Source organism: Vanacampus margaritifer, chromosome 16, assembly GCF_051991255.1.
Source record: "Vanacampus margaritifer isolate UIUO_Vmar chromosome 16, RoL_Vmar_1.0, whole genome shotgun sequence".
In the NCBI taxonomy this organism is placed as follows: domain Eukaryota; kingdom Metazoa; phylum Chordata; class Actinopteri; order Syngnathiformes; family Syngnathidae; genus Vanacampus; species Vanacampus margaritifer.
The window spans coordinates 11,753,404-11,825,492 of record NC_135447.1 but is presented as its reverse complement, the minus strand read 5'-3'; the positions used below and the strand labels follow the sequence as shown (position 1 = coordinate 11,825,492).

Sequence of the window (72,089 nt, the reverse complement as noted above, 5' to 3'; positions counted from 1 at the left end):
ATTGTACACTTAGAACAGATATAAAATGTTTGATTAATCTTGAGTTAACTAGTGAAGTCATGTGATTAATTACAATTTAAAAAATTAATTGCCTGATGCCCCTAATAAAAGAAAGAAAAGGAAAGATTATTAAAAATTAGGGGCGTCAGACCATTAATTTTTTTTTATTGTAATTAATCGCATGACTTCAATAGTTAACCCACAATTAATCACACATTTTATATCCATTCCAAATGTACAATAAAAAAATTCTAGGTTGTCACACAACTAAAGAAATAGTTCAAATGAATTTTTGACGTCTATAGCCGTCAATGGCAGTGAATGAGTTAAAAGCAAAATAACAGACTTTTCAACCAATTTAAAAAAATAAGCCCCCCAACCCAGAAAACTTTCCATTTTTATCCTTTCCGGGGCCCCCGGGGTGTAGGATGAAAGTTTCCCGGCATGTCTTTAGCGCACATATATACTTGTAATTAGCCGCCATGCCTTTGGCGTTAACACTTGCATTTGACATCTGACCCCTGAAAGTGCGGCCATCAAGTTGATGTGAACTATGAAGTGTTGCGACATGAAGAAAGGCACGCCGCGGCCTTTGAAGCGCAATCCTCGCTTCCCCTCGGAGGTTCCCTGCGTGAAATGGGATCAGCTTCAGAAGTTCCTCATTTATTCAAGCCAACACACACACACACACACACGCGCACACACACAAACACACAAACAAGGTCGAGGCCCATCAGGGGTGAGTTATCACGCCTCGTGTGTGTGTGTGTGTGTGTGCGTGTGTGCGTGTGTGTGTGTGTGTGTGTGTGTGTGTGTGTGTGTGTGTGTGTGTGTGTGAAAGTGTGTGTTCAGTGATTTGTAAAGTGAGGCGCGTGGCTGACGTTTGTTGTGCTGATACCTACAAATCATCTCTGTGATGTAAACTGAACTTGAATTGGCGACACCACCTCATTATGTCACTTAATGAGACCTCTTGTGCACACGCAATTAGCACATGTGGAGAGCTGGGAGTTGTTACCATTTATCAAAAATACATCACGACGCAAAATAAAACTTCAGAACAGTTGATGATGAGGTCTTTTGTTTGACCTTTGGTTCATTTGTTTGGATTTTTTTGGTTCTATTTGAGTATTTGGTTGTGACGTGAGTGTTATGTGTTGTACGCTAGACATGTATTTAAAACGAGTGTCAGCTAGCTTAATGCTAACACAGAATGGTGAATGCCATAGATGAGGCTAACGAATAGAAGTAAGAGAAAAATATGACAACAAAGTGTACTTACGGAGGTACATGTGATTTCTTGTATTTGTCATTATTTGGTGTCGTGTGTAAAAAACGGAATGAATCCATTTTGGAAGGAGGCTATGAAAACTAAATGTGGGAAAAATGAATACTGAGCATTCTAACTTCAAATTTCCTGCAATGAAACATTCTGAATTTAGAAGTGAAGGAAGCGCACACGACACATTTGGTCATCTTAGCTTGAAAGTGCTTTTAACAGGAAGAGCAATTGATTTAGAAACGTTTCCTGATGGTGTGTGCCTGCTTTCGTCTCATCTTTCTCCAGCAACAAGCACAAAAGACAATACGTGACATGATGATTTTGGCGAATTTGCAAACGCCCACCCAGACACACACAACCCAAGCATTCTTCCCGATTGACAGCAACATGGCATGACGTGTGGATTTTATTGTTGCTGTGTAACTGTAAAAAAACAAACATACAAAAAAATCCCCCTTGATAATGCAGGATCGTATTTCAGAGCAATAAAGCATCGTTGATGTCAGATACTGTTCCGGAAAATCATCATTAAATCATTCACTGCCGTTGACGGTTATAAACGTAAAAAATTCATTTGCACTATTTCTATTAGTTTAACATTTTTTCCACTTTTGTTAACAAGAGTATGAAAACCTATATATTTTTTTGTACATTTAGAACAGATATGACATTTGTGATCAATCGCGAGTTAACTAGTGAATTCATGCGATTAATTACAATAAAAAACTTTAATCGCCTGACGCTCTGAATTTTTAATAATATTTTCTTTCTTTAAAAAAAAAAATTCATTCACTGCCGTTGGCGACTATAAACGTAAAAAATTCATTTTAACTTTTTCTATTAATTTAACATTTTTTTCCACTTTTGTTTACAATAGTATGAAAACCTAGAGTTTTTTTATTGTACATTTAGAACAGATATAAAATGTATGATTAATCGTGAGTTAACTAGTGAAGTCATGCGATTAATTACAATTTTTAAAAAAAAATTATCGCCTCTTGCCCCTAATTTTTAATAATCTTTTTTTAAATGAATTTATGGCAGTGAATGGGTTAATATTTCTTTTATGATGCCGTATTTTTTGTTCTTCCAACTCATTGCCATTGACAAGTAAGTACACTTGTCAGTTCTGGGGGGGGTTCCAACGGGAATGTGCAGGTAAGATGCTGCTCCAGTGTAAATCTCCAACTTGAAAACCATTTTACTGATGCACAATTGATGTCCCATTTCACATACGAGATGAGCTAAAAGGCTGCCGTTTTTCTACTGTTGATTATAAAAGAACAGAAAAGGCAATTTAGTCAATTTTGTGTTTTCACACTTTTGCTAGCAGTTCTCAGAATTAAATTTCACGGTACAATCGAACTGACACATAAAGCATGGGAGATTTAATCCAACATTTTATTTTTAAGCACCAAAATGTTCAACCAAACCATCACATTTTAGATACCAAAGTCTGTTAGCTTAATATGCTACCTTGCTAACGTTTAAAGCGAAACGCCAACCTCGGTATAGCGGAGGGGTTTAGTTTCCATGCCCCTATGAAGGACGCCGATGACGCGTCCATGACATCATTGCCTCCCAACGGACTCTTTAGAAAACTGAAGTCAAGTTAGCATGAAAGCGACACAAAAGGCCGGTTAGCATTGTGCGTGCTCAAAGGCCTTGTAATGATACGCTTTTGAGTCATCTTGGACAGATGTCAGGCAGCAGAAATCATAAACAACAAACACCACAAAAAATTGCTTCACAAAGAGGAGAACAAGGAACAAAATAAACTCTTATTCCAAGGCACCATTTGTAGCACTTTTGGAGGCCACTGTGCAAGAATCCTCAAGTGACGTAAAAAAAAAAGCAAAAATGAAACAAACTGCTATCGTGTCAATGTCTGAATCCATTTGTTTTAGTTATTTCTCATCGTTGACACGGCAGCGGCGGGAGTTGGTCAGTGTCACTCTTGTGCAGAAATAAGACAATTGATGTCGTTGGGCTTGTCCGTCAGAGCTTGTTAAAGCGAGCACGGACGAGTCGGGAAAGAGCTGAAGGCCAGAGGAACTTCCCCTTCCAATTAAGCAGCATTAGCCCTGACCTTGTTTGAAGGCGAACGTGTCACCGGAGCGTCTGCAGGAGGTGGAGAGGCCGCCTTTCGTTTCCATTGCTGACTACTGATCACAAAGCTACAAACAGCTCAAAATAAATAAATTAAAATTAAAATGATCCGATTAAAAAAAAAAATATATTTTCATAGTAGGATTTGTTCTACTTGCATGACAGGAATGTTAAACGGTTCCTTAAACTGTTGCACGTCCAGTTTCAAAGCTTTTATGATGGTGACAATTTGAAACTGAAAAATACAAAATACAATGACTTCAAAAGGAAGAAGGTTTTGAAATTAAAAGTCAGAGTGGATTGCGTCACATTTTGAGTTTCATTGTAAAATATTTGCACGGCACAAATGATGCGTTTTTCTTGTTAGTCATAACTAGCAGATTAAAAAAAAAAAAAAAAAAGCTGCTCAATGTATGACTTCCTGGGGGTTGATCTAAAATTAGACTAAGTTGTGAGTAATTGGTCGGTCGGTAAATTCCAACCCTCAAGCAAGTGCCAGTTATTATTTATTGCAATGTAGTATTTCAGGTACCTTCAAACTGTGAGATGAGCTGGCAGGACGGTACGTATTTAAAAAAAAAAAAAAAAAAAAAACATAGCCGAGAGGTAGCAAATACTGGAAGCTCTTCTCAAACACTATTTAATTATGCGTCATTTAGAGTAATTAGACCTCAAGTGCTTCTCCTGCGCCTTTGTATGAATAACCAATTCAACGTGTGTTGAGTCGCTTTTAACTGGGATGTCATCCCGAGTCAACACAATCTTCGTTTTTTTAAGGCTTTCCTTTCCTCTCCAAGGAATCCAAACATCTCAACGTAACGTCGGTCTTATGCACAATAGAAACAAAAATTCTTGACATGAAAATATTCTTATGCGGTTCCCCTCCCACATACTTTAAACACAAACACATTTTCAAAAGCATTTGACCAAAGCGAGAAACTTTTACGGTTTTCATAATATACTGCCTCCTGGTGGCCAAGTTGTTTCACATCATGACTAGGGTGTAAAATCCCAACCATAAAAACGCAGTGAGAGTTTAATGTTGTCTTTTTGTTTTGTTTTGTGGGTGCCAGGCACAGGTCAGCGTGTTCCTGAAGCCTTAAATCACTTGAGTGGCGTAATTAGCACTCTCTGGTACATCTCGAATGCCCAGGGGGCTCCACAGAGGCGCCGCTTGTTGCGAAACAATTCCCTCAGAGGGAGGCAGTTGGTGAGAGGAAGCGGAGGGGGAGGGGGGGCTTTCGGTTGTGCGAGCGGTTGGGCCGCCCCGTGGCAATTTGGAGGTTAATCTTCCATGCTGACAAAGCAATACTGCTGAATGAGCCAGCGGAAAAGAGACCAGTGGGGAGGGACGCTCCACGCAACCCTCAATTGTTGTTGTTGTTTTCCAGACTAAACATCAATCGCAGGGCAAAAATCTAAATCTCATTTGAAGAAAAAAACAACAACAACCTCATAATATTACAAATAAGTTGATCACGGTACCACATAGCTTAGCCTTTCAAAGCTAACACTAAATAGTATGTTTTTTAAGGTTACTACTCTTTAAGCCATGGACTGAAGACAAATAAGTGTCAAAACACGTGTAGACAGACAAACTCACAGTATATTCGTATATTCTTTATCCTCAGCATGGAATGACTAATTTTAGTGCCACACTGACAAGCTGAGAGAGGAGTTGAAACATCTCAATGGACAGACTATTTGTCTTTTACTGCCCCCCGGTGGACAAGGCCGGCACACCAGAAACTCCTTCAACTACGAGTTTATTTTTGTTTGTGATGTTCTCATCATATATCTGCAACTCCATTGCAGCATAACACTTTTTATTGCAACAACGCAAGTTTGTTCTTCTACAACAGCTGACAACAAGCAAATTAATTCATCAATTGATCATAATGTGTGAGTGGCCTCCAGTCGGCATGAAGAGTGCAAGCGGCAATTATGTTCCCCGACTGATAAAGAGCAACAGATAAGCGGCGCTCTTTTTACCAGACAGTAAGGACGTTTTAATGAACTCCTGTGATTTACGAGCCGCAGGTCAGAAAGATAATTGATGTGAGGATCATGAACAGAACACGAATATGCCTGATGAAAAATACCGTGACGACAAGTCACGTACACTTCACAGACGTTTTTTAAGATGCGTTTGTGCAAAACGTGACTAAAAGTGTGAGGCAAAGTCTGCCGTGACAAGTTTTGCTCTGGCGGGCCAATCGGCGGACGGAAAATGCCGACATCACAGACAAGCACCCAGGAGGATGAATTTGAAATCTGTTTGGTTAAAGAAATAGCAACATTGATAATGTAGTCGCCAGCATTAGTGATTGTGAAGGCGCTGGGCAGATTAGAGTGACCTAATGAAGAAGAAATCTGATTGGACAATTTTGGGGGCGGGGGAAGAAATCCTACTTTATGGCAGGCAAACAAATAACAAAGAGCTGAGAGAAATGGCGTTCTCCAGGGATATGTACTAAGTCAACCAACTTTTTGGTTTGTAAAATACTCAGCAGTAATAAAAAAATGTAATAATGGGGTTATTTAACAATACCGGGCTTCCTCAGTTAACGGTCCCGAGATGCGACAATTTTACGTTATGAACGGCGTACAGTGAAAACATCAGGCACTACAAGACGACACACTCAGTTACCCTTGTACTTTCTAATAATCATTTGTTTTATATTTATGGCTCAGAAGTGTTTTTCAAACAAATATTTACTGTAATGATGACTACAATCCCATTTGATGAGACAAATGCAAAACATCGCATGTCAAAGTTGCACTTCCCATCGGAAATGTGTCGTCTTCCCCTCGTGGCTTCTTTCAAGCGGTTTGGCGACGTCAAGCAGAAGATTCCAAACGGACTTGCGTCCATCCGTCTTACGCGGCACCAAAGATGCCACCCATGCAAACAAATGATTGACAGCGTTGTTTTGCAATTGTTTTGCAACTACAAACACAGCCACTCACTAATTAGCCCTCAATTTGAAGAGGAGACCACCCGGAAAAGCTTGAATATTTACGGTAGTGTTGTGACAGTGGCAAATTGAAATTAAATGTGAGCTGGCTTATTTTTTAGGAGGGTTTCAGTTTTCTGGCAAGCATCGATGCCCGAGGCTTACTGGCACGATTTTTGTCCTTTTCTTTTTGTCCTCTACGTTTTTCAGGTATATTTTTTCCCCTCAACTTTATGTTTGTAATATTTTGACTCACATAGACATCTAATTGAGACCCCCCTCCCACACCCAACACCCTCCAAGTAGTGACATCCAATTTCTTTCATTTTTTTCCTTGCCACCTTACAAATTTGTTTTATCTATATCTATCATGTTAATATATTATCCTTGTAAAATTGTGACTTTTTCCCACCTAATTCAAACTTTTTATTCTTTTGGTGAATTTGTGCCAGTTTTTCAAAATAACATTTTTTTTCTTTCTCTGTCATCACTGCGCTTTGACTTTAATCTTGTAAGCTAGTTTTTTTCTAACATTATTACAACTTTGCACTCCGATCTGCCAAGGTATGCTAATATTAGAGCTACTTACTAATTAATTAGCTCATCATTCTAAGAGGGGACTTCCCTAACAGTTGCAATAGTTACTGTAGCAAATATTCATACCCATCTATTGTTAGGAGGGCTTCCGTTTCCCAGCACACACATTCTTTATCTTCCTTCCTCTTTTGAGTCATTTATTTTGTAATATAACAACTTTATTATCGAACCATCATTGCTTTGTTTTTGGACAATTATATCCGATTTATTTTGTAGCCAATTTCTTCTTGCTAACATTGCAATGTGACATTTTTTTCACAATAAGATTTTATTTTCGTAAAACATTTTTTACACATTATTCTCTTCATTCTTAATGTTTTCCCTCCTATTTTATTACAAACTTATCACTTTGTTCTCATAAAATGACAATTTTATTTCCAAAATGACATTGGATATTCTTTCAAGAATTACTTTTTCCCAAAACAATGAGACTATCCTGTTTCTAATTTTGTTACAACTACAAGCGCATTCTTCCATCATAGCCACGAGCTAATTAGCCCTCGATCACAAGAGGGGACTGCCCTAAAAGCTTACATTTTTACGGTAATGTTTGTGTGTGTGGGAATTTTTTTCATGTTTTTATTGTGCATTGTTGATCCAGTTATTTTTAGGAGGGGTTGTGTTTTCCCGGCACGCATCAATGCCCGAGGCTTGTTCACATGAAACTCAGACACAAGCGTATTCTTCTTTTGTCTTGTGTCATTGTTGTTTTTTTATATATACTTTTCATCGAAGGTTAGATCCATTTTATTATCAGGACTTTTTGCTCAACAAATTGTGACTCATCACAACTATATTTGATTTCTTTAGGAAATAAAAGTTTTCGGGTAATCGCTCCTTGATTTCTGCATGCTCCATATTTGTATTTGTGTTTGTCTAAATGGTGGCCATGTCGATGTTTTCATGTTGAAACATGATCACAATTATTTGGAGGAGGGTTTTTTGGTTTTCCAGCATGCATCAGTGGCCCAAAATTCAGGCACGGGCGCATTCCTCTCTGCATTTTGCTGCCGTCCTCCACTTTTTCATGGTACGTAGCGATTTGACAGGGCTCCCTGTCGCTTGTGGAGGTAATTACCTGTCGACATGGCGCACAACAAAGCAATCAGGGAGGGACTCCGTCTAGACTTGGCGTCTCGCTCCTGCTTTTCTGCATCCCCGCGTTTTATTGTCTGACCTGTTGTTTGACCTGACAAAGAGTCACTTGAAAGGCAACAGATGACACCAATTGTCCCCCAGCTCATGAATTGATCCCATTGTCGCCCGTTTGACCTTTTTAGACATCCTTCAGAAAAAAATACTGGGGAGGAAATAATAAAGCACAAATACTTTGTTAGCATACTTGAGTAGATTTTTCAAGTATCAAGATATTAACTTTTCTGGTGATTTTGTACTTTTACTATGTTTGAACACAGATTTGCTGCTTGACTGAAGTGAAAAATACAAAATGAGAACGCTCACAAGGATCTGCTGTTGGCCACAACTCACACTCTGACGCTCACATGCAGACTATACTGATGGCACACCTACAACACTACATTCGACTTATAGTTAATTTAAGTTGTTCACATGACAAAAACAAATTTACTTCTAATGTGAATTGAGTGACACACACCCAAAACGACGTCACGTGGCACAATGTCTACGGAAACATGTTGCATGCAGCGTGTCGGCGCTCATCTGATCTCAAATCGACAGACAAGCAAGACGAGAACAGGTCATTGTCGCGCGGGACTAACAAACGAACCGTCTGCGTGGCTGAACTACAACTCTCACCACAAAAGTCAACTTTATGCCTTTCAAGCGGGATCGCATTCAAGTCAACAAAACAACATTTGACGACAAACAAGCCAAGAGACAGCTAGTCTGACCGTCTGTAATGGCTCCGCTTTGAAGTGACGGAGATAGTGCTTGTAATCATCTTAATTGATTGTAACAAGGCACCGGAGAGGCGAGGAGGGCCGGGGAGCGCCGCCGGGTCCTTTTTAGGGAAGCGCTGGTGCTTGAGCAGGCCAGTAATTCAACTTCATGCCAACCATTACGGCAAAGACAAACAACGTCAGCGGTGTTTGAGGCCAGCCGCCAGATGGCACAAACGCGGCCACCGGGGAAGTAAACAGCCTTTAAGTGCTCCTCAAACAGAATTTTGTTTATGTGCAATTTCAATGAATTCAACCCCAAGCGCAGCTCACGCACTCCTGGATAAAGAAGTTGTTCAGTATGCGCTGCTTATCTCAATGTAAGAACAAACACGACATAACTGACATCGTATTAGCTTCGCTATCAATTGAACTGTGACCTTTTCACCCTTTCTTTTCATCTGCACTTCATCAACTTCCCGTCTGCAATTACACTCATCCACAAACATTACAAGCCAATAAATACAGGGACTCAATTTCACCATCTGGCACATCATTTGTCCAACAAACAGAATTGCAATCTTCAAAGTTGCAAAAGGAAAGAAAATAAAAATAAAAAAGTATAGGAGGGAGATTTTTCAGACACATTGCAATTATGATGAGAATTTACTGTCACTACAAAGAATTACCCATTAAAAAATAAATAAATTAACGTCTTGCTCATATGCATTTTTTTTTATAATGGGATTTTTTTTTTTAAACAAAAAGGGACATTTTTTGTCTCTTTTAAATGACATTTTTGTGAGTTTTCCCACATTTTCTCCCAAAAGCAACTATAAATCTCACTTTTTAACGTTTGTGAGGAGTGAGCAAGGGTCAGTCAGTAATCTCAGACGATGCAATAAACACTTCAAGTTATTCAAATGAAATTCCAGGTCATTAGAAGCTGTATCCAATATGCTAGTATCCATAATTTGCTACCTAATATATTTAGATTTTGCACAATTCAAATTTATTCTCCTCAAAATCCTTAAATTCACATGAATTCCAATATGCTCACATGGAAAGTTTGTAAAATTCTCTCCATTTGCAGCGCGACTGGTGTACCCCCAAGGATCAGCACCACGCCCACTTGTTTTCAGACTTTACATCCTAAGAGAGTCATGGGTCAGTTATCAATTGCCAATTATTAAACGCTGCCAGCTATTTTATTGATCATCAAGCAGGCGCACCGCTTTCCTCGAGTACATGCCAATGACACGCTGTAGTACGTTTGCGTCCTGGGGAGAACGCATACTTGCAATTTGGGTCTCCAATTGAAAAATGTTTGTGACAATCTTCTTTAATTAGATTCAATGAATAATAGTTCCAATAATTATCTTTCTGCCCGAATCGGCGTTAATTGAATGAAATTGTTTCTTGGCTCCAGATGCAAAGTAGCAAACTTGCTTCCTAGTTCATTAGCCTTGAAGAGTAAAACTCAATTTGCCACTGGAAGGAATGTGTGAAGGAAGCTTTTGTTGTGGTTCACACACCGGCCGGCTAAACAAGATTTGTTTCAAAACAGAGAAGTCAAACACACACATTAATTTACTGCTCAAGTCCATAAAGACGTCAAGGTAAACATTGTAAACGCATATGAAGAGTTGTTTAGCATTTTGCCACTCAAATAGCATTGCAGCATTTTGACCAAGCTCTTACAGTGACAACGTTTTGCAAAACAAACAAACGATTTGTAAAATGAAACTCGTGTTTGTACAACGCCAGGTTGCTAAGCCGTCAGCAATATTTATGAGGACTATTAAGCTTCTCTCGCCCTCTTCCTGCACGGAGGTGATGCAAATAAATTCAAGCGGCATCTCAGTAATTGCCAAACGGCCAATCAGTGTGTTACCAGGCCGCTGTTGTTGCACTTCAAAGTGTCCAAGCAAAAAGTGTGTGACCTCGGGAGAGGAACGGGTCACCGCAAAAGGACCCTAGCGGCCCCTTTTACCCAGTGAGGTCACAACAAAGATCACCGGGATTGCGCCACAGCTCGCTTTCTAACCTGTGACCTGCGTCTTTCCCGCAATAAAGCCGGCCAGAAGCTTGAATCATGTCACGGCTTTAATGTGCCCGTGTGAACCTTTATGCAGTGCGTCTTTCCGTAATGGAAAGACAACTTTAATGAGGAAAACACAACATATGCGGATAAGTCAGACACCCTGAATGTCATTATTTGACTTTTTACTCTTAACCACACTCGCTGTTTCACATCTTGGCTTTAAAGGCATATTTCTAAACCAATCACCCATCGAGAGGGAGCGACCTTAAAGATAGTGTGGTCAGACCTACATCTTATTTGTGAAAAGTTAAAGGTGAAAGGTTCCGCCTGACTTGAGATGGACTGACGCTCAAAAAATGGGTACTGAGAACCGCCTGCCCGTCATAATCGTCAGTCCGTCATGGTTATTTGAACTGCGCTTCCATCGTCGCTAAATTCAAGTTTGTCACCGTTCTTTTCGGCTTCTGTCACTGCTTTTTTAGAACCGGCTAAACCAGTCGTCGTTATATCAGCCAAGCTTCCCTCATTGCTGATTCTTCTTCTTTGATGATACAAACTTTTACTACAATGAATCGGTCTTGTCTTTATTGGAGTTGTAACCTATCGCAGAGGAAAAATATAATGTTGACCAAAGGCTACTCTTGATTATAAGACTTTACTATTGCAAATGTGGAAATTTGACTTTTAAAGGGTTGCACACCAGTGTTTAGGCCTGCCCACCCATTAAGTTTGAAACGAAACATCTTAGCGTTTTCCTCCAGGAGAACATGGTCATGAGTACTCAGGTTTGAATTCCTCCATGGGGTATTTTGAAAAAAAAACAACAGCAACATGTCACACATTAAGACAGCGGGTTTTTTGAAAAAAAAAAAAAAAAAAAAAAGACAGCGGGTTTTTTAATTGTGGGGGGGAAGCAAACTATGTCTCGCAAGAAAATCAGTCCCATTTTCTGTAAGTAGCTCTCATTTGTTATATTGTGGTCGCCTTGAAGAATGACATTTTTTCTCTCCCTTCTTATTGTATTTGTAATGGGCTGTCATCCGAACGATGCGGGAAATGAAGTATTAATAGGCAGAAAAGCGGTGTATTTTTCCCTTCATCAGTGGCTGGAAACCTTCCCAGTATTCCTCTTCACATCATCACATGCGATCACATGTGATGTGACACACACGCGCACGCACACACACATACCAAAACAATTAAAGCCTTCATAATGACTCAGTGTGATTTTCACTGTGATCTTGTCATAAATCTTACCTGTCAGGATTTATGAATACTATGTTGTGTCAAATGCAAAAGGCATACTTGTGTCAAAAAACGAAAAAAAGAGTTTGATATTTAAACCATTCGACAGATTCGGACATAAAAGCTTACTGTGATGCTCTCAATCCGATTGTTGTTTAGCTGGGAGGAGGTGTTGCGCCGGATCCTAAATCCAGTTTAACCTGGCTACAATAAAAAAAAAAAAAAAAATAATTCTTACGGCTTTGTTCTTCTAAATGACTTCTAAATTATTTGTGTGACTTCTGCATTCATTCTTAAAAGTTCATCTCGTAAAATGCAAACAACTTTCTCGACTTGTAAATCACAACTTTATGCATGTCTAGTTTATCATAAGATTAAAAGTGCATTCTCAGAAATTTCAGTTTTTCGACTTGAGCCTCACAAGTCCCAATACTTGCAATCAAAAAGGTGCTCTGTCCTGAGTTGACGAGCTGGAATTCTCAACTTTTGTCATCTTTTGAATGTGAAAACCAAATGTCTTTCTAATACTTTTGAAGCGGACTGCATTACATCCATGAATGACAATGAGAACGTAACTATAGTGATTATAACATCATCTTGGGCCTATCGACGACGACTTAACTTGCTGGCAAAAAACAAGCGCCGCCCGTGACCGTGACAAGACGTTGTAATGCTGGCCGGGGGGGAGGCTGAGCCAAGCAGATTCCCTCCTTCTCGTGTTATTAGCAAAATGGGCTTCAATCTTTCACGTTGCAGGAGGCCCCTGAATAGATCTGTCTGTAGTTTTGAACAGCTAATTGGCCATGGCGCCATTGCAGCTTCCAAGGTAGTTATTTGTGTGCATTAGGAGAAGGCTCCGAGGGCTCGGGAAGTTCAGAGAGAATGAGCCAAGAGCCCAAAGTACAATTACATTGACAATGCGTTAAGTTGAGATGCTGTTTGGACGACTTACTTTCCTTATGAACGACAATGGCATAAGTCATAATTCAATATAAACCTATTTTGGAAAATGTGTACTCATCCATGACAGTGATGTGTTGTCTAATTTACACCAAAGACAATAATGACTTTGTTTTTGCAATAGTCGGGAATAAACAACAAAAAAGGCGACCAAAAAAATTCAAGTCGGCATCAATTGATGGGGACAAAATGTGAAAATGTTTGAAATGGGTTGGATGAGCAGCAATTGGATTGGGAGACCACCATTATCATGAAACAAACCACACCATGAGTGTCATCAACAGCATTGAAGGATAACCAACCCGCAGCGAAAACATGAGGGAGAATAGTAACAACCGAATGTCTGGATTGTTTTTGAATGTGCAGATGCTGAGAAACAAATTAGATTTGCAGAAGTAAAAAATTGTGATCAATTGCGATTAATCGCGACTAATTACGGAAAAATTGTGAGATTACTTAGTTTAAAAAAAAAATTGTAATCACTTGACAGCACTAGTTTTTATGCAAAACACGCATTTTGCCCAATATTTCAGAAACTATGAAGAGCTGGAATGTGAGAAATAATGTAAAATTTGACGCACTTTTTAGCCTGCTCACGTCTACTGTCAAGACTGTTCATCGATGACGAAAGAGCCAGCGCCAGTTTCTGCCTGTTGATGGCGCCATTTACTGGCAAAGTGGTCAATTGCAGCCAAATCTGGAACTAACAACACTTTGAAAGATACAGCGCAAAGGGGCCTTTTTGAGTGGACTAGACGCGATATTCTTTTCAACCTTTTGCCAAGCGTGGACGACGTGTACACATTGCCGGTGTAGTGGTAGCAACATTGGTCCTAATGTAAACGTAAATAGTGTGCAAGCGCGGCACAGGCTGCTGATTATCCCGAGCGAACATTCCACCACTTCAAAGTCCCCGCTGTAATTACAAAGCTCCGAGGTGTGCCCGACCCACACACAAGCTTCCCAGGCATCTCCGTCCCATTTACACACACACACACACACACACACACACACACACGCACACACACACGCACACACACACACACACACACACACACACACACACACACACACACACACACACACAAACATGTTCAGACAAATTGCTTTCACTATTATCACGGCTTAAGTGACATTAGGGAGGAAAGGAAGTGGGATGTGCGGGTAATTTTGCCACATCCCGGAGATCCCCTATCATTTCGACTTTTAATGTTCAATCCTTTGATTACTTGTTTTTGCTTGCCTGTTCTCCAATATGGACCTTATCTGAAGCCAAGTAAAAAGTTCAGGCCTATTCTGGAAGTGTTGGCCGAGCTTGTAGTGTCAAATTATTATGCAATTCAATTAAAGTGTTTAGTGATATTTCTTAACCAGCGGGTAAATAATGAGTTAATCGCTGAACTTAATGATTAGGTTCCAATTTTGTTTTATTGTACCACGCACTGTTTTGCACTGGAGGTTACCTGAGCCATTGCACCCCTAGTGGCCAACATCACAACCTCACCTCAACCCTACTGAGAACCTGTGCTACACCCTCAAAGTGGAACTTAAGTAAAAAAAATAATTGATAAAAAAGTTGGTGGTGAGCCGTGACAGTCGATACCTTCGCCCTTAGGCACTGTGATGTCATCTTCAGTCGACAGCAAGTGGCAGTACAGGACAAAAATGGCCGCTAGCTAGCGAGCTCCCTAGCTAGCTCCCCGGGTGCACGGCTACCTTTCTTTCTGAAAAGACATCAAAGTGCCAGTGTGAAAGAAATACAAATATGCAATTATGCATGTTAAAAAAACAACAACCAAAAAAACTAAACAGGGTGCAATTAGATGAACACGAGCTGAGGTGGAGAAACACACCACTGACACTCAGCCAAGAACATGTGATGTGAATCATGAATGACAAGGTGCCTGTGGGGCGTTCAGGCACTGGTGAAGAGAAGCAGAGCAGCGGAGGGAGGGAGGGGGTAGACGGCTGGCGTGGGGGAAGGCAACAGTTTCTCCCCTGAGGAGTCCATCTTTTCATCTGGCCGCTCACTGGCGCCTTCACAAACCTCCGATTGTCTGTGAATAACGCAGCAGACTACCGCCGCTGCTCAACACGGACGAGTCCCTGAAAAGACAAATTCTCACCCTGATGTGGATCGGACCTTGTGACGTAGACAAAGTCTTACAATTTGTCTATCTATGTCATGAGGTCTGATCAGAAAAAAAAAGAATCTGAATTTGTTCTTTCAGAAGTTTAGTATCCCGTCACAGGTTTGTGACACCTGAATTAGACCAAATGATGTATAAATAAATAAATAAATAAATATACATAAAAAAATCAGTACAATGGGACAAGCCGAAAGTCACAACAACAAACGTGTGGTGCCGTTAAGAGGGCATGGCCTAGGGAGTGACATCAGGATCCGAAATCATTTTGTCCCAACTTGATTGTTCTATTTTGCATGTGTGAGCATCTACGTATGAGTTTTGGCCTAAAGCAGCTCCTTGCTTGTGTTCTCATATTGTGAAAAACTTGTCAATCAAGTCACCAAATGTCCATTTGTACGGTTTTATGAACCTGCATTGAATTAATCCATGTTCCATTACATGTACTGTATATATCCAGTGGGAAAATTTGTTTTGAAGTCGAAAACAATTGGAGGTAAAGCAGCTTTGATTTTAGAGTTTCTTTTGAATTCATTCTTCTGCGAGGAGTTGCAAATAGAATTGCCCTGGGTGTGAAAATAAAACACTATCATGCAACACATGCGATATTACACAAACAAATGTGGCCCATGGGAATGAAACGCAGTTTAAATGAAACATCCTTTCACTCTTAAAAAAAAAAAAAAATCCTTCCACAATCATCAAATAAATAAACTGTGGAAATAAGTGTGAATGCCGGGAATTGGTTATCTGACAAGCTAAAATTGCTACAATGAGTTAGTTCATACGAGTCACAAGGAGACACTTGAAGTTTAACATTGCGTAATCATAGGACATCACGGACAAATGAATCAATGTATAAATGAATGAATGGCCCCGCCGCACAGAGGCATGTGAACGTCTCATCTGGTTTGCGTCTGGCCGGGGCACTAATCTCAAGCGTGGAGCATAAATCTCCAATTCAGCGACGGCATTTAGTGTGTAATTGGAGTGTGACACACCACTTCCAATGCAGATTAAGTCAACACACAACTTCACAGAACAGTCCCGATAATAAAGCAAACAAACTGCTTTGAGACCAAGAAGAAAAGAAATCGTGGGTGTAATGCTCCAGAATTAGCCGCATGGGGCCGTGTTTACACATGCCGTGTCATGAGGTTAGCGTTTCAGCTAATCCATCAGTGGTGCAGAACCAGATTGAAATCCATCGAAAATGCTCTCCCAACTCATTGACGAGGGGCATTGACTCACAATGAAAACAAAAAAATACTGAGATGCAAAACAATGGAAGCAGTATTGCCGCTACACTAGTTCAGTATAACTTTATTACGTGGTAAATTTCACGTTACGAGATGATCAGCAGCACATTATGATGTGTTCAAGTTCGCTTTTTAATGTAACAGCTAAAAAACAAACAAACAAAAACAAGATGGCAACATGTTTTAAAAGATTCTTGATTTAAAAAGAAGCCACACATGGCCACATAGGGCTCTGCCAGTGACCTGAAGCAGAAATAATTTCTTAGTTTCATTTTGCTGAATGCGGACGTTCATGAAATGTAGCCTATCTGTCTTTATAACCTAAAAACACACACCAACAATGTCAGTTGGTGCCAAAAAATAAACACTTCCATCTACTTGCATTGTGTTGCCTTCAAGGCCTCCACGAGTTTCTAAAGCCATAAAATCTCCATCAAGTCAATCTTAAGTGGAGTATGATCTACATCTGGCTTGTAACGATCAAACCATCTTTATTATCGTTCGTTCGGGTCCTAAACAACATCCGCCTTAGCCAGTTTGCCGAGCTTCTCCTGAAGGCAGCACCGCTCAACATCCTGGTGAGACGCGATTGGTCGAAACCGGGCGTGAGCGTCACGTGACGCGCGTACATAGAAAACAGACGCCTCCACGCGACTTGACTTGACAGCATCAACGCAACGCGGAGCTCATCGGAGCGCGACCGACTTGTTCAGGCGGACTATGGAGATGACTACCGGGGAGAAGGCGAAGGATTTGAACGACGGTTCGCCCGAGGAGGAGAGGAAAAGCTCTTCTCCTCCTCCCTCGGGAGCGCCGCGGCATCGCCATCCGTTCAGCGTGGAGGCGATCATGTCCGGGAGGACGACCGGGAAGAGTCGCGGTGGCGAGACCGCTCATTGCAAGGCGGAGGCCAGGTGGACGGGATTTGGGTCCGTTTACATGTGCGGGGATGGGGATGCGGATGCGGCCGCCCAGGGCCGGAAAAGCTACCCGGCAGCGCCCTCGTCGCCCGTCAAGTCCGAAACATCCGAGACGGAAGACTGGCTGCTCTCTTCTCAGACTCGTGAGTTTCTCACACTTAATTGTCATTGTCACATATGTGTTAATTAATTCACTAATTAATTAAGAGACGCTTTACATTTCTTCACCAACAACACAATTCAGGACAACTTGGGAACTATTTTGCACCTCAACTCTCATTGAAGTCAATGGAGACAGTTTCTAAATTTCACTTGAAATTTCATCAACTGCGTTCCAGCTCAAACCTCATTCGGGATGCAGAACTCACATTCTCAACACATTTTTCATGACAACATTCCCAAATTAATGCAGACATTTGACCTCCTCCGTTCATATTTTTTTGTACTTTTGAGGAAATGGGATCTCTTTTCCACATTTTACCACAAAAAACACACACACACACACACACACAAAAAAAAAACACGAATAGCAACATGTTACAAATTTAACACATACTTTATTATTATATATTTTTTTTAACTTTTTCAAGCCATTCCAACATTAACTTCTTTCTACGGCACATTCAAGACACATCTATTTTCCAGCCTACCATTGTCTGTATCTGATTAGCTCAGTGGTCTTCAAACTATGGCCCGGGGGCCATTTGTGGCCCGCAGTCCATTTTTAAGCAGCCTGCGGCAAATGCTAACGATGAGATCTCCTACTAATACATTTGTTATATACTGTACTGTAGAGCTTTTCTAAATATGAAAATGGCCTAATTAAAATTAAGCAAGTAACAATGTTTGTCCTCATTAGTGTGGTAAATAATAATTAATAGTTACTGGCAAAATGTTTTCCTCAAATTTCTGCTCTGTGTCAAGGTCCAAATTGTGACAATATCGCATGAAGTATTTGGTTCTGAATGTTGAGATGGGATTCGGTGCAGGGGTTGATATTTCTTGGTGGGTTACTAGGTCTCGACCACCTCAAAATTTTGTAAAAATCCTAACCGTTTCTGATAGCAGTTAAAAATAAATATATATATATATATATATATATATATATATATATATATATATATATATATATATATATATATATATTATATATATATATATAAACTATATGCAATTGCTTGATTGACTGATTTTGGTGTGCTTGATGAATTGTAGTTTTTTTTAAAAAAAATCCTCAACGTTGCCCTTGCATCCTTTGATCCTCGGAGGAAAAAGAGGACACCCTGTGAGGCTAGCAAACAGCTAACACATTTGGAGTCATCAATGACCTATATGGAGCTATTCATAACTTTACTGATATTCCCCCATTGTCATAATCAAATGTGCAAACTAAGAGATATTTGACATATTTCCCGCCTCTTCCACCCATCTTGACTGATTCAAACAGTTGAGATCATTCAAGACATCTGGCTACATTCCACAAATTGTCACACACATCTATATATATATTATATATTTTTTAACCTCCTTCAACCATTATCAGTCAGAGTAGGGCCAGTCCAATTTGTCTTAAATACAAATCTAGAATCATCATCTCTGGTTTTATGAAACATAAGATCCAAAATGCCCCCAAAAAAACACCCTGCGTGAAAACTGGGCCAAACAAATTAAGTGAGTGACTCACTCTGGTGACCCTTGACGGGACAAGCTGAAAGTCACAACAAGGAAAAAAAACAACAACAATAATAAGCGGAAAATATTCAGTTTTACGGTATCCCAGTGGATATGGATTTATTTCATAGTTGTTATTCCAAGTACATTAATGTTTATACACATTTGGAACTTGTTTATTTAATCATTTGTGTGTTTATAGCAACACTGGAGCTCTTAAGAAGTCAACATCTTACATTTCAATCCATTTCTGACCATTTTGGGTAAAAGTTTGACAGACCAGCTGCTGTACCAAATTGGCCTGAGTAGAGACAACATTCTCCTCAGTAAGCAGTTTTTTTCCCCTGACAAATATTGGTCGAACCTTAACCAAACCTCAAACAGCATTGTACAACCACAACAGTTAAGAGTCCATCTAAACTCAGCATTGTTGTCTTCGTTGTGTTCATTACCTCTGCACTTGTATTGGTCTCCATCAGATTAGGGGTGTGGAAACTTTTGTGCTCAAGGGTCACAATTGTTTTTTTTTTTTTTAAACAAACAGATGGGCAAGGTCAGTTTTAAATTGTTGTAAAGACCAGAAGTTTTACCTAAATAAATGTTTGACAACATTTAAAAAAAAGAATGAAATATAAATACAGTGTAGTTTAAAGTTAAAAACAATTGAAGTACAATGTTGTTCACAGTTTGAAGATGGCTAGCTTGTAGCTAATATTTTGGCTGTTAATTGTGGACTGACCCGTCGTCACTTGGCTCCCCCAGATCACGTCAGTCCCGCCTGCCAGTTGAGGAAGCACAAGTCCAACCGCAAGCCGCGCACGCCCTTCACCGCCTCCCAGCTTCTGGCTCTGGAGAGGAAGTTCCGGCAGAAGCAGTACCTCTCCATCACCGAGCGCGCCGAGTTCTCGTCCTCCCTCACCCTGACCGAGACGCAGGTGAAGATCTGGTTCCAGAACCGCCGGGCCAAAGCCAAGCGGCTCCAGGAGGCCGAGCTGGAGAAACTCAAGATGGCCGCCTCGGCCAAATCCACGTCGTCGTCGACGGCGGCGGCGCTGGTTCAGCCCGGCTTGCGGTTTCCGCTGGGCGCCATGTCTCTGTACGGATCGTCCTTCTCCGCGTATCACCACAGAGCCATGATGCCCTTTCCGCCGTTGGGACTGTACACCACGCCGCTAGGCTACGGCATGTACCACTTGTCATAGGAACGAGATTCTGGACTGACTTGAAAGGTGTTTCTAGCTGCACAAGGAGATGGTTTCTTCTCCCCATGGTGAGGATTGTAAAACGATGTCGACGTGATGTCTCGCTCAACAGCTCATGTTTACTACACGCTTGCACTGGACTCTCAAACAAACGTGCCTTAACCGAAAGAGCAGTACAGGGAAGTCCTTTTTATCGCGGGGGCGATGTTGCAGACCCGCCCGCAATCCATGATAGTTTGACCCCTTCTGTTTCTAACACATTTAACTTATTCAAACACACTTTTAAACATATTCCTTAGCATCTGTTCTCACTCGCTGACTAAATAAGAGGCTAAGTGTGCTGCTCACTCCCAGCTGAAGTGTACTCTAAAAACAGACGAAATAAAATAACTCACTCAAAATAACAAAAACTCTTTCCGACATTGAACTAAATGCAAATGTTATTATTCTGTTTCCTCATTCCAAAAAACAGCAAAACAATTAGCACTCTGACATGAAGCAGTTTTGTCATACTTTGTCTTTCAATGCACGCGTAGCAGAGAGTCAGCAGTAATATTAGGCGTTCTTCATTGGGAGTACTATCTGCTTGTTTAAAGAGTAATACTGCCACGTAGATGCTAACTGTTAGCTCATGCCTATGGCATTTCCCATTGTATGTTAGCATTATGTTAGCTGTTGCTATGTGTTCATTTTAAATACACAATGTGTAAATCTCTGTCTAACGACGGTCTGCTAGCTTAATGCTAACATATAGCCAGAACAGCCTAGACAGGCTAACGGCAATGAGCATAGATATTACCGAAATTACTATATGAACGCACACGGAGCGTCAACACATACAAACAAAGCAATGGCACAAAACTCACAGTCAAATTGCTACTCTGGTGGGAACGACTATTTTGAGGACCTTCTCTGCCTCTTCTTCTTGCTCTTACTTATGCTGCATTTTTCCAGTAGGTCTCAGTGCTGCCATGTTGTCACACAATGTGGGCCTCTGTATTGAGATGACACCATAACAATGAACAGTGATACAGCGGGGGAACACTGTAGTGCCCGACAGATTTGTTCAGCTTCAAGACCAAATGAAACTCACTGTTAATAAACTTGTTTTTATTCTACTCACTATGGATGCCAATCACAGCTTTTGATGACTTTTTATTCTGGCTTTAACTGCCCCAGAAATACAACATGGTGGCCTTAAACCGATTTATTCTCTCTGGAACCGTGGGGATTGTACATGTGACTTTTTAAAAATATATTTATGATTATTAGTATGAGCGATATATTTGTATGGTTCTTCAACAATCCTTTTGAAGGGTCCACATTATGCTGTGCGGTTTATACTGCGTGTATTTTGTTGAAATCAAAATAAAGTCTTACAATGTGTTTGTTTAAAAAAAACAAAAAACAAATGTGTTTTGCCTTAAATAGTCAAACTTTTTCCTTGTACGTACTTACAGATTGGGTTTACGACTGTCACGACTGTATGCAAGCACAGTAGTGAAGTCTTAATGACAGTAATTATTTATTGGATGAAAAACATGTGACTATAAAAATAAAAGCCGTGTTTTTTGTAGCTGTTTTGCGTGCGTGCGCGTTGCAGTCCTTTGATCAGTGCAGTAATTTCACACATAGGTTTGTCAAACCTGTTAGTACTTCCTGTTCAACCGGTTCAACTTTTGGGTTCGGGGGGGGGGAAGTTGTAATCGCAAAACTAAATATGCGTCTTTCAAATCAACATGTTTTAATGGGGGGGGCATGTTCCCAAATGTACTTTTTAGTGTTTGTATACTGATTGTTGATTGGAATGCCCGTTCAGCCATCAAGTATAACAGTTGAAGAACCAAGTCAAATCTTTTATCTGTCTACGCAAACTTCAAATTCGATGAGTGCATTTGCAAGCGACTGTAAAAACGGCTGCTGGGTTACAAACTTTTATTGGATAATATACAACCCGTGATAAATCTGGATTAGGCCCACCAAACAATTCGAAAAACAAATCAAATGTCTGAGGAACGCTAATAAAAAGTCGGAACAACATTTATAACACACGCATGATTATAATACATAACAGACAATTGTGCAATCGTTGCCTCACAGTTTTTTTTTTTACAAGCGCTGCAGGGTTTCGAATGATTTAATCACCCAAGGGACGGCGAACGGGGGATAATGGATTCATCCAGTGTTAAGAATTGAAATGATTGACTGAGTGGAACTGATGATTGCACTAAACTACTTGACTGTAAACAGTAGCAATGTTGATTAAGTATCCGTGATCAATACGTAGAAAATTGTTATTAAAGTTTACTACTGTCGTCATTTTCATGTGTTGCATTAACGACCGTGATTTCACTGGGCCGTGACCTCGAGGATGCGATTTTCTCGCTGAAAGCAGAGTGCAGCTTCCATGCAACTTTGATGCAACGAGGTCATTTGATACGGGCGGCGGCAGCACGTTTACAAGTTTTCCCGCTCTTAAATTGGCGAAGGGCGCAGAGGTGTCATTTTCTATAGGGATGTCAATAGGGTATCCATTCTAATTTCCTCAATCCATTCGATTCATATCAGTTCGATATGATTTTGATTTTTCCCCGATTTTATTCAATTCACTTCGGTTCAATCCAATATCAATTAGGCTAAATATGGGACATTCATTCTTCTTAAATATCACCGACATGATAAAAGCTCCACAAACATTACGTTCTAAAGTAAATTAAGTTCCAAAGAAAATTTTGCGGCGGCAGTAACTGGACAAATTATTTAGTTTATTAATGAAAGTAACACGTGCTATAATCAGTTAAGTGTTACACAAACATTGACATCAGCAAGGATGAGATGAATTTTTCTTTTTTATAATTCTAATTTAATAAATGTAAATATAAATATTCATTATTTATATTTATTATAAAATATTCTGAATTGTCTTGAAGAGCAATAAGTCAGGTCTTTCATGAATTTAAGAAAATACTTTTAAATTCATGTAAACAATAAATTTCAAGAAAACAGTAAGATACTTTTTTTTTAATCAGCCTTAAAAATGAAATTTTCTTAGGGGAAAAGATGAGATATTGAAACATGATTTTATGAATCAATATTGGGCTCTATAAGGAAAATCGATTCGATATCGATTATTCGATTTTTTTTAAACCCAGCCCTAGTGTCCAATGTCAAGGGGCGAACTGCTCACCACTAGGTTATGGATTTTTCAGGGTCTGTTTGTGCCATTAGGGAGTCCTTCTGGCAATAATAAACGCAGTATGTGCTTGGTAATCGTGTCAACACAACAGTGCTGCAGTGCCTACATCTACTACCACCCTCTAGTGGCTACTGCTCATCCTAATTATATTCAAAATAGTTATTACAATATCAAACCGATTTGATATCTAAATGAAGAGTTCAAGTCAATCATGTCACTTCAAGGGTCACAAGTTACAAACATGTGTATAACATTTTCAAAGCAAGAGCGAGTGACTGGGATACAGTGTTGGACGAGTTAAGAGTGTGAACAGCTTGTGGGGAGACTACAAGAAGTCTCTTGATGCCGTCTGAGAGTGTGAAAAATACTTTTTTTTGTGTACGCTTTTTTGCCTCTCAGCGTCCGCGTGCAAAATGAAGAATATCAATATATTCCCGCTTTCTATCCGTCTTTTGTGCTTTTTGCCGATCAGTGAAGAAAGAGGCTTCCTCTGCTGCTGATGCCGTGTGAGCTTTACAACCACAGCACATGATCAAAAAAAAAACAGAAGAGGTCTGAAAGAACTTCTGGGCCAGATGGCAGGGCCAAAGCAAGGCTCTACACTAACTTTCTCACTTGGTCGCACCAGCGCATGATTTGGTTGCACAATGTGCGTGTGTGAAATGTATAACGATGGCGTACGCACAATGTGGAAATGGAGGGGGACTTTTACAGTAACAACAATGTTATGAGATTACTGAATCAACGACTAAAAAATGCAACCAAATTTCTATCAGGTTAACATTTCTTCCCACTTTTATGTTAAAAAGAGTGTGAAAAATTTTAAAAAAATATTGTACACTTTATTATAAATTTAGATATAAATTGATATCAAATAAAATGTGATTAATTTGTGATTAATCGTGAGTTAATTATTGAAGTCATGCGATTAACTACGATTAAAAATGTTAATCATCTGACACCTCTAATATACACATATATATACAGTATATATATAAATATATACACACACACACACATATATATATATATATATATATATATATATATATATATATATATATATATATATATATATATATTTATATATATATATATATGCATACATATACATATATATATATATATATATATATATATATATATATATATATATATATATATATATATATATATATATATATATATACATATACATATATAAACATATACACACATATACATATATATATGTAAATAATATATATATATATATATATATATATATATATATTTATTTTTTTTCTTTTTCTTTTTTATCGGAGCCATTCATTTTCAGAGAGGACCCATCGTAACTCAGACACGGAAAGACATGCCTGCCAGAGACCTCTGAGCAAAGCAAATTGCGGAATTTTTTGGACAGTGTTTTATAAAAGTATGGATGAGCTGACAGGGTGCGAGCGTCATCCTACCCAATTAAATCTGTTGATTAGGATTTAATTAGCCCCAACACAGATGGCGACACTCTAATGTCACATGCGATTACGCTCATAAGCAGCATGTGCCACTTTATAGCGCAACGCCAACTGAGACAATCAAATCAAAAAGTAAGTAGTAACTTATGATTAAAATGTAAATACTGTACACACACAACAATTTGGAATACGTAAAAAGAGGAGAAAAATAGATAGTGTGCGTATTGTGTAGTGTACATGAGATGACCACCACAGTACTAGTTCCATCAAACAAGACTTCTGTTATAGTACAAAGACTGACTGACCTGTATGTGCAGCGTGGTACCACAATTCATACAACTGGAAAATATACAAACAAACAAAATTGATGAAGCTGCAAGGCTGTTAGCATTGAGCTGTTAGCATTCCTGGGTAACTTAATGAGAGTACCTCATCCATTCCAGCTGCCCGACTGGTTCCTTGCATGCTTTTAGTGCTTTTACAGTTACTAAAGAATACTCAAAATGCTTTACAAAGACTCTTAAAATGGGAAGTGAGGAACGTGTTGTATTTAAGACTAGTAAATTAATGAACTTGCGTAGCCCAGGTGGGGCAGTCTTGATTGAAAACCTGATCGATTTTGCGCATGCGCGAACTGTCGGTCAACTGGAAAGGATTCGGAACAGCTTCATAACAGCAGTCGCAAAGTTGTCCTAACTGTTGTCAACTAGTCGCTTATCTGAAAAAAAGAAAGAATCTTAAGCTATTTGTTACAGCCTTCTTGTTACATGCAGTTTGACATTTGTCTGCATATGGGTCCTATTAAGAAGATATTTATCAACTAGGAAAGAAAGAAGCAAAGAGCGACCTGTTTTGAAGGGTGAAATTGCAGCTACATGTTTCATCCAGCAGGTGTCACTAAAGCAACGGAGTTGAGCAGCCTCCAAACCCAGGCAACTGGAAATAATTGCAAAAAACAGGCTTCTTATTTTGCTGATCTTAAAATAGCTCTTTAAAAAAGAGGGTCAGCCTGACATTTTACTTGCGGTACAATGGGCCTAAAAAAAGAAAGAAAAAAGAACCCGATGTCCAAACATCTGGTTACCAGGCAGTGTGCCTATTAAATATGCTGTAGTCATTTTTGCTTTAGTTATGTTTAATTTACATGCACGTGTATGAAAAGTCAACTCTCAAAAATGTATCAAGTCTGATGCTGGAGCACAAATCAATATGGAGGAGACATTCGAATGCCACACACACGCACCTCATTTCATCAAATCTGCCACCTTCCCTCCATCCGATTGCCACTCACGAAATCAAGATGCAATTAATTGCAATGAGGCTCTCTTGAAAGCTCAGCATGAATGGATGCATCTCCTGAGTTGCGATGCTGAGTGGGAGTGGGCTTCACCTTCAACATCCTTCATGCCGTCATTAGATTTTCAAGGAGCCATGTGTCTGAGCATAGCTGCAGGGCTACCAGCTAAAAATAGATTCACATGTTGCATTTCATGTGAAAGTTGTCTTGTTTGGCTTTCATTAGGGGGAAAATACTGCTGGGGGGGGGTTTGTTCTCCTAGTGGGTGGTACAGGTGTCATATGTTCGGTAAACCTTCAAATAAGCATTGCGCAACTTTTCAACAGACGTGGAAAAAATATTTGTTGGTTGCAACATACAAGGGAAGAAAACATGTGATGAACGCAGAAAATCGGGTTGCATTACACTCGATTTGCTCAGGTTTGAGCGAACGTCCTCTTCTTCCAAAATGACGCATAAACAGGTGTGGCTATTCTGTTTGTTTGGAATTTCAGATTTTGCATATTAATGATAAAAACGTGGCGTCATTTGAGTTCAACCCACTGTCGTTCGCTCAACCAATGAGGTTGTGCTTTAGCCCGCCCAAATCCTCCAGAGCCCGCCCTCTTCTTCTACGAGTACAAATCACGGTGCTCTACAAGTACGAATCAGTTTTGCACCATCTATAGCGAGAGATTTGGTGCAAAAGTCACGTGACTGGAGAGCAGCAGAAAAACCACTTGTGACTTCTAGTGGCGACTTCTTTGACTACAAGTTGTCATTTCTACAGGTACAAGTCACGACTTTTACAGATACAAATTTATACTTTTTTCTACAGGTAAATGTTTTTTTTAATACAATTTTTTTTTTAATAGTACAAGTATTATACCATATTTACCTCCATAGATATTTACACAAGCTGCAAGTGTTTTTGTGGATGCGTGAGATTAAAAAGGGCGAGCGTAAAAGGACTCTAACCACAGACAACTCTCATTCCAGTCTTTTCGGCTTGATTTACATCACAAGGCTCGTGCAACACAATTGCATGGGACTTTGGCGCTCCTGGTCATCATTTTAAAACAGATATTCGCAGATCAGAAACATTTGCCAAATATGGATAAAATCCGGTACGAAACAGATGTCTGCCAATGCAGCTGCAATGTAAACGGATGGTAAATAAATAAAAAAAAAAGAGTGGAAAATATAGAGGAAAATCATAGACCATAATTTGGAATACGGCAGTTTAGACAAGCCACACATTATATTATATTATATTATATTATATTATATTATATTATATTATATTATATTAGATGCAGACTGTATGATAAACGTGAGTAAAAATAGTGCGGTATCACGGTATTAGAATCACACCTCTAAAATGTGTTTGAAATAACATACTATATAAATACATATGTACCCCAAATTTTGTACATTAAGAAATTGGTACCATTTTAAGTTGAAAGAAAGAAAGATGAACATTTGTTGTTTGAATTCCTCTTAGTAAGTCACAATACCCCACCACCAGTGAACTATTTTTAGAACAAAGCTGCAGGCTGCTAATGTTGTCCTTGGGGTTAACTAGTATCCACTGGCACTATGTTTTTTTTCTTCTTTAGGGCAATTATTGGACATAGCAAAAAGGCATCCGTGTTTGCCCGTCTTCATCCCTCCTTCCACCTTAGTGCAACCAAAAATATTTGGCTGCTCCATCAATTTAATTTGTTGAGAATGTGAGTGATGTGGATGCCGGAGGCCAACACCCATGGGCCCGCCACTCGCCACGCCACTGGATACACATCCTAAAAAAGTCAGTACAAAGAACAATTAAAGGCATCAGGTAAGTTACAAAATGTTCAAGCATGCATTGATTTTATGTTGTCGAAGCAGTCGAGTCAAAGTGGGACTTTTTTTAATTTTAATGAAATTGATAGACAGTACAGTATAGTTATTAGCACACACATATCATTATTTTTATTTATGTCTTTAATTCCTACCAAACTTCACTCAACATTGCCTGGTTTTCACAATCATTTGCACATTTCATGTTCTCCACTTATAGCAAGAAAACAACAAATATAAATAAAGAATGCAGTGCCATTGAAATGCTTTAGACTTGGTAACCACATTGGTGAAATACTTTTGAACTTGTTACCTTACAGTCAATGCATTTCTTTTTATTTTTTATTTTTTTTTTATTGCATTGAAGGAATGGCGCTGTGTGATGATACAAGAGCACCATGCGTGGCGCTTTTGGAGCTGGGAATCCCAGCGGGTGAGCCGGAGCGTGTGTTTAAGCTGAGATGCTACAGGCAGCGCACAGTTGTTCATTGTCAAACATCACCCGCGGTCCAACAGGCGGCAGCTGGGAATTCCGACCTGCAGGCCATAACTTGCCAATGATTGTGCCAAGTTATCACACGGGGCTTTAAGAGCGCCACTGGAAGCATATGAATAAATTGTACGCGCGCGGCTGTGGAATACTGAAATCCAAAGAAGCTCAGCCTGACTGAAATATGCATACGAGTCTACGCATGCAGCCGTGATGCAGCCGTGTATCCCAACTCCCACGCTGCTCAGTGAGTCACCCGCCGATTGTGTTTGTAGACACAAGCCAAGAGGTGCTTTGTGATGTGAGTGGAAAAAAACGCAAAGAACAAACACTGTAAAAAAAACTAAAGGTTAAAATAAAACATAATATGAGGCAATTATGATAAGCCATGGACAGAAGAGGGGGGAGGGGGGAGCACAGTGTCGTTCCTTTTTGTGCTGCGGGATAAAATGTGGAGCTAAGCACTGGTGCTGATGAAGCTGACCAAAATAATAAACATGGATGGGAAAGAAGTAACAAAATAAATACATGCTTCAATAAATCGCTCTGTGGGTTCAATCTTGAAGTAAAAACTATTGACATCCCTGTAGTGTAGAAAATGACACCTCTGCGCCCTTCGCCAATTTAAGAGCGGAAAAACTTGTAAACGTGCTGCCGCCGGCTGTAAAAAATGAGCTTGTTGCATTCAAGCTGTTTAATGAGACTCCCAGTTGAAATTGACTGCCAAACTAAGCATTCATGTTATTGAAAACGACGAGCCACCGCTAGCTTAATGATAACGTATAATGCAAAATGCTACATCGATAGTCACAGTTTAAGAGCACTTTAAGCATTAGATATTTGAACATGTAACAGATACATATTGTATTGGGGAAACAACGATTATCAGCTAGGCCAATCATCGGTGCCGATATTTTGCATTTTGACAAATATCAGCACCGGCCTTTTTCTTTTTACAATTGTGAAGACCAATGAAGTTGCGATCTCATTGAGCAGCAAATGCTTGTGAACGTAAAGAATTTGGGGTTTTCGTCAGGGTTTGTAACATGTTGCAAAAGGTTGCAAAGGTTCACAAATTTTTTTTACTTGTCGCAAAGACATTTTGAACAATTTTTCACTGCCTGCCAAGTGTGACAATCTTTGGAAAACCTTTTCCGAGCCCTGACAAAAAAAACAAATTCGCACGTGTTCGTCCCTCAGTGAGATAGCAGTTTAAGATTATTTTTGTATTTCTTTAAAATTTCACTAGATGCTTTTGAAATTGGAAACTTTTTGTTTTTGTTCAAAATTAAAACAAAATAAGTGAAATTTTGATTTTTTTTCCTTTCAGTATAAAATGATAAATGAATTAATAGATAGAGTCACTCATTTATCTTTTATGAAAAAGGGTTAATGTAATAGCAGCTTACTAACTCACTAAGAGTAGAAGAAGAAGTCTACTTTTGTTTATTTGTGTGTGCAGATTGCAGAACTGTACTGTAATATACTGCCTCCCGGTGGCCAAGACGGAATTCCATTCATTCTATTTAATTGTCTTCAGAAATATTTTGATACTGAGAGATTTTTTTTTTAACTAAAAAACAAAAACGTCTGGTGACATTGTAAGAAAAAGTTTGACATAAATTCCATAGATATACAGCTTTAGCAAATAATCAATGCAAGCCTGGAGAGAAAAAAAATGTGCATTTTTACAGCTAACAGCTACGGTATTTCACATTTTTAATCTTCCGATGACAAATGGCTGGATGTCTCTGCCCAGTCATGTTTTATCGCCCGAACAGGAAAGAGCACTGAGATGAGCTGCGTGCTCAAACAGGAAGGACAAGTCTAACAAGGCAGGAATATGGTGTTTTTTTATGATGCAATCAAATATACTGTGTGCAACATAAGTGTTTGGGCTCATTATGAAGCCATTGGTCAATACATGAGAAAAAAAATGGCCATATTTTATAGACTTTACAGTTTTGCAAATAAATGTCAAGCAGGGGAAAATGCTGCTATTAAATCTGTCTTGCTGCTTCCAAATAAGAGAAGAAAAAGTTGCAGGATTGTTTTTTTTTTTTTTGGGGCGCCTCCAGCTGTTGCCTGCCTGGATGATTAGAGGATGGGCTGGCTCAAGGTTACATGCAAGTGTGGGAAGAACAGATGAAGAGTTTACCTGCAGAAAATAGCCGACACACGCCATTAAGGAGACAAGCATCTGTTGGATGTCTTCATCTGTTTTGTTTTTCACAATTAGCATCGTCTAATGGCTTCCCGATCAGGATGCATTATAACACTCAACATTTGTCATTTAGCTGTCATGTAACTTCTAAGCTAACCAAAATAGTAGAAACAAAGCTGCAGTAATATTAGTCTTTTTTTGTTGTTGCAGAGGATAAAGAATATATGCATGAGCATTGTTATATTGTCTGTCACTATGCATTATGCGCCTTCAAGTATCCTCATAGTGTTATAATATGACTGCTCATAAAAATACAGGAAGTGGAGCAAGGGGGCGGGACCTGTTAGTCAGTCACGCTGGACACTGCGAGTCACGCGTCACTTCGATTCAGCGGAAAAATCACGCTACGCACGATGTCCCGAGGGTGGCGCCGTCACTCCCGCAAAGCCCCCCCTGTTTTTTTTCCCGTAAGCACTGCAATGGCAATTTTCAGCGTGTGACCTTTCAAAGAGGCAATGGAACATGACAAGAGATGTTAACATCTGAGGAGAGGCCCACGGGTGTTGCAAGATATACGGCCCAAACACTTGTGCGCTCCCCTTGACTGCACCGGGAGGCCTGACGTCACATGATGGTGACTTTTCAGGCATATGTTTACACAACATCTGGATTGAACTACAAATTAGGAGGGAAACACGTCCATTTTAGCTATGCAACCGATGAGAGTTCATGTCATTGAAAATCTCCCGAGTCATACTGTTCTTTTATCTGGCCCGTCATGCATTTACAATTTTAAGGGGCCTGTAATATTTACTGCATTCATTACAATTTTCCCCCCGACTAAATGAGTTCATTAAATTAGGGCTAACAACATATCACAAAAATATCATCGTCGTAATAATGGCACATGCAACACGATGTACGATCAATTTCTTTGATATGGAATTGCATGCTTTTCTCTGACTTGAATGTAGCATGTCAGTAGAGCAGTTTGGTCCCCGGGGAATAACAGTTTTCCCTCTTTCACTCACTGCACGGCTTCCAACGCGCTTCTATTCCAGAAAGTTGGCTAAAAACCAAGAGCAGGAACATATTTGTGCCACTCGCTGACACTTTCTGCCTCTTTCACTATACACCGCAGTTTATTTTTAGCAAGGGCCTGTTGTAGAGACGCACAGAAAGGATGGGAGAGTTTGACGCTAAGGGAAGAGACCGGCCCCAAAATACACTCAGCAGACACTTCATTAGACACAGCTGTCCAATCAAAGGAGCTGTCATTACAATTATGAATCTATTTCACTTTCCTTTCTTTTCTTTGGTCCTTCCTCGGGTCTCCTGACGGCCTCACGACTCTGGCTGGAAGTGTTCGGTTTAGGTGAACGGTTTGGGATCTTTTAATAGGTTTTAGGTGAACTAATGAATACACACGCACGCACATACACATACTCACCTACATACAAAAAAAAAAGAGAGCAATGATGATGACATGTCAAATCGGTAAAAAATAAAAAAAAATTAAATAAAATAAAAAAAACAATTATGAACTGATGAAGAAGTGATGATGTCAAACTATGTAATTGAAATTGCACATTTTTGCATTTTGGCATTCTTACCGTCTAGTTGTTCGGATCACTCGTTCGCATGGAAACATTAAAAATGTAATCACATCTGAACACTTTTACAAAATAAAAGCACCTGCCAAAGACTATAAAGAGTCTCTCCAATAAATGAAAGGGTGGAGATTTACAGCATGTTGTAAATTCCCCAAATAAAGATAAATATCCTCTGCAATGCGCTTCAGGGAGTCTTCACAATGCTTGCTGGGACCAAATTTTGCTCCGGTCACAAAATGGCACTGAAGCAGATGTTGATTTGAACAAAAAGGACTTGCAAAAGGAAAAAAGGAAAAGCACTGAAATTGTATTTAACAACCACTTTGTTTTCTTCATTTCATTTTAATTATGCTCTGGCTACAGTGAGCCACTAGTGGTTTTCACAAGGGGATGATGGCTGGGCTATGTTTCAGCACCACTGTGGTTTTTGTTCCTTCATCCGTGTGACTTCAAGTCCCCTCCAGGGAGCTTTTGTGGCTTTATCACTTTTTCATTCATGTTTGTCTTTTTATTGCGACCTTACAAGGCTTTTGTTGTTTCTGCTACATCACACTCTTTACTATAACATTCTAAAATCCACCAGAGAGAGAGACTTAAGGCAGAAATGGATGGCATACGGCGAGTTAAATAGGACGCGACACTGTTATGAGCATCTCAGTTCACTTTTTGGTCAGCATGGGGCGCCACGTACCTGTCTGCTGAGAGCATGCAAAAGCTTCAGCTTCAATTGTCCTTTGCTAACTATTGGGGGGAAATTAATAATAAATTCAGAGAATAATCTCTTCAAAAGGATGTGTTGGATTTTTTATTTTTTTGTTAGCAAAACAGAAGTCTGTATTGATGTACACCAAGTAAATCCATTATCTATAAATTACTTTAAAACAGGCCCCAGAATTGAGCCCTGTGGAACACCATAAATTACGTTATTATGTCAATTCATATTCAAAACAGAAGTCTGTATTGATGTACACCAAGTAAATCCATTATCTATAAATTACTTTAAAACAGGCCCCAGAATTGAGCCCTGTGGAACACCATAAATTACGTTATAATGTCAATTCATATTACACAGATTTGTCCCACCACTTTCTTTTTTTCCACACCAAATTCCCTGCAGCACAAATCGGCCAAACAATGTTGCAAGTTCAACTGCAGCCAATTATTAATTGTGCCACCACCTCTCAACAGATTTCAACAAAATTGCCGTTGTGTGAACTACCAGTAAATAGCGCAAAACTAAACGGTTCCGAAATATCTGATTTTTTGTTTGCACGGCATATAGAGATTGCTCTGAAATGTTCTATTAACTAGCATCATCGTCTTTTTGCCTGCTCGCCGACAGCCTCTTTAAGCATCGGTGCACGTTTAGCTTGGCCACAAGCGTACAAATGAGAATGACGGCGGCAGAATAAACTTGTCAGGTGGAAAGAAGAATTATCTCATGAATATCCCAAGAGTGAACCATATGCCAACCCCGACATCATTTGCATATTATATCTCTCTCCCTCTTATACACACACATCCACTAAATGCCAAATGCAACACACTAACGATATGAATCCCATTTGAGCTATCAATTCAACAAGCTCAAACTAGCCTTTAAATTTAAATGTATGAGAGCACAACAAGAAGGTTGTCACAGTGCAGCCATTTCCTGCCCCCATAATAGCTTTCTAACTAGATACTAGAAACACATGCGGCCACACAACTCGTAAGTCGCCCCCGCCCACGCCCCCGCCCCCGGCCCCTTGCACTCTCCCTCTGTGCCTTTCAGATTAGACTCCAGCTAATGAAGTAGCGGCGGCGTAGCGGCACAGAATGAGCTTTTTATCTCAGCTCATTGTAGGAGGCTCCATGGCCGAGCCGGTGACACATCTGAGGTCAGCGGCGAGCTTGAGATAGCGCTATTCTACCCAGAGCAAACCACGAATACAAATGAGGAACTCCGGCGCTTGGCCAAGCGGCGGAGATGGGCAGGATGCCTGGCGCTAATTAAAGAGGGACACCATTTCTTTCAGAGGATTTCACATGCAAGTCAAGTTGTCCACAAATTCTGTGAGATGCGCTCATGAGAACACAAACAATCAAGTTCCCAATGGTCAGAATGACTTTTTATGTTTGGACATTACAAAAAACATTATACAAAAAAAACAAAAAAAAAACGGTTTTCATCGCAAATTCGCAAAAAGTATGTACAGGCACTGTTCTTCGAGGAAAAAAATAAAGCTAATGCTAACACTACAAAATGAGAGAGTGATTGGTCAACCAAATAAGCTTTAGACATTTTTACATTTAAAAAATTTAAGTGGCAATCTATGACATAACTTGAGGAATGTGTTAAAGTTGTACGCTAATAGGTGAACGCTATAACTAGAACATGAGACAAAAGGCTAGCGATCGAAGTCAACTAAATATGCTTGGACTGATTGAAGTGATCATTTGTGCGTCAACAAGTTTTACTAGCTCATTCTACATGAAAGAGACAGAATGTAAACAAAAGAGTAACTGGTCAACCAAATTTGGTACAGAAACACTGGATTCTATGGAAACGGTAAAATCTAATTGCGTAAACCACGCAATTAGCAATTTTATTCTTTAAATCATTTTAGTGTTGTAAAGTTATTACGACCACCGCAAACCACTCTGAAATGATGACGTGAATGCTAACATCACAACTTGAGGCAAAATGCTGGCAAAAGCAAGCTTGGTCGACTACCTCTGTCTCAGACAGAAACACTGGATTCAACTGACTTGAGTCGTATGAGGTGGAATATTGGGACCAATTTAGCATGGAGTAAAGTTTATGCAAAGACATGTAGCACTAATGATGAAGGATGCTAGTTTATGGCAGAGTTCCATTCCTACCGCGGTTAAGCAACCTGTATTGGTATACAAGTCAAATCTGACCTACACTTATAGTAGTAAGAACAGAATTATATGAAAAACACTTCTCGGCCATAAATATATAACATGAATCAGTAACCCTGACATTTTATTACGCTACGCAAATTAATTCTGCACTATTCGTAACCTTTAGACCACATTTGTCCTTCAACAGCCTTAAACAGACAGACAACCTCCATTCCGCTTTCAAAATACTGCATTATAGTAACATATTTTCAAATCATATAAGTTTTTCATCAAGTTTGTCCAAGCACTGCACACAACTGAAATGACAACACTAGCGCTAACTTACAACATGGCGAAATGCTCGCACACATTAAGTACAGTAAATTCTTCCAATATGGTGACATGCAAGTGGAAATCAGCATGTAGACATTTTCACTTTCTATAGCTGCTGGGGTAGCAGGGAAGTGAAGTTTGGCACTCAATCACAGCATTTTCATATCACTTGATCAAACGCCGCTATGATTACGTCAGAAAAAAAAAAAGATTAGCATTTTGTATTTTCCAGGTGTTGTCCTCCCAGCGTCCGTTGATAATTTTTTTACAGCCAAATGGCTTCTCTCCCAAAAATGAACTAGCCCCATCTTTGCAGCATTGTATTTTAATTCCCTTCCAAATGCCAGCCTACTGTGTTTGACCTGACCCGATGGTTGTCATTATGCACTTTTGCCGTGGCGGTGCTGGCCGCGTTCCTGCATTCATTTGGACCGAGCGCTGCAGCTGCCAGTGTCATTTGGGAACTTGATTTAGGCACGACAGCCTTTTATGTGAGCCTTTATTATTCACCCTTTTACAGGCAGTTAGTTGGCATAGGTTTAGTTGAGTCTGGAGTTTATGCTGTGACATTTGCTTTTTTAGCAGGATGGCCCAAAAAAAGTAGGATTTCTGGAAAACATTTTGATGGATCGGGACTTTTTGTACAAGTAAGATTAAATTACAGTATGTTGTGCAGTTTTCCTCCCCCTCCCCCATTTTCGTTAACCTTGCAAGGGCATTTGACATTTTCCTAATTTCTTCGTGAGTAAGTCATGAATAATACATGAGCCTTAATGACAACACTTCGGCGAGTGAGGAGGCGAGCTGTCAAAGTGTACAATCTGCTGCTGATGTCCAATGAAGTTCATCAAGAGTACTTCACTAAACGGAGATTTGTGTTGAGTGACTGCAATGATCGTTTGTGTCATGCGAAATGACATCATATTCAGTCTTTTTTTGGTGATTTTCAAATACAGTAGTGCCTTGGAATCATAATCCATAATTATTGTTTGTCTTTATAAAAACACAACAAATACAATTAAATTGAATTAACCCGTTTTTGTCACACTGCACCAAATGAACAATCATTTTGCTGCTCTTTCTGGTGTGCCTGCTCTACTCCTCTCGATCTTTGCAGAGGATTAAAAATGTATAAGCGAGTACTGTTATATTATCAGTCTACATGTGTTGCTACAATTTGTGTTCAATCCATTGCTTAAAGCGTTATAAGACCACAACATAGATGCTATTTAGCATTAGCATTATGCTAGTGGATGCTATGTGTTTGTTTTAAAATACACAACGCAAGGAGTGGCAATACACATTTGAAAGCCTCTGAAGAATTGTTAACCATTTGTCAAAGCGCTGCTTGTTGTGAAGTGAGTTGAGTTCACTGCAACCATCTCAAGTCTAGTCAAGTTTAAGTGAAAAAAAAAAGAGTCTGTAGAGTCCTATCTAAAGGCAAAACTGTATATGTTGAGGAAAGTCTATTAGAATTGGAATTAGGCAGGGGAAAAAGGCCTGCACAAGTGGTGCATAATTTAGCAGGTAACCTTTATTGCATTAGCATGGCTGCGCATCCTCAGCTTCTTGGCCACCTACGATCTACTGCCGCATTACTTCTTGTTGTCAGCTGATATTGCTTTCAACAAGCGCTCCTCACGCTGGCAATTAGCTGTAATTGCTCTCCCTCTTCAAACAAAACATAAATGTCGGCAGCTTTCATATCCTGCTGTGACTACAAATGCGATGAGTCTCATTTCTATCCAGACGGTCGTGCGGGGATAATAGAAAAATCACAAGGATGTGTCAGTTGGCGACAATAAATGAATCCGCTGGTTATCTAAATCAAGTCACTTTTTAGAAACAGCGCGTGTCTGGCCCTGCTTTACAACACAGCAAAGATCCCATTGACGGTCATTAATTATATTAAAGGGACAGTGTGTGGAATTAAGTGCCATCTAATGGTAAACTAATATAACGCAATGATGACAGCCTACCATCTATTTTTACGCTCGCAAAGTTCTTCTCCTTTGGAATCCATAACAGATAGATGTCAGCGAAACATGGCAGCCTCCTGTAAGGCGCGGCCTATGTAATATAACTAGCGATTACTAGACCTATGATTTTATATATATATATATATATATATATATATATATATATATATATATATATATATATATATATATATATATATATATATATATATATATATATATATATATATATATATATATATATAAAAGAACATTGATGTGATAGAACATATCTTTTTTAGATTAATAGTGTTATTTTCTAAATTAATGAATTCTTAGTTCACCACTAGATGGCGATAAATTCTACACACTGACACTTTAAGAAAAATGAGATGACCAAGCTCAAGAGTTAATAGATGTCAAATGACAAATATTTGAGCAGATATTTTGCAATTACTTCAAGTAGAGATTATGTAACTCAATTTTCTCGTTTTATTGAAATGTTTTTACTACAGGATTTTGGAACCGTATTGAAAGTGGAGCTGCTTCTCTAAAACTACATAATTAAAATGAACAATATCTATATATATCTATGTCTACATATATTTATGTATGTCTATTATCAATGTCTACCTGTCAATATCTAAGCCTATCTATGTCAGTTTTACCTGTAAGTCTATATCCATCCATCTCTATCTATCCATACCTACAGTATCTCTATCCATCCATATCTGTCTCTCTCTATTAATCCATCCATCCATCTGCAAATTCATTTGGGAACCATTTAGCGAAACGGGATTTGAAAACAAATGATTTTTTTGTAGCCACCGAGTTAAAATGTAAATATGTAGTGACAGTGTAAGGAAATGACAGATGTGAAGAGCTAAGAGACTTTGCTAAGGAGCCAACGGGAGTAAAGTTTAATGAAATGGCCACTTGGCTCCATTGTGTATGCACCAATCAGCAAAAGCACCGGTAGAGGTCACAAACAATTTGATAGACGGGAATCGCGCCCGAGCGTCTCGTCTCATTGAAGAGCAAGATGCGAGCGACAAAATGATTTTCTCAGAGCATCCTTTGAGGTCCTCGTCAATCTAACATCACAGTCACGCAATCAGAAGGTTTGAGCAACATTAAATCGACTGAAATTTCCCCCAAGGCAAGAGCACCCTTTGGAATTGGCTTTGTTTATAATGTACACGTCATATTGTGTGTGCGTGTGTGTGTGTGTGTGTGTGTGTGTGTTTACAACACACAGTACAAGAACATGCTCTCCAGATTGCAGTTTATGTCAATGGAAGCTTTGCATAAGGTAAAGCAAGTCAGCTTTATTTATGCTTGTACGCCACATTTCATAAACAAAGTAACTCAATGTGCTTCACATTATCAAAATATAACATTTAAAAGCATTTACAAACAAAAGAGCTTAAGACATTTACACTTGGGGATGACTTCACTTCTGTTGTCAGCTTATTCCATTTACACTGCAGCAGAAGAGCTAGAGGCTGACTCACCATGTTTGCTTTGGGCTCCACTAATTGACCTGAGTCTGCAGACCTCAGAGGCCTACGGGGTTTATACTCAATCAGTGTTTCTTAAATGTATTCAGGACTTAAACCAGTCAGTGATTTGTAGTCCAGTAGCAGAATTAGGTGTCAGTGTAAAGACTTAAGGACTGGAGTGATCTCGTTGTTCTGGTTAGAACCCGAGCTGCAGCGTCAGTCAGAAGACTCAAATCTACTGGAGAGAAAAGCAAGGATAAGTGTGTCCTGGTCTGTTTAATCTGGATGTTTTTTTTATTACGGCAATTGATTTGATAAGACTGCTCAAAGTCAAATCTGAATTTATCAGCACACCATTCAGACTTGATCTTTGGCTTTTAAAGGCAGTAAATCTAACAGAAATCTTCTTTCCTTCATTGCCCAAAACAATGACGGTACCTTGGTTTTGGTTTAGTTGAAGCAGTGATGATCTGGTTAGCCTCTGAATCTGATTATGTTTAACTTAACATGTTTATGCTTATGCTTTAATTGACCGAAATATTGTATATATTATAATGATCCATTATCCATCCACTTCCCTCATTCACACAGTACTGGAGCGAGCCAACACACTGAAGCGGAAACTCAATTACCGACACTTTTTGTTTTCATGAGCTAAGTCTCGACATACTTGCATTGATAGCAGTGCTAAGATGAAAACTGAAAGGTATACAGAATTAGAATCTGACATCAGCTTGCTAAATTGTTCCATTAAACAACGTATGCTGATTTGTAAATGAGTTGCATAGTTAACATCCACGGCTGAATTTTACAAGCTGAGAGAAACAAATAAGTCGTAAGCAGGCTTGGGGAGTAACGGAATGCATGTACCACCGTTACGTAATCACATTGCAATTTTTTTTTTAACTGTATTCCATTACAGTGACAGGAAAAAACATGTAATCAAATTTCAGGTACATTTATTAAAAATGGGGATTACTTCGAGGATTACAATTTCTACAGTGAAAGAGGGCGAGAGAGAGACAGAAACAGAGTGAGAGAGAGAGACAGAGAGAGAGACAGACAGACAGACAGACAGAGAGATAGAGCGCGCGTGCACGGCCGCGCGAGTGAGACCGTTTGTACATGTCGGGGAGGTGGGAACGAACAAACTGACTAGTCGTGTCCTCCTAACGCGAGCAGTTTAAAAAAGCTTCATGGACGGGAGGAGGAAATGACGACCGGTATTCACTAGAATTTACTCGGAGCGAAAGTTTGAGCTGAGAGTCCAGCGGCATGCTACGCGCTGTAGCTTCTTGCTAGCTAGCCCGCTAGCCTACAACCATAATGTGAGTTACACCTTCCAAATCACAAATTCACAATTTAAACATCACACACAACATATACACGGCTAAACTTGTGACTGGGATAAAAGTTCATTTTGCAGTTGATGTCACACATCGTCATCCTCATTGGATGACTATCTATCTATCTATCTATCTATCTATCTATCTATCTATCTATCTATCTATCTATCTATCTATCTATCTATCTATCTATCTATCTATCTATCTATCTATCTATCTATCTATCTATCTATCTATCTATCAATCACTCAATCAATCAATCAATCAATACACTACAACATGTTTTTTAATTACACAGAGATTTTTGCTATTTGTAGGCTGTCCGGGTCCCTATCACCCGCAAATAGCAGGGGCACATTGCATAGAATATATATTGTGGTGATATTTATTTTTATTTTGTCTTCATGAGCATACTCAATATTGGAGTAATCAAAAAGTAATCCAGTTACATTACTTTAATATTATGGTACTTGGATTACGTTACTAACTACATTTTTTAGCAGGTAACTTGTAACTGTAATGGATTACATTTTAAAAGTAACCCCCCCAACCCTGGTCGTAAGTCATGGAAAGTCATGATTACGTAGATGCGGATGTGATTAACGACGAAGTGTCAAAATAGAACATACGGGGATGGCTCTGCTACATTATACATTAAGCCGTGTGTAATTTTTGGGAATTACATTTTATGTGTCACAGTCAAAAAAATGTTTTATCGCTCATGGGGAAAATAAATAATAAAAAGAATAAAAGTGACATTGAGTGTTTTCAACAGCAATATGCAATTATGTATAGACTGGCAAGCTGGAAGAGAAGCCAAAAGGTACTTGAAGTAAGTGGATGGCACAGCGTCTAAATATATAAGGACTGTCAGTGGCGGGTATGCGGGGGTGGGGTGGGGTGGGTTGGAGGGTATGGGGGTGGGGGTTGTACAGTGCTCCAGACTGCGGTTGACACGTCATGCAGGTGGTGACAGCCTGAATCACAATTGCAAAAACATCCTCATTATCATCATTGGAAAAATGTTACTTGTCCTTTGGAGAGATTACTAGGAAGGCAAGAAGAGAACAAAACCTTAAATCAACAGTTTACACTAATGCGGCATTGTATCAAAAAAAGAAAAAAAAATCTTACTTATTATTCCACTCTTGTTTTCAAGCGGATTGACATTTCTCCGCAGACTGGAACAGCAAGAACTAAAACCCGAGCTTAACACAGGTCAGGCAAGTAATAACTTTTTCATCTGAAAACTTTTTCAGTGAAAAGTTCAAATTGGCAACTAACCAAGGCAATCATGTGACACCGATGCTAAGTCGCTGCCTCAGAGCACTTAAAGAAGGTCCAATGAAATTACGGATCTTGATCTTGATCCTGCTCACTAAGGGGCATCTTTGCAAGGCATCTTGGGATTGCCAACATATGCTGGGATGTATTAATCAACGTTAATTTCTCTTTAAGATGTTAGAGCTTAGCGACACTTTTCCTCTGCATTCGCAAATAGTTTCAAAGTCAATTTCTATTTTGAATTACACATTTGAGAAGAAAAATATATTCAGTTTGAGCCTAATCAGCCCCAAGATGATTTTGAAAGTTGTTCATATTTGAGTCATAAATCCTTAGCTGTCAATCAGAGCTGCCAAAATTGATTGATTAATCGACAAGTAATTAATTATGAAATTAATCTACAACTATTTTAATCACTGAGTAATCGTTTGGAGCCATTTTTTAATTTAAAATTGTCCAGATTCTCTTATTTCAGCATATCCACAGTAATTGTTCAGTGATTTCTGTAGTCCTTCATAAAAAAAAGATTGATTATCTTCTGTGTTTAATCAAAATAAGACATTTGCAATCATCTGTTTTTACTTTGAAAAACAATAACCGAACAGGTAACATAGTAAATCAACACCCCCCCCCCACCTTTTTTTTTATCACTATACGGATGTGAAGTTTGAAATAAACAGCAATCACTGGTTAAGAAACAGTAACCAGGGAGAAAAAATGCTTTTTTAATTCACTTTAACCCAAAATTAAAATTGATCGAATTAGTCGATTAATCAATTGAATAATCTGATAATAAAACATATTTAATAGTGAAAGCACTACTGTCAATGTTGTTGACATCTTGTACACAACAGAGCTCTATTCATGGTTCTGTTTTCGTAGACGCGCAAATGCCAGCGGATCCAATTTGGCGACAGAAAGTCAATCGAAATCTGCTCAAACCACTTCTGGTGCAGACTATCGCTTGTCAAACACGATCTGGGTGTCAAGCTCCACAGACTTATTTTTATTATCAAATGTACATAAAATGGATGTGTGCAAATTTACCAACACTAAGTCTAACCCACCTCCGAGCAGAGTTATGCCGCACGCCGTTCATGAAAATCGAGCCTTTAGAAGTGTTAGGTTTGCAATGTGCAATCAATGAAAAAAACATTTAAAGATGATAAACATAGCCGTCAAGGAGAAATGTTGCTGATTCCGCATTGCTTCTGAATCCTCTCAGCTGCATGAGTTCCCTCCATCTTTGAAAGACAACATAAACTGCATTATGTTCACCCTGGTTTTGTCCGGTTCTGCCTTTGTGGATTCTTTGCTCGACTTCTGCTTGCTAGTTTTATGCCCTGTCGGTGGCAAACTAGGGATGTGATTTTAACTAAAAAGCTCATGTTGGCTGCAATCATCATAAGGTGCCCCCTATGTGTTGTTGCTGAATCAATAAGATTGGTTTTCTTGGAGATAGACAGGATTCAGAGGAATCAAAAGTAGACCCGACATCAAGCGTCCTTCCACTCTGTGCACTTGTATTCATAAAGTATTATGGCAAGATGACAAGCATGCAGCAAACTTGTTTATGAAACCGAACAGACATCTTGAACAAACAAGCTATTTGTTACAGAAGTCTTTTACAATCGCACATCCTCCGCATTATATTTGGCCTTTCTCTGTGACTGAGCTTGTTTTTCTCCACTTTGCATCCATTTGGGTATTGGCAGGGACGTTGTCATAAATTAGTGCCTCCACATTAAAAGTGCTGCTAAGCTTGACCTCAGACAACACAATATTTTTTCTTTCCTTAAATGGATAGTGGCAGTGTTCAACATCCATTAACATGGTACAAAAGAGACAAGGAAAAAAAGCTTTTTATTGAACAATAAAAGTACCTTTTGGTTTGAGGCGCAATATTCCAGAACTTATATTACTTCACTTTTTAAGTCTGGAAAAAAAGAGATAGAAAACCAAAGAAAAACAAACGTGTTTTTTTTTGTTTTTGTTTTAATCTTTAGGTGCATGCACTCGTAAAACTGCTTAATCAATCCTTCATGTTGATAAGTGATTGATTGAGGTTTAAGCCTCGACTGTGTAAACAGGCAACATTTATAAAGCTCGATTTTTGTTCGGTCATGTGGCATTCAATAATTCACAGAAAACATCTCGTTGAAACAAAATGTATGTGCTCTATTTTCATTTGGGGAATTGGGACACCCTAAAGTTTCTCATGATGTGTTTGCAATAATGGGAAAAATGAGGCAGTGCAAAAAGCTTTGCTCTTAGTTGAAATTTGCATGCGTATACTTTCTCTTTATTGGAAGGTTCAATAAAGGGTTACCCCATATGGATGGGAACAATTTTTCAATTGGGAACGCGCTGACTTGATTAAAAATGAAACATACAATATTCAAATCATCCTCAAGGTACATCAAAAAGCAGCAGATGCGGAAGAATCTGAAATCACAGTTCGAAAACACGGATGAACCGCTCAAGCCGACAACATGAACTCTGCAGCGGCATGAAGATGAAACGGGACCCAGACATGGCGTCCTCCAAGCATGAGTGATGACGATGAGAGAACAGTGTCAGCTTTCCGCTGTCAGCCCGAGGAGACCCAACACACACACACACACACACACACAAACACACACACACACAAGCCGCCTCGTTCGTGTTTGGGCCAGCAGATGTTTTCTTTCCCACGGGAACCTTCCGGTGCTCGTTCATCCTGCTGCGCCTCGCAGACAAGAGTCCCGGTTTCCAAATTTAGACGTAGTATCTCTCGCTAATTGACTGCTTGTTCTTTCACGTAAGCAGGGCAGTTCTGCTGTGATTAACACACGATCACCATCGTGAATTTTCGGGAGTTCGGGTAGGATGAAGACGAGAGCGAGGCGATTCATGAGGCGGCACAGTCACGACAAATTCTGTGCATTTTTTCAAGGCTTCGCATTATCAAGCATTCGCTGAAAGTTCTGAAGCGCACACCAAAAGGTGGGCACTTCCATCAATCATCAATTCCAGTCAATGACGATGCCCACCTCTGCATTTAGGATACACACGGAGCTCTTACAGCATTCCCCAAATGATTATATTTCAAGAGTAACCTTTCCAAATTAAAGGTGTATTGTGCAGTTTAAAAAAGTAATATTTAAGCTTTTTCTACATCATGCATGCTCCACCAATGCCCAGATGTGTACGAAGAGCCCTGACTGTTTTACTCTGACTGCGCCTATCAGCGGAGTTTTTCTTACCTCATTTGAAGTCATGTCTTCGTTTGTCAACTGTGGCTTTAAGACCGCGCGCGTACTCGCACGCGCAGCATGAACGAGCCTGACACAGATCTTGCAGTTACACTTTGGCCCAGAGGTGGCAGTCGCGAGTAAAAAAGTGACAAACTGCACGAAGACCCTTTAAGAGATATTTTACATGTTTACCCCCTCCTTTCACATTTCAACTAATTGAAGACTTCAAATTGTTCAGCTCGCCAAGGATACAAACCTAACTATCGCATTCATCTTTTTCCAATAAAATTCATCAAATAAGAAATGTTCCAACTTTGAGTTTTCATCATGAAATCGCTGTAATTCTACAGCCTTGGCAGAGGCATGCTCAACTTCTTGCATCAGCTGCTCATCTTTTGGTGAGGTGACATCTAATATAGGTGAGTCCAAATTGCGTCAACAGGGACGATCCAGCGTTTCACTGCGCTTCATCACAGAGGCGATCGAGCGCTGCTGGCTGACAGGCCGGGTCGTCTCTCCAGCACGACAGTGACAAGCAAGCACTCCGGACTGTTTGAGCATCTCTATAATAACAGGTGCCAGTTGATCGGGGGCTCCGATGTGACGACCCCGCACTCTGATATCGTCTGGTCCCTGCGGGCTTCCTGCGGTTCAATCACGTATATTGAATTCCGAGAGGAGGTGGTGTTCTTTCCCCCTTTCATGGTGTGATCTCTTCAAATGTCTTGACAGGCAGGCCTAACTTTAAATGCTGCATTTAAGTGTGTTAGGAAGTAGGAAATTCGAGGCCCGGGGGTCGTCCGTTGGCGCCTGGGGGGCCCTGAGGTGTTGCGCATGCTCTGTCCTGGCAGGGGTCGACGGCTCCCCTCTTTGGTGGAGATTTTCATGCATGCCAGTTCCACCACACCAGCATCTATCGAAACTCAGACACAATCTGCTTCTTCCTCAGGTCATTGAATCGGCGGAGGTTGGTGTCTGTGGATCTCACTCTGCTTCGTCTGTCCTTCCTTCCTTTCCTCAGTCTCTCCTTTGGTCTCTTGAGGTCTCCCTGATTTGTTGGAATTTAGATGTTTCTGGGGTTGGTGAAGGACTCTGGTTGGTGGCCTGGTGGGTGGAGTCTGGTCGGTGCTGGATTTCACTTTCCTTTCTTTTCTTTGGTCCTTCCTCGGGTCTCCTGACGGCCTCACGACTCTGGCTGCAAGTGTTCGGTTTAGGTGAACGGTATGGGATTTTTTAATAGCTTTTAAGTGAACTAATGAATACACACTCACACGCACGCACGCACACATGCACATACACATACTCACCCACAAACAAAAAAAAAAAAAAAGAGAGAGCAATGATGATGACATGTCAAATTGGTAAAATTACCGAATGAACAATACTGAGCTCTCCAGGAAAGAAACAATAAATAAATAAATAGGAAGTAGGAAATTCAAAAGTCCCTCCCCAAAGCATTCCAGCGGAAAGTAGACTAAAAACCTCTCTGACGACTGTGATAAGCTTGCATTTGTTTTGTTTGTCAAGAGACAATTTGAGGGCAGCAGAGCAACGGGCACAGTGCCTGTTGGATGGAGCCAGGCAATAGAAAACTGCAGGGCACAGATAAAGCCAGTCAAGTGAGCTGCAGATGGTACAGAAGAAGGCAAAGCTCTTTCGGCTACAAGACAGATTGGCCCACTCTTGTGGGATTTACTTTCAAGCAGTCTGTGTTTTGCTTTCGCTGAGTCAAGCTATTGTGTGCCAAAAATCTATAGATATTATTCTCACACCTATTTTAATAGCACCCTCAAGGATCTCGAAAGCAAATTCTACTTCAGAGACCCAACTGTTTGTATATAAACAGCCAATTTCCCACAATATGTCCTCTTGCATACCGGTTATAATCATGCAGAATGTCTGTCCTTACAACCACCTCTATTAAGCCCAAAAATTCATGGGTTGACTTCATCTGAGAGGGCGAGATTAATACATAATAATAATAATAATAATAATAATAATAATAATAATAATAATAATAATAATAATAATAATAATAACAATCAGGGCTGACAAAAATGTGTGCGTTAATTGTGAAGTTCCTTTAACGTCACCATTTTTTTGAACTCGCGATTAATGACCGTCCCTTACTTGGAAAGCCTGTACTGGGGGTTAATTCCAGTTGCAACGCAGCAGCCACATCCACATCAAAATTGAGCAGAAATGCATATATTTGAGGAGACTGGGGTCAAGTTGTATTTTGCAATTTAAAAAATGTGCAGAATATCACTAGCTACTTCATGTTAAAGAGTAGACAGCTCTTATTATGAAAAGAAAAAATACACTGAGCTGTCACCAACGTCTTACAAATGCAATTATGCCATCTAGTGGCAGAAAAATAACCTCAACACAAACAATATCACATTCGTTTTTTTACTGTAGAGTACATCTTTTTAATTTTAACTCAATTTTATGAATTATTATGAAATTACTGTATCAGTGACTAAAAGATGCAGCCATATTTCTATTAGTTTGACATTTTTTCCCTTTTTTTTGTTAACAAGAGTATGAAAAAATCATTATACATTTCATTGTACATTTAGAACTAAAATGTGTTAATTAATTGTGAGCTATTAATTATAAAAAAATAATAATAATTGCCTGACACCCGTTGATAATAGAACTCAAAGACGCTTTACAGTTTAAAAGTCAGCAAACAGAACGAAAAGGCAAACGTTCATAATCAAGCAGAGCAAGGAAGGGAAACTTAAAAAGCAAAAGTCCATTGCCAAGTGAGGATATAGAGTGAGGTGTAAGCTTTGTGTTGTGTTGAGTGGTGTTGGCTCCACAGGCAAAAAAAACAAAACAAAAAAAAAACCAGCTTTTACATGCATTGTGAAACGTGTAGACTAACAACTGACTCAGTAGACATTTTGCTTTCCTATCTCGTACATGGTCTACTTTGTCGCCTTATTTGAACTAAACCGTCACTCTGATCATCTGCGAGCGAGAAAATCAAAAGAAACAGTTCACGAGTCTGCCAAGACGGATGAACCGTGACCCGCGGCTAAGCAGACTGCACACCGCAAAGCTCCAGGCGGCCCTCAACAACAACAAAAAAAAAAGTCCCATAATGCCAAGCGGTGCGATGAGATGGCACCTTTGGCGATCATTCCTTATCATAGATGAGGACAGGTAATCAAATGCTGGAGAGAACACGCAGTTACGCCACATTGGCTGGAAAGACAGCAGTTATTCATCATGTATAAAAAAGTCAGCCGAGTGTTCGGCACACGGGCAAAAAGCAAATTCTTTGGAGGGGAGGTTTGACACGCTTTTTGTCAGTAGGTCGAGATTCCTTAAAAATCAGTTCAACACCTGTTTAGAGTGAACCCCCACTTCTTTTAGAGTCGCTGTTAATTAATTCACCAATTTGTGTTTTCTTCTATGGAACCTATGCTCAGCTGTTTGCTTAAAAAAAAAAACTTTACCTGATTGTGTTTTTCCCGCTCTTAGATGGTGCAGTAAAAGATGTCATTTGCGTCAAAGACATAGTTTGTTGAAGTGATGTTTTGCCAATTTCATGTCCACAAACGGCTGTAATAATTTTATGAACAAACTACTGTTGTACACTAAATGAAATGAGTTTTGATTTGCCGTTTTTCTAAAAGTTACCCTGAGAGTTTAGTTAAGTTTTCATTTAATTTAGTATAGTAAGCAGCGTTTCACAGCTAAGGTCAAGACTGGAAGCAGGTAAAGAGAAATATGAGAAGATATCAGATAAAAGCAAGCAACCACCAAACGGGAGTCTAACTGCAGCTATTACATGATCTAAAAAAAAAAATAAAAAAATACAACTTTAAGCCATTAAATAGACTATCCATGTGTGAAAACACAATTTGATAGTGCTTTCGAAGAGAGCAACATCATGTTAAATGTACTGAGATACTATTCCACTGGCAATGCTAATAGAATGCATTGTAGCTGACAAGAGCACTATCGTAGTTTTTCTCCCAGAGGGAATGAGTCCAAACTATTTCACACAATTGAAGTTGACTTTTTGTATTTTTTATTGTAAGACCTCAAATATGGTTTCTCAGCAAGTACTTATTTGTATTGGCCCTGTTGCCGCCATGTTTCTGTGCCACCTGCTGTTTAATATATAACCTGACCAAAGGGGGCGCTGCTCTTGAAGCCTGCCTTTTTGTCTCGAAAGAAGAAGTAGAAAGAGGACATTGATTGTGTCCAAATTCACAAGGCTGGGTCGAATTTGTATGACGATCGCAAGCACGGATTTACACTTGAATGGTCCGTTCATATATAAGTCCGTGCGTCCTGTCGAGTCGCGCTGGGAGTGACGACCTACGGCCTTTGGAGGACCCAGCCTTGTGAATTTGGACACAGGCATTGAAAGGTCGTCAAGGTCCCAAATTATTAAATTTGAATATATATATATATATATATATATATATATATATATATATATATATATATTAGGGGTGTGAATTGCCTAGTATCTGGCAATTCAATTCGTATCACGATTCATAGGTCACGATTCGATTCGATTCTGATTAATCCTGATGCGAATCTATAAATTGATTATTGTGATTTTTTTTTTAACTCAAATTTAGAAAATACTAATCGGTAAACTTGTACACTGTAAGATTTGTATGAAAATGTATTTATTTATCATTTAACAAACAGGTTGCAGTCTGTTTCATGTTTGAACAGCACTGAAATAAAATATTAAGGCTTAATGTTCCATTAATATAACATTCTTCCATGCTTAATGTGTGAATCCTAACCCTAAGTAAGACGTTTTGTTGAATATTCCCATAAAAAATTGATGTTTAAAAAACGATTTGGCCGCATATCAAATCGATTCAAGAATTGCGCGCTGTAATATCGCGATATATTGCCAAATCTATTTTTTTCTAACACCCCTAATATATATATATATATATATATATATACCACAGTTGTTTGGTTGCCAAGTCAATTTGCATTTGATAATGTAGTTAATCCCTTATCTGAGTTTCACACACTCACTATGATTATTTATATTATGTTTTATCATTTGCCCTTGTTGCATACTTTTGTAGTAAAATGAAAAAACTTGACACTTGATTCGAATATCATAAATAAAGAAAATGAGGACACAAAAACAGCATTAAATTATTTCAAATAATAAATTTTATGTATTTTTCAATAATTCAAATGATAATGTTTTTAACGTTCATTCCTGTGTAGCTAATGTTGTGGCCAGTCACTTTATTGTAGAATGTCCAAAATCTTTCATGCGAAATCATGATCATTATCTTGACCTTTTGGAATGTTTTTATTTCCTTTCCCTCTATGTAGGTGATCAATGAATCACTGGCTAAGGCTAAATATAAATGTAACAAATGTTGTTTCTTTGCCTCTCTACTTCATGATCGCCTGAAGGTCGACATAAAAACTAATTCAGCTCCCACCACGCCTTAAAACGTTGGGGGGCAAAGAAAGAGAGAGAGAGAGAAAAAAGAGGCAGGGCAAGCAATCGTTCCTTCAAGTGAGTGACAAGGATGACAATCCAAGCGGATATTCGTCTTCCCATCATAGTGAATTGATCCCTTTGAGGCCCGCATGAAAATGAGGAGAGTTGCATTGCCTCTTCTAACTCAAATTGAAAATGAACTTTTGTCCCTTCAAATCCTGCAACCGTGAGTAAATAAAACTCATACAAAAACATACATACAAAACATTAATGCTGGTCTGTTGTGTGTGTGTGTTCCCTCCAAATCCCATCAGCGCAGTGCCATGCAGCACAAATGTGCTTTATTATCACTCGACGTGGATATATTGTATAGGCGAATATGTTCCAACCGAAACACATTCTCATATATTTGCGAATGGAAACGACACTGGGACATCTGCTTTTATTGAAATCATTCCCATGATTGAGATTCGTGGACCAAACCCTCACTGCCGCCTCAAGCAGGTTTTGCTTTATCTGAGCCATTTCTTCCATTATTTTACTGCATTTCCCATTTTTGACATTCCACTTTGGCAGCATTCCCATGTAGAGAAACACCCCGACACAGATTTATTTTTTATTTTTTTTTATAAAGCAGCAACAAATTACAAGATGAATGTTTGCCTGCTCCGTTTCAGGCAGCGCTATTAGGATAGGTGGCTGTATCTTGAAAGGGCATAAATTACTCAAGTCTATTACTCACTGAATGTCCTTTGTGCCGCAAGGACCCTTTATGCAAATGAGTGTAAACAAAGCTTCATTTGGTTGGATGCACCTTGGGTGTTTAATTGCATGAGATAATTGCTTTTCTTTAGGTCATTAATAATAGATCCACTATCACAAAACATTGCGCAGTAGGTTTATTTTACACTGATTAGAGAACACTGATTGGCATAGTTACACCACTTTTAATGGAGGTTTGCTTCAGTGTGATAATGTAGCATATTATGTATACATGCCTTTGTCTGTCTATAAATATTATATATATATATATATATATATATATATATATATATATATATATATATATATGTATATATATATTATTTTTTTTTTTTTTTATTTAAAAAAAAAATAACTTTTTGAATGTCAACATACATATGGGATGTAATGTGCCTGTTTGCTGAGGTTTTTTTCTCCCTCAAATCCAAACCGTACTGCAGTCTGTGGTTGTTTATTCCCCCCATCCCCATATTTATGTTTTTCTTTTCATCTGTGAAAACTAGATAAAAAATAAAAATAAAAATAGTTATTTCTATTTCTCTTAGACAGATTGAGTCTGATTGATATGAGGATTTATTGAAGACTTAATTGTCCGTACATTAAGTGTGAATGACTGTTGTTCTACATTTGCCCTGAAATTAACTGGCAACAATTGGAGGATGTACCCCCCACCCCCAACCGCCCCCCAGCACCCAAAATCATCTTGGATAGCCTCCAGCTCACTAGCAACCCTAAAGCGGACACGCGCCATAAAAAAAAAAAAAGATGGATGCATGGATGGATTTTTAAAAGTATGTCTTTTGTATTTGGTGATTACTTACTGAGATTAGCTATTGTTTTCAACTGGATTTTTTTACGTGACAATTAGTGTTTGAAAATGTCGGTTAAAGCATAGTTCAAACTTGAACTTAAAAAACTACTCATCCTTTGACGACGAGAGGGAACAGGAAGGCACTTACAGAGTAATTTAATGGTAATACCATTAAGTGACATTAACGTTTTCAATGTACAACTCGTTTTATATTCTGCCATGATGCTTATCCTAATTTTGCCACTTGCAAATCAAAAATCAAAACTGTATCAGTTGTAACATCCCAAAAGTGTGCACGCTCCAATTCACTTTCCGGAAGGCAGCAGAAGCAGCAGGAAGAGCAGAAGTGTCTCAGACTGGTGTCATCGCTCATCCACAGGAACCCTTTGACAGGAATGTAAACGGCCGATGACCTTGAGAGCAGCTACTAAAAAATGATGATAATAATAAAAACAGGGCGGCACAATTAAAGTGTCACGTCAAAGTGCCAGATTCGAACATTTCCAATCCTACGTCCACCCACCTGTCACACTTTTCAGATGCACACAAGTCGAATGTGCCTGCAAGAGTACGTGCAGCGGATGAAAAATGGAGTAGAAGAAGAAATGCCTGGCAACAATTCACACAAGGAAGTGGCTTGTACGGGGCAACCGGGGCCCTTGACCGCCGCTGAGGCCTGCCAGCCCGCCGCTACGGATGGCGACTGGCAGTTGGCTGACCTTTTTGTTCAAACAACCGACGCAGGTGTCGTCACCAGCGTCTGGTCGCAAAGCGGCTGTAGCAGCGTCGATACGTGCGGACTAATGAAGCAATCAGCAAAAGGTCACCACAGGTGTTTCCGTCAAGTGTGAGAGTCGCACGGCATGACATCGGCTCTTGTATGACCTCAAGCGGGAAGAAGTTACCTCAGTTCATCTTGAAATGTCACAGACACCATTAACCTCACCTGTTTACATTACAGTGAATCCTCGGGCATTAAGGGGGAAACATTGCAGACCCGCCCGTGAGAGGTCAAAATGTGCTAGACAGGGACCATACTCATTGTTTAAACTAGGGGTGTCAGGCGATAATTAATCGTAATTAATCACATGACTTCAATAGTTAACTCACGATGAACTCATTCACTCCTAGCCATTTTGCCTGAAGCAACCCCCTTCGCTCCCGGCTGTTTTACTGGATTTTGACATATTTTGCGCGGCCCACAGAATATTGTGTTCTATTGCTATAAAAACATGAAACCTACCAAAAGAAAGATTAGAATCTAAACTTTCATCGGGAAAAAAAAGTATACTTCTGTTTCCGTTTTGCAGCAATAGCGAAGTTTCATCTGAATTCACAAATCTGTTTAGAACTGTGTTGTTTGCAACATGGCCCTGGTTGATCTCTTATACTCTACTGCTACCTGCTGGCCGTTTTTGTAATTACCACCATTGTTTCCCCCGTTCTCTGCAGTTCAGTGGCTGCATCAAAGCCTTATGTAAGCTCTAGCATTAAAAAACAAAAAAATAACAACATAAAAAAACCATATAAATACATCTTTGGGACACCTAAAACATTTAAAATAGAACGTATTTATACGTTTTTGGGAGCAAATTAGTTAATCGCAAATTTTATATCTGTTCTGAATGTACACTAACATGTACAATAAAATATTTTTTCATACACTTGTTAGCATAAAAGTGGGAAAAAATGTTAAACTAATAGAAATATGGCTGCATCTTTGAGTCATTGATACAATTTCATAAAAAATAATAATTTGTGGTGAGGTCATTTTGCTGCCACTAGATGGCATAATTGCATTTGTAAGATGTTGGTGACAGCTCAGTGCATTTTTCTTTTCATATTAAGAGCTATCTAATCTTTAACATGAAGTAACTTGTGAAATTCTGCATATTTTTTAAATTGTAAAATACCCTAATCTCCACAAATATATGCATTGTTATTAAATTCATTATTGCAAAATTTTGACATGAACGTGTGTGCTGCGGGACGACTGGAGGTCCCCCAGTACAGGGTTTCCAAGTAAAAAAAAAATTAAAAAGCGCGTTAAAGGAACTTCAAATTAACTCAAAATTAACACACTAATTTTGCCACCCCTAGTTTGAACTAGGGTTGTTCCATACCATTTTTTGGCCGCCAATACCGATTCCGATACCCAGTTTTGCAGTGTTGGCTGATGCTGATACTGTACCGATACCTAAGTGTTGTTTTTTTGTTAACATGAAAAAGCTGCCCTGCCATTGGTTCAGAGCATTTAATGTCAAATAGTTATCTTGGCTCGGCATGCAGTGAAGACATCACACATCAGCGAATGTCATGCACAAATAAGACACAAGATGCTGCATCCAAAGTCCTATATTAGTGTTGGAAATAATGGTATTGGCATGTTACGTTTTACCACTGTTTTAATGCAGTATCGGGGCCTCTCCCAATACCGGTATCGGAACAACACATTTAAACACATTTTAAATGCTGCTTATATTTTTAGGTTGTTATTAAATAGTTTGTAAACTACCTGCTCACTTTGAAGGGCTCACATCTCAGTGGGTCAAGAGTTCCTCAGGGCTCCATCTTAGGCCCCATACTATTCTCTGTATATGTATTGAAAATGGAGGTTATAGTGTGGTTGGAGACAATTTTCACTTCTATGCACATCATACGTTATTTTAGTGATCCGCATCATCCATGTCAGAATTTCTTGCCAACTTGGAGGTTGTTTTTTTTATATTTTTTTTAATGTATATCAGTCAGCCACAGATTTGAAATATACTTGGGTGGGTGGACTCCAGTGGCGAGGTTTGGGGTGGGTTGGAGTATTAGAGTTGTGGTTTGTGGGGTGTTCCCCTTCAAAAAAACGTTTTTGCCCATTTTTCACATATATCATATCGTGCATTCTAGTGAATTTTCAGACTAAAAATGTTGATAGCACATTAATCAGTGACATCATATTTTTTGCACTTATTTTGTAATAAAATAACTTTAAAAAAAGAATAAAATAAGGCTGTCATATCTAACGTTATATCCCGTATATCAGGTTGTGACACGTTTTATATACATATATATATATATATATATATATATATATATATATATATATATATATATATATATATATACATATATATATATATATATATATATATATAAAATAAATATATATATAGCTGATTTGGGAAAATATATACAGTGTTTCCCACACCATGTTAATACTTGGACGGGCCACCCAAGTAAACAAGTAAGATTATTTTTTTCTTTTTTTTTATAGATTTTTTAAAACATTTTAATTTTACTTATTTACTTGGGTGGCCCGTCCAAGTATTAACATGGTGTGGCCCGTCCAAGTATTAACATGGTGTGGGAAACACTGTATATATTTTCCAGAATCAGCTTTTACATTGACTATATATGCTGAGAGTGATTATTTTCTCTCACACTAAGAAAAAAAAACTGGTGAATCCCATACAGATTCTTAGTGTACGGGGTAAATTATTTGGCATCATAGGAAGCTCAGTGTGTGGTTTTCTAAAAAAAATACTTTCCTAAAAAAGTGGGGTTGAAATTGGGATTTCATAAACAGAAATACACCTTTTTTTCTCCTTTGAAGCCAGATGACGTCTGGTTTGTGTGACAGTTTTATCTGTACTTGATTATGTTGACCTTTTGTACATGAATGTCAACATTTTGCGTGTTAGACTCTGCATATCACAGATTTTGTCACAAATATTGAAACCTTAACACATCACTGTTCATGACATCACGTAAAGGCTGGCAGGCCCTAACTCACCATATGGAGGCTAAATCCCGTCTGGTATCTTTTCATGTACAAAGCTATCCCATCTTACATTTTCTCTCTGATTGTACAAAGATCTGTTGGCAATTATCGACTCAGATCTCAAGCGAGTTATAGGACTGAACATGAAAGAAAAAAAAAAGGCTATCATGCGCTGCTCCACTTTTCTGCAATAGCCTTCAAAAAGATGTGGAACTTAAAGAAGTCTCGCCTTGCCTGCTTTAAAAACCCTCATTAGCGCTTACCCTCTCGTGGGATGTTATTTTATTCACCTTGTTTGTAAGGTCTTTATGTTTTTGTAAAAATTGTCTCAAATTTTGTGCTGCTAATGGCAGCCAGGTCTCTCTTGCAAAAGAAATGTTGGAGACCACATTGTTAAATAAAGCTTAGGTTAAAAATGCAATTTGAAAAAAAAAAAAAATTGTGAGCATAAAATGTATAGAAAATGCAGTAGTTTAATTTGTTGCGTGATCGAGCTTGTAACTCAGTTTATTCCTATATCAAATTAATTTCCTCCATTACAATGAATGTAAATGTCATTAGTGTTATCTATGTGCCTAACCGAAATAGCAGCCCCTAGTCAAGCATGTAAACAATCTCTTCGGGTAAATTAAAGTCTAGCGTGCGTGTTATTTATGAGCTTCCTGCGCATGATCTTACATATTTAACCATGATTAGAATTCCGGTCGACTCTCACACGTAATGTTGCACCACATTGCTGTATGCCTTCCTTTTGATGATCAGGGGAAGCTACCGTATTAGCTTCAGCCTCTCATTTCTCTGAATTTCCGCATAATATTCCCTTTTATATACAGTCCCCTTGACTGAGGTGGTCGCTCCACTATGGAATATTAAGAAGGAGTTTCCACATAACGACTTGTTGAACTTGGTCTCTCTGAATGATGGTCGCTTTGCATCCCAAAAGAACCATACCATTCAGGGTGGTTGGGTGGGGCCTCCAATTTGGAGCATAAATAGTTAAATTTTCTGTTAGCTGTGATAGGTTCAAGCTCATTTATAACCCCGAGGACAAGTGCTGTCGAAAATGGATGGATGGATGGACGGATGATAAAGTGCTCCATGATAAACTCCTACCAGACTCGAAGTGCAAACAGATGAATGCTAGCTTGAAGTGGACAAGTGCAAGCCCCTTGATGAGAGTGTTAGAGTGCAACGTACTGAAAGTGTACAGATGCACAGAGGATCAAATAATAATTCCTTTTTGTGAATGGGATGTATGTGATGCGTTTTTTTCTTTTCTTTCTTCCCTTCCTCACTCACGTTTTGGAGCACAACGCATCCTTGCAGACTTTACTTTCAGCACTCTGTGACTCCCCAGAGGCACTTTCATAATGTACACATTACTTTGAGGTCGCTAGGTTGCTGGGTTGAAGCTGATGTGAAGTGATGGTGTTATTTTTAAAATCTCTCCCTCTCTCTTTTTTTCTTTTTTCTTTTTTAGCCGATGACGCATGATTCAAGGAATGGAGGGGGTGAGAAATGTTTCACTTGTTTACAATTGTTTAGCAATTATTTGAAAATATTTTTGAAGAGAGGAAATATTCAACTTTTAGAGTGAGCATGGTTTGGCGGCTGAATTTCTGACTGGACGTTTTAGTTAAGGACACTAAAAAAATAATTACGCTGACATTGTTTTATACGGTACTTGTTGCTATGGTGACCAGATTTTCAAAATAAAAAAACAAGATTGTTAAATATACAATAAATTTAGCCAAATCAACTGGGAAACCATAAGATGGCAAACAGGGGCAAACGCTAATGCTAAATGCTAAATGCTAACTTAGTTGACAGTTCAACAGCGCAAAAAAATAAGTCAACGCACTCACCATTATTAAATTTTTTTTGCTCGGTCCGACAGCTATCGGAAGCCGGCTGTGCTCTTGACCTCGTGCAGGTCACACATTTGTAACATTGGAAATATACCGCTAGAAAGCTCAGCTTGCCGTCTCGGTAAGTGGCGACTGCATTCGATAGTAGAACAACATTTCCCATGATTCTTTAGATGCAAAAGCAGGAAGAAGGTCTAGTTCCGGTATGACAAGAAAATGCAGATGCAAATGACGACAAAAAAGGTTAATAGGAAGGAATTTAACGATGAAATTCCCTTTTAATAGCGTTATCATATGAATTGCTATGACAACTCTCACAAAAAAAAAAGAAGTGATGGGACCTGCGTAATATCGGGACAAAAAAAAGGTTTTGGCGAAATCTGCCGGGACCAAAGGCCAAAATGTGACGTCTGGTCACCCTGCTTGTTGCTAGCGTTAGCAGCTAGTAGCTAGCAACTCGCTACGAAGTGAGTGTCCCATATAAACTGGCAAGAGCCATTCAACTTCTTTTAAAAGGCATTTTAATAGTCGAATGTTATTCTTGACAATTTGATGCTGACAGCCCGACACACTTTCACTTCCTACAGATCCGTTTTTAACAAAGCCAGTTTACTCACTTGTGCCGTTATAGCCGGCAAAATTACAACTATGACATTAAGGCAGACATGCTATCCACTAGTTTATCGTGCTACCTCCCACTAAGATTTCAATCTCTGAAGCGGGTGAAAAGTGTTAAAAGTTATAATTTTCGGACTTTGTAGCATGCTACAAACATATTAACACTTCATGTCTCATTTTCAATTATTTTAAAATACAACAATTTAGATTTACATACATGTTCAAACAGACACTACAGCCGAGTACTATACTAAACATAGTAAGACTAACCACCAAAACGCTAACTAAAATGTTGTGTGGGCAGGTTTGCACATTGAAGAGAGAAACATTATCCAGTGCTCATCTTGGAAACGTATCATTCCCTGACATTTTGATGGGCGCATTAATAATTCTAACAATAATTTAGTAGTCCCCACATGTCAAATCCATCAGGGAGGTGAGAAGTCTGCCATTTCTTGTGCCGTCTCAGTGGGAAGGGCATTTGGAAATGCGTTCTTTTATTTGGCCGGCAGCAAGCATCCCTCACATCAATAGGAGACGTGAAAGCGTCGTCTTCAATTCAGCACTTCAGAAATGGCATCTGTGCGCCAGATTGGAAAATTATTTTTGATTTTGTTTCACCATCGCTGCAGGGCTCGAGATTACCACTAAATTCAGTAAATATTAAGCCTTTATGAGCATTTGTTGAAAGCCAATAAGTGAGATTTAAACAAAAAAAAGAAGCTTTGCAGTGATAATTAAGCTACAAATGGACCTCTGTTACAAAGTACAGGGCAACTCAATAAATCAGAGTATCGTTAATTTATTTCAGTAGTTCAATTAAAAAGTATACCTACAGATTTAGTACACAAAGTGAAAACTGGATGTTTGTTTATTTGTTTGGTTATTTATTTTGATGATAATAACTTGCAACAAATGGAAAATGTACCAAATCAATCAAGATGATTCTCATCAATATGTATTTAGTGAATCCACATCATATATCAGTATTGCGTTTGAATTGAACCATGCGTGTGTTTCTGTCTGACATATTTTGCCTCTGCAGCTAAATAAGAAGTTACCCAAAAATATTGTAACTTTGCATTTTTTTGCAACGTGGACCTTCCCCCCGCCCCGACAAAATGCAGCCTGTGTTTATGAACAAATTAAGTTAGTGACCGCAGTGGAAACCCCTAATCTCGTTTTACAGAAGACAAATGATATGGTCTGCAATAATGAGGTTAAGTGAAATTAGTTATCACAATTACACACTGAACACGGCGCTAACTATGAATCAAGAGATGGTTTGCTGGATGATGATGATGATGATGATGATGATGATGATGATGATGATGATGATAATTCCCCCCAGTTCACGTTCGAGACCCGCCTGGTGCAAATGAAAATGTGCAAAAACCCATTTGTAAACATTTGAACTGTAAATATTCTCACGTATGTGTTGGGTTCAGTTTGGTGTGGCCAGGTGAGGTGGCGTGTGACTTCCTGTGAGTGTGTGGGCGTGAGCTGTGGCCGCCAGCAGCTGTGTTTATTGTTTGTTTTATTCTCAAAGTGCATTGGCTACTATGGCTTTCCTTTCCCACTTGCTAGGGCATTACATGAAGTCAATTTATAACTACTGTTTTTTTTTTCCCACCCCGTCAATTATATGCAGATTTTTATACCCCCGCAAATAGCAGGGGTCCACTGTACCGGTACATGTTCGCACCAAAGCAGAAGCATGCAAACCAGCAGCAAGTAAAAATAGACATGCTGGGCCTCCAGAGATGTTTTTTTTTTTTATGTAGCGTTAAGTCGCAACGAAAAAACAGGATTGCAACATTTCCCCAGATCAATTCCACGTCTACACCCCATCAGTCACAGCAATTATGCATTCCATATGAGGGATGTGATGTTGACAGAGAAGACCTTCATTAGAAAAGTGTCCCACTTGTCTCTCAGGGTACATAACAAGTCATTTTCCAATATTGCTAGAAAGAAAGAAAAAACATATAACAAATAACTTGAAAAATGTGAGTTTTCGCTACAGCTGCATGATTTACAAAATAAATGAAAATACAGCCCTTTCAAAGTGCAAATTTTTTTGGGTCTGTGTCTGGGTTGCATTGGGCATCCCAATGTGTGTGTGTGTGTGTGCACGCGCGTGCAAAGTTTCCTCAGCAATCCCTGACCTAAAAAGTGATGCATTAATGTAAAAAATTCAAATTTTTGCATCAGCTGCGCACTTAACGTACAGTAATTGCTGAAAGTCGACCCTGCACTCAAAGTGCAATTGCCTATTTCTATTTCAGTGCACCCTCACTCAAGTGTTTTTTTTTTTAGCAACTTGAAAAAAAATTGTTTTGTTTTGTATAAACAAAATCTATATAACGCATGCGGGAAAATATGTTATGGTCTAATGAAAGCAAGATTGAACTTTCTTACTTTAGCCTACTGGCGTGATGCGGCGCTGGCAGCAAATCAAAAACAACTGATTACTTTAGAGGGAAACAACATTTTGAGGTTCTGTATTTTTTTTTAAAGTTATCACAAACAGATATGGCGCGCTTGTCAAAGAAGAAGTGGACTAGCTTTGCTGCTGTAACTATTACCCATCCTGTTATGTTGCTGGGCAAAATGATACTAGGGAAATAAAATAAGTAAATAATTTTTAAATATTAAAAACATTGCATTGATTGCATATATATATATATATTTTTATAATTATACGGAACGGTTCACATTGTGCGACAGCGTATTAGGGCCACGTATAAATATACTGTATATATTTTTTAGGAAGGGGGGTAATATTCTAAGAGAAAAAAACGTAATTAGCGAGTTTATAAAGTGGCAGATTTGCGAGAAAAAATATGAGAAACTTGCTAGAAATACAAGTAGTGTAGCTATAGTCTGGACGCGGTGCTGGCTTTTGTCCACCAGGAGTTAACGTAAGGATTCGTTAGTGGTTAATGGAACACTCTTTATAAAATGAAAAGGCAGGATGGAGATGGATTTCTTCTTAATTAAGACTTTGTTCGTCATACGCGACAGCTAGAGCACTTCCTGACTCCCTATCAGCTGACTAACATTAACCAATCAGAAGCTAGATTACTTTAGATAAATGTAAGTGAATGACAAAGAACAGCAGATTCGACTCATCAACTTAGCTACTTGTACGGAAAAAAAATAACAAAATGTATGATTGTGTAAATAATAATTTTGGAAACATAAATGTACAAGTAAATATACAATTTAATAAATTAACTTAAATGCTAGATCGCTGGCTGTATGTAATGCTTCAAAGTGCAAATGCTTAACATGATATGCTTAATTTCTGCTAAAGCAATTACTCTCTCCTTTTTTGAAAACCCGACGAAAAGTGGAGTAGTACGCTATGTGGAATTCTCATAAATTTCAGATTTTTTTTCACGCAAATCTGCTGCTTTATAAAGAAGCAAATTTGCCACTTTCATTTTATCGGAATTTTATTATCCCCCCATAAAAAAATACACATTTATACATGGCTCTAATACAGTTGTAACATTGTCCCATGAAGATTGTTAAGAAAAAAAAAACCTCAAAGGAGGGCCACTAAAACAAAGAAAGGAAATGGGCAAAAATAAAGCAAAGCTGCATTTCATGCAAAATAACAAATATAGTTAATTAGTATTCCAAAACACAATCTATATTATACAGTACACCTTACAGGACAGCTTGATCTCAGTTCATACCCTAAAAGGTAATTTTTTAAAATGATTTTTATTAGAATTGTGAAAGATGATGTGATACAAGACGGCACTTCTCGCAGTAACACCAGCTGTCAACAGTCCGCCACTCGAGAAAATGAGGTGCGGAACCCGAGCATACTTTCCGGTCGTGTTTGTTGGCATTGCTCGTTGTGCAGAGGCCATCAGGCTAACAACTTCCTGCCAGTCCAACTGATGGAGGGCAAAGAGGGAAACCTCTTGATGGTATTATGAGGGGACATCGCCAAGACCGTTAATGGACTAAGACTAATTGACTTTATTTTTTATTTTTATTTAATTTAATTAATTTTTTTATATTTTTTTATTAATTTACATTTTTTGATTGCCTTTATTTCTGACAAAGATTGTTCCGGTAACACTGCCAGTGGAGAAGAGAAAAGCAGGATGAATTCGGTGCACCACGCGGGGCCAACATCTTTCTTTAAAATGCACAGTAGCCAATTTTACACACCAGCGATTTTAAGTAGTGACGGCGGCGAGATGTAACAAACTGAACCTCAAGTTGGGCCCAGTCAAAATGTGCCACATTAAAGCTACCAAGAGAGCCCCTATTTGCAGAAAACACAGACAGTTAGAAAAGTGTCAAAACTTGTTCCCAAGACAAAAAAACTCCCCTAAACGTGCTTCATGTTTATTTTTGTTTTAGGAGGCCCGTTAGGCTCGTTTGATCCAATTACAGAAGCCTGGTGAAGGCTATGCGGTGTCAGCGTAGGGAGGTTTTGTGAAGACAGCACCATTAACCTTGTTGATTGTAATCCCTTATAAGTTGACATTGGCCGTAACGGCCAACATGCGGCAGCGAAGCCATCATCGCTGCTCAAACACGCATTTAGAGTCACTTCAGTGGAATGAGGACGACCATTTCAGTGGTCGACTTCTGACTGTTGTGATGGTACGTCGTGATCTATTTATTATTGCAATACCTTCATGCTATGTAGAGGAAGAATAGAAAGTGTTCGAACGAATATGTGCAATAAATTATTGTATAACAGAACGTATGGTGTTCCACAGGGTTCAGTTATGGGGCCTCTGCTGTTTTCATTGTATCTGCTGCCCCTGGGTTCCATCTTAAGAAAGCGGCGGTGGTTGTTGCTGTTCAGTTTATTTTTTAATAAAGAAGGGTTCGGTGAATGAGCCAAAGTCAATCACTGCCATTGACGTCAAATATTTCATTTTATGTATTTTTTTTGCTGCGAATGAGTTGTAGAGTTTGTCAACTTTTCTCTTGAGGACATCCGTCATGTGTCGTAGACTGCAGCGATGACTCACGCCATGGCCGTGTGCAATTAATTAGCTGGTGTATGTAGACTATGCCTCACCTACGCTTACTGCCTCCCAGTCAGCTGTGCGCAAGTTTATTGCACATCCAGCCAGACAAATAATGTTGAGAAATCATCTGTCTCTTCGAATATGCCAGCAGTGACATTTGGCCCTCTTGAATAATTAATGGCGGTGACACTGCGCTCGTCGGGCTAATTCTGTTTGTCTGCCTGATCGCCTCCCATCTTGTGGCACCATATTGTGCTGGGATTATCAGACGACACTGTGGGGTTTAACTTTCAAAAATGTAATGAACGTTTTTTTTGTTTGTCATCACAGTTGCGCAGACTTAAACTACATACAAGAATGCCTGCACGAAGCCTTCATTTGATTTGGTGAGTTTGAGTAATCCGACACCCAGTGCCTTGCTGTCCCTGACGGCTCACCACTGGTCCAGGGTTTACCCTGGCTCTCACCCAAAGCTAGCTGGGAAAGACTTCATCTTATCTGCGACACTAATGAGGACAAGAGCACTGGATGCATGGACGCCGCCAATTTTGTTCAAGCACAGCAGGTTGCCATGTCGCACAGCCTGAAGCCACTTTTGTTTGTTTTTCTGTTAAATCTCAGCATTTCATAAAAATTCCAGCCTACGGCTCTTGTGCCCCTTCATAAGTTGGAGGATGATGAAGACATTTCTGCATTAAACTGCAAATTTGACAGACAAGCGAAACATCTGTGGCCTGGTGTCCCCCATGCATCATAAACGACTCCATTAGCACGCTGATAACGCGGGAGCGGGCAAAAACGGGCCGAGTATGCTGCAGTTTGATGTTAATTGGCAAATTGGCAATGCAAGCAGATGGCGCAATACTTGCACACTGTCAATTCATCTAAGGATAGCTGGAAGGGATGAATGGATGAATCGTGAGTGGGTGATTTAGGTGGCTAGCTAGCTATTGATGCCTGGAGATCCGAAGATAGGATTGAAGATATTTGAGAGTTCACAACAAGCTGCAATTTGGCAAAAATAAACAAAATAAAATTACACCATTTAAAAAAAACTGCAGTACATTAGGGATGTCCCGGTTTCCGATCGCGTGGTTGCTGACGTTGTCTCCTGATCAGCACTCGGATAAATATATGAGGTTATTTTCATAACTTTTTAAAATTAAATCTGGAGTTATGCGGTGGCACAGAGTGAGACTTTCATTTTTCCACACAGCACAAGCATAGCTTTGATACAGTCACTCTAATGTGACTAATTTAATGTGGAAAGCGGAGACGGTGCAACTTTTACTGTGTGGAAGCTAGTGAGCATTTCGTGTGCCGGAAAAGATATAGATGCTTTGCACGCATCCCTGCAGCACTTCACTGGCGGGCAGCCCCGCCGCCATAAGACTTAGGGTCCTCCCCGCGGATCCGGCTGAGGCGCCCGCCGGGACTCCGCATCGGTCGCCCTTCGTAGGGACCCTGGCCCTAGCCTAGCTTAGCCTAGCCTAGCTTAGCCTAGCCTAGCCTAGTGCGAATCCAGAGAGTCGGACGAGCATTGCTGGGTCGCCAATCCCAGTCTAGCCTGGTGCGAGTCAAGACCCAAAGTCAGGATAAGGAAAGATTAAATACATTTTGCTTGCTTGCCCTTAAAATGCAGCCTTTTGTTTGTTGTGTATCACAATGTTTGGTGAATGGAGGCCAAAAATGTAGAAGAAAAAAAAAACAGTTTAATTCTTTACCTTCTATTTAATAATGTCATTACTGCTTTTTATGTAATAAAGTTCAATTCAGTGTTACTTTTCTTATTAATCACATTACAAATATTTGTTATTTGGGGGAAGGTTGGAAAGGATGAATGGCAGTCAATGAGGAAAGATGATTTGTTTATTCAAAATATAATTCAAAATATATTGCAATATTTAATCATGTCCTGATACTAATAAAACTACTCATCACAAAAAATATGAAGCAATTAATATAGATAACGGTAAGTATAAAAAAAACTATCACAATATTATATTCTAATATTATAATTTGATGCATCCATCTATTTTGTGTACGGGTTATCCTCAGTAGGATCATCATGTAACAAATTAAATTTCATGAGCATGAAGGCAAAATGACAGCAGCAGCATCCTTGCATTTTTATTTGCTGGCCAGTATCCATTCCAAGCACAAATATGTCTTGCTGACCACATTATTCTTCCCATGGCATTGATGTTCGATCTGTACAGACAGCAACTCGCACACACACACACTCACCCCGCACATTGCTGTCAGTGAGCTTGTGGCGGACACGCATCCTGGTACCAAAGGTCACATGCACAACATGTTCTGTTATGTCCCCCCCCCCCCCCCCCTAAAAAAAAGATATATGCTGCATATTGACCTAAATTTCTGCTCACAACAAGCGACAGTAAAGCTGCCAATGGCTGTCACCACAATTATGCTAAACCATAATGACAAAATGAGTCATCCCAGTGCGGCATAGTGACCGCAATGTTGTGTGGTCTTACCTGACAGACTGAGACAGTCAGAGCAGGAATCGTGTCACCCTCAGACCCGCGCACGGCGGCGCGGCGCCGTCATGTCACAACCTCTCGCCGTGCGTGGCGCCGACTTGGCAGCGGGTTCTGCGAGGCAAATGCCACTTGTCATTAGCAAAGAGCATTGACGGAAAATATTGCTTTCAAACTTTTGAAAGATTTAGATCGAGGATGTGTGCGATATGACTAGTTGTCACCGATACAAAGAACCGATACCACTCGTACTTAAGCTAGATAAAATTTCCCCAAAAAACAATGACGGAAAATTTTAAAGAAAGGCCTATCTATTTAATTACAACATATTTCCTTAAAATTCCATGCAATTAATGGCAATTTTCTAAACTTTTAACTTCTCATTTCTAGTTCCTGATTGTAAAACGGCCACAAGAGGGCAGCTGATCCTGGCATCTTGTATACTGGTACACTAAAGTAAGGCTGGGTATCGGCCCAATACTGAAAGCTGATGTCTGTACTCGCCCATCCCTAATAATATGATGCTGAGGACTGTGAACTGGGGGTTAAGCGTGTCTGTGTGAACATTCTGAGGGTTCCAATAGTGTCCGGCCTTCCTGTGTGGAGTTTGCATGTTATGTGAATCATGTATCTCCCTTTTTTTTTTGCTATTCATACAACATAATCATAGCTTTGTGTTGTCAGAGTCTTGGTTTTGAGGTTTTTTTTGTAGTGTCGGGGGCAAAAGGTGGAAAAAGAGGATTTCTTTTCAACAAACATGAATTATTTTCCCAGGAAAACAAGAATTCCTTGAGTTGGTGGGCTTAGACTTCAGAGCCTCCACTTTATTATCATCTCCGACAAGAATAATGACCATCTCATGCATTACGATGCATGAGATTTTTTATTGCCTACTCAAAGCCGGTATTTTCAGTCCTTAATGGTTAAGTCGTAAATAATAGGCCCATGTGTTTGATGTTGAAAATCTGTTATTAGTAGTTTCCCCAGGCTGTCTCGCATCTTGTTTCAATGCCAGTGTCAATATTAGAAGCCTTGATGAGCTTTCTTTGTTTTATCCTAGCATGGCTAACCTAGCATGGCTAACCACTGACAGAACTCATTCTTTCACTCACACAGACCAACAAATCAACTCTCATTTCACATAGTCGACGCCGATGGCGACTGTAATAAAAGCCGATGCGTGTTTCCCAAACCTCGCTGGCTCACACGTCACTATGACAACACAATATGTTCAGTGACAGACAATAACAATAGTCACAGTCATTTATTTGTTTATCCTTTGCGAAAAATGACTAAATATTACTGCAGTTTACTGAATGTGTTGTGAAACTATTCATGTGTGTCTCAATGTCTGCATATATTTTGCTGCCATCGGGAGCAGCACAATGTTTATTAAGATGAAGCAAAACAATGTTATTATTGACATTATATTTATTTATGTCATTAGTGTATGTTTAAAAAAAAAAAACAATATTATAGAGTTTTTTTAATTATTATTTAATTTACTTTTTTCAGGAGGCTGAACCACGAGACCAATTCAATTTCGATGTCAAAGCACCATTGTAATTATTGATTAAATTCACTCTAAACACAGCTGACACTACCATGCTACTGTTCAACTACAAAAAAAATCGCAAAAAAACACAAGTGTCAAGAGTTTTTTCACAGAGAGAGAATGAATTCGTCGTCCGCCATGCTCACTTGTGTATTGCATGAGTCGAGTGACCAGCGACACGGAGCACTAACGTGTGCCGACAGCAAATCAATAGTTGATAGTGTTTCTTAGCTTTTAGGGGAGGACTATTTATATCCCACTGGTGCCGTCACTCTTCAAAGCAAATCAGATATTTCCATGAGACAAAGCAGCTGTGCTTCAGCACACTGTGTGGACGCCGCCGTCACCACACCAACAAACTGGTGACAGATTGGGAAATGTTTTTCCCCTAGCATGGATCATTCCAGTTTTCATAAAGTTGTCCAAGGGCCATCTTAAATTCATGAAGTTATCAATAATCAAACAATGAGCATTTAACGAACAAGCAGCAAACTAATTTATCAGTAAAATACATTCATAAAACCTTTTCAAATGAGGACACGTGTAACTGACAAATTTTTTTCTTTCCATCATTGGCTCATCGTCCAAACTCACACAGCGAGCCTTGCTCTGATACGAAAATCAGGATCCGCCAGCATTGGCGCCACGGTGCAGATGCGCTGTCCAGGAAAATGGAGCCTTTAGTTCTATTAAAGCATTTCCCCAACACCCATCGAGCCCAAAGCAGCCATTTTACATGAGAAGAATCATCAATCAAAAACATCCCAAAAAGTTCTATTCCTGAAATAATGTTGATAATGTTTTCCAGACTTCTTCAGTATGAAATGTGCGTCTGTTGACTGAACAGAAAAGCTGATACACTCGCAGGAAGCCATGAATGACAAAAGAGGGTTTATTGCACCTTTTGTCCTGTAAATAGATAACTGCCATAGATAGGCAAACAAAGATATTTGTAATTAATTAGTAAGAATTTTCCTATTTTTATATTCCCATTTTTTTAACTCACCCACACGTGTGAGAAGCGGGTGGATCAGAGCGGGGGGATATCATTTCCCTCTGCTCCATCTCACCTGCTCCCAATTTTAATGCACCACATATACACACTTGTATAAGACACTGGGTGGGGTTACATCCACGGTGTAGGGGTAGAGTTCGCCAGTCGGCGAACTGGCAAACTCAGTAACAGGGTTAGCTTTCACTAGATACGCTGGCGTGACGACCGGGACTTTTCCCCGCTGGGCCTGGGTTTCGGGGTTGCCGCCCGTCTCCCAGTGCTCCCATCTCCCCTTCCACCCCCAGTGTTTCGCCCTACCACGAGGCTGGAGGTGGGGTGGGCGCGGGTGCCCTTGCCGCTCCGCTGTCCGGTCCCTCTCCGGCACCGCCTGGGCAAGGGGGGTCCCCGGGGTTTGGGGGGCTGGCGGGGGTGAGGGTGTGGTCGGGGTGGTGGGGGTGACGGGGGCAGTGGGTGCTGGGTTGTGGTGGGTGGCGGGGGAGTGGTGGGGAGAGCGGGGGCTGTGGGCCGGTGGGGTGCCTGGTGGGCCTGCCGTTCCCCGTTCTGCTGCATTGGGCTTGGGGCGCGGGCAATTTTGGGGTGGGAGGCGCTCCGGGCTCCTGGGTTTGCTCTCCGGCCGGTTGTGCCTTGGTGCTGCCGCGGCCTTGGGCGGTTGTGCTTGCGCTGTCCTGGGGTCGACGGCTCCCCTCTTTGGTGGAGGTTTTCCTGCATGCCAGATCCACCACACCCGGAACTACCAAAATTCAAACACAATCTGCTTCTTCCTCTGGTCGTTGAATCTTTGGAGGCTGATGTCTGTGGATCTCACTCTGCTTCATCTATCCTTCCTTCCTTTCCTCAGTCTCTCCTTTGGTCTCTTGAGGTCTCCCTAATTTGTTGGAATTTAGATGTTTCTGGGGTTGGTGAAAGATTCTGGTTGGTAACCCAGTGAGTAGGGGGTGATGTCTGGTCGGTGCTGGATTTTACTTTTCTTTCTTTTCTTTGATCCTTCCTCGGGTCTCCTGACAACCTCACAACTCTAGCTGGATTCTGAAGTATTCGGTTTAGGTGAACGGTATGGGAATTTTAATAGGTTTTAGGTGAATTAATGAGCACACACTCTAAAGAAAACACTAAGAAAAGCAAGAAAAGTTAAATGAACAAAGCCTTCAACAAACAAAGTCAGCAAGGGGTATTTTTATATTACAGCCAGAATAACATTTCACCTGGCAGAGACTTGCATAAAAGCCAGGTGGGCAGCAAAAGCTGACTTGCCGCAATTCTTGAAAATGTCTCTGGGAGGATGTGTCAGGCCTGCAGTTTGTCAGTAGCAGTATGATAATGTTATTTTGATGCACGACGACAACGTGTTGATGCATTTGCTCAGCACTTCATCACACACACACTCGCACTACCTTTTCCTTTGTGTAAGCTGCTTGGCTGTCGTTCTTCACAATTTTTTCTTTCCATCCGCCGCAACCGTCGCCGTCACCTGGTGAACAAATGATGCCGTGGAATTAGCATGTGAACGCAGGCAGAAAGAAATCTTGCACGTTGACAGCGCTGCTTGTGAGTAACGGCGTTTACATGCGATAAATGGACCACCGCGCGAGACGCTCGATTTGTCAGCAAAACAGGTGGATGGATAAATGATGGATGATGACTTTAATTCTTCATCCAAGCAGCTTTACACACCGAGAGGCTGACAGCTGCCAAACTCCTCTTGGACTACAGGCACATTTTCCCACTTAGCCAGTTATTATATACGCAAACACCCACTTGGAATGTCAGCGTTGATTAATGCAGATTAGCTTTTGCATTATTATGCTTGCGATGCTTATTTATCATTCATCAAAATTCATCAAGGGAACAAAGTGAAAGATTCCAAAGGAAAATTCTATTGCTCACACATACTGTAACCAGTGGCGACAAAGTATTATATATACTCCATATTGTATATTACAGCTGTCAGTTGTTTACAATTTTTAACTCATTTGCTTCCATCAAAAATAAATAGGGGGGCGTGGCGGCGCGACGGGGATACAGATGTGGGTAATAATTCTGTCTGCCCCAACCGATGGCTCCCCACCCCGATTCACCCGCCCCTCCTAGTTGTGGGACGCATTAAAATTGGAGGGGAGTTGCAGGGCAAAGACGGTGTCTCCACCCTACCCCACCCTCCCTATGTGCGCTATGTGTCTATTTACAAAGTGTATTGTGCAAACTAGTGGAGTGAGTTAAGAGGAGCAATCAGCGAAACCTCTCCCAACCTGGCGGGGACAGTTACCAGATTTAATCATAATTAATAGCATGAGTTCCATGGTTAATTGTGATTAAGTCGCAATTTAATCACACATATCTGTGGTAAATGGAAAATAAAATATATTTTTTCAAGTTTTTGAAAAGCTTGTAAGTTAACATAAAAGTGGACAAATATGGTTACTGTTATACATTATTAACATTTTTAATTCTTTATTTCATATATTAACCATGTTGAAATGTTTTATAGATGTGTAGAGTAGGTGAAATAGTGTTGAACTCAGTATAATTTGATCTTAACCTTGTTTTTGTCTAAAAATTCCTTCTCAGTGTTTTGCGCACACACATTCTGTTCGTGAGAACAGATTTTGCCACACACATACCCTGAGAGCACCACGGCCACTCTAAATCCAGTTCAATTTGTTTGTGAGATATTGTTTTGGGAAAAAGTACGAAAAGTACCCTGAGAGTATATTTTGTCTAAAAAGATGAACGCAGCTGCGGACTGTGTACGAAAATAATATTATGTAACATATTGTGTGAAAACCAATCTGTTTTACTTATTCATGATGGGAGGAGGAATAGGTGTTCTCTTACTGATTTGGATTCTTTAAAAGCTGTATTCCGCAAAAGAGGGGGCACACACGCACCCTGGAATGCCACCTTTTACGTGATGTTCAGTGTTGTGTGACCGGAGATTCTCTGTAATAAATCATCTTTGCAAGGAGTTTTTCTCACAAGAAGTCTATCTTCAATGTTTTGGAACACGCAAAAGAGGATATTAATTAGCCTCTAACATTACCAAATACAAATGTGGTTGTATCTTTTAGATTGTTGATACAGTGATTTTATAGTAAGTAATTCATAAAGTTATTTGAAGATAAAAAAAAAAGATATACTAAACAGTTAAAGAGTGTGAAACAGAGTCTGACTTGTGTTAAGGTCATTTTCTGCCACTAGATGGCATTCGTGTTTGATGTTGGACGTTGGTGACACAAACAGTACATTTTTCTTTTCAAATTCAGAGCAATTGTTGTTTGGAAAATGAAGCAACTCGTGGACACTAGGCCATTTTGTTCATTGTAAATTACAACTAATCACCAGCTCCCACAAACAAATATATTTTCATCACATTTGTTATTGCTAAATTGTGTTCTAGTGACTCCTCTGCACAATGTTGTGTGTCAAATAAAATTGTTTTGTTTTGCTTTTACATCACTTTCATTTAAATTATTGTAATACTCTGGACGTTGTATTTAATCCTTTTTAATGCCAATTAAGGCCTTAATTTCGGCAAAATCCATTTAATGACTTTTAATGGACTCACAGAAACCCTGCATCTAATGAAAAGAATAGATGTGCATTTTTTTGTATCCCCCCCTCCCAAAAAAAGTGAACTACGGCACTTATTATTTTTGCTGGTGTACGGACATTTATGATTAAGCAGTCCAAATGCCGTCTACCAACAAATTAGGCTACCATGCAAGCATTGCACAGAAACAAAAATCACATCTGTTTTGTTTTATACAATGCTTTATTTGCTACATATTTCTTTTTTTTCTTTTTTCTTTTGCTGTCTGTGTGATTCATGTCTAATGAATAAATTGTTTCCTAATCCACATTGTGCTCTTTTATGAATCTGTTTCATTTCCTGGTTCTACTGCATCACTGTCCAGGGGCACGGTG

The 72,089-nt window shown here is 39.4% G+C and overlaps 1 protein-coding gene and 1 long non-coding RNA gene across 2 annotated transcripts; one reads left to right on the top strand and one right to left on the bottom strand.

Moving 5' to 3' along the window:
* Positions 1-14,541: 14,541 nt before the first annotated feature.
* Positions 14,542-25,499, bottom strand: LOC144035853 (uncharacterized). The gene is made up of 3 exons (XR_013288521.1): positions 25,332-25,499; positions 25,208-25,241; positions 14,542-14,777 (listed from the first exon to the last, which is right to left on the bottom strand). It is a non-coding gene; the product is annotated as an uncharacterized LOC144035853 (long non-coding RNA).
* msx2b (muscle segment homeobox 2b) lies at positions 17,115-21,387 on the top strand. The gene is made up of 2 exons (XM_077546670.1): positions 17,115-17,522; positions 19,813-21,387. Exons 1-2 carry the CDS (start codon positions 17,180-17,182, stop codon positions 20,250-20,252), a joined length of 783 nt encoding a protein of 260 aa, XP_077402796.1. The 5' UTR covers positions 17,115-17,179; the 3' UTR covers positions 20,253-21,387.
* Positions 25,500-72,089: the final 46,590 nt, after the last annotated feature.

What these genes read in the sequence shown, in the direction of transcription:
- msx2b (XM_077546670.1), top strand. Translation starts at nt 17,180, where the DNA reads ATGGAGATGACTACCGGGGAGAAGGCGAAGGATTTGAACGACGGTTCG. An exon ending in GCTGCTCTCTTCTCAGACTC is followed by an intron (nt 17,523 to 19,812) that starts GTGAGTTTCTCA and finishes TGGCTCCCCCAG; the next exon opens with ATCACGTCAGTCCCGCCTGC.